The sequence below is a fragment of the Aotus nancymaae genome, unplaced genomic scaffold, assembly GCF_030222135.1.
Source record: "Aotus nancymaae isolate 86718 unplaced genomic scaffold, 86718_ANA_hifiasm-v0.15.2.pri h1tg000011l, whole genome shotgun sequence".
NCBI lineage: Eukaryota > Metazoa > Chordata > Mammalia > Primates > Aotidae > Aotus > Aotus nancymaae.
Genome location: NW_026988422.1, coordinates 19,532,106 through 19,604,194, shown reverse-complemented (window position 1 = coordinate 19,604,194; position 72,089 = coordinate 19,532,106).

The following is a 72,089-nucleotide window of genomic DNA, read 5'->3' as shown; positions in this document are numbered from 1 at the left end:
GTCACTTCTGAGTAAAAGCTTTATGAGCTGGCAAATGTGGCTTACCATATTTTTTTTCCCTCAGATATGACTCCCAACAATGTTGCAGATGGAGCCTACTCTGTTGGCCTGAGACTGGGAGCAGCACTATGGCCAATCTGTGATGGACAGATAGCATAAACAAGAGACAAACCTTTGTCATGAGATTTGTGGTAATTTGTTACCATAGCATAAAATAGCCAATCTTGACTAATACCTTGGTCACTTAGACAAAGTACATTCATCATGTCATAGGGCAATCTGACTTGTCCACAGCTTCAACACCCAGGAAATGCGAATTCCCTTTACCCAGAGTATACAGGGAGAATCTCTACTAAACTGACTATGGCTAAGATAACTGTTTGTCATGGGCTTAGTATATTTTTTGCTTGTTTTTAATTATTGATCCTCTTCTTCTGTGTCCTCTGCTTTTTTTTTTTTTCTGTAGTGGTCTGGCCACTCTTAACTGATCACTCAAGACACTTGATATTAATTGCATCGAACACTAATATAACATTTGCCTTATAGCTCTCAGCTCATATTTTAAGTAGGGTCTTTTCCAAGTCTTTCTATAGCCCTGGCTAACTCTTTTTATATGCATAACATTCCTCTGCACCAGTTTTTTTCTTTTTTGCCTCTTAAGATAATATAAAATGGCTAGCTTCAATCATGTAATTATTCCTCCAGAAATAATCTTCCTCTTTATTTGTATGGAGATGAAACTTTCTTCTTTATCTTTCTATATTTTGTCACATAGAGGTAGTACAATATTCTTCTCTTTTTGACTAGAACCAAGAGGGCTAGGTTAAGTTTGTCCTACAGGAGGATTTTTGCCCTGGTCAGAGGGTGCTGTATTACTCCCTGAATAAGCTTTCTCTCAGGTTTGGTCTTTTGGTCCTCTATTTAAATGTTTTATTCTCAGTCTCTGGTGGATTGCACTTATAGCACAAAATAACATGGGTAATAGAAATATTTCTCAAGTCATTCAAAGGAAACCTAGTCGCTTAACAAAAATTACAGCAGCTGCTATTTCTCAGATCTTTCTATCCTCAACTTCATTTTTTCTTCAAAGTTTAAATTTTTTTAAGAATTTGTAAAATTAGTGTGCCCATTTTTCGAAAACATTAGCTCAGAAAAGTGTGGTTTGTGAAACAAAGACTTTCAAAGTATAAAATCCAGTTCTTTCACTTTATTTAGCAAGTATGTTTGGAACTATGATATACAGGGCGACTGCCAAGAGAATCTCTATTAAACCGACTTTTGATTAAGTGTTGAATGGTGCTGAGTCGAGATTATGATTATTCACCAAAATGCATCCTAGCAAACACCAAAGGCAGGCATAAACTTCAGGTTTTAATACTAATTAGAGGCATCTGTTTCCCAGGTGTGAGGTGTCTATCTGTGAAAAGAGGGAGATAGTAAAGCAGAGAAAAAAACCGCGCTAGAGCACCGATGAGCCAATAAATGATTGAGTGGATTTGAGAAGGAGAACAAGATAAGGGAGATAAAATAAGACGTTGTGGTGACTATGAAGAGCTTGGAGAACAGATCTAGCTTGCTTCTGTGTATGAGGCTGAAAATAATACAGATGTGTCTGCTGCACTGCCTGATATTTTCATTCAATGCTTTTTTCTTTGTTTTTGGTTAGGGCTATAAAATGAACTTCAGTTTGAAAAATGTATTTTTCTCTGAAATTTATGAACCTCAGGAGGGCTGATGAATCTGTACACTTATCTGTACTTTGCTAAGTCTATCTCTTCATTATTCATTCAGCACTTATGAAGAACCTTAAAAATAGGAAGCACAAATCTCATACTTTTCTTTCCCAAAAGTTGAAGCAAATCAAAGTGGCTTTTGACATATCGCAAAATAGCACTTGATTTGGGAGAGAGCTCAAGCATCTGAATATTTTCCCAGGTTTACTGAAGTGTTTTACTCTAGTTGCATAGAGATAATATGGTGGCATAATAAGCAAGTGATTTGGGATCTACAGACCGGGGTTCTAGTCCTCATTCTGCTACTTCTAGCTGTGTGACTTTAGGAAATTCAGTTAGTCTAGCCAGTCCTTGATATCGTTATATGCAAAATAAAGCTTTACTGATATTACCTTTAAGGTTTTCCCCATGTCAGGGTTTTATTACAAAACTCATAATTCAATTCAATTCGCTAAAGCTTTTTTGGCACTATGTGTTAGGCACTAGAGATAAGACAAATATAAGATATCATGTTCTCAAATAGCTCACAGTGGGAAAAGTACAAGAGATAAATGTCCCAGATACTGTGTTACTGTGGCAGAGGGTCTGATTAATCCTATCCAGGAGGGTTAGGGAAGATCTGTCAATAAAGGTGACACTAGAGCACAATTCTGAAGGGTAGATAAGAGTGACTATGCAGACCAGGACAAGGACATTTGATACCATTATGTAGCTCAGCAGTCTTCAGCTGGGATGTTCCTAAGTCCTCCGTACTCTTGCATTACCTTTCCTATAACACTGGGCCCCTACTTCCATTTTCTGTAGAGGTGCATCAGGCTTTTGACACAAATCAATCAATCAATCAACCAATCTCTCTCTCTCTCTCTCTCTCTCTCTCTCTCTGTGTGTGTGTGTGTGTGTGTGTGTGTGTGTGTGTTAGGGGGCATTTATTCTTTTCTGAGTTACTCCACACTGAGGGGTGCTTAGACATTTTTGCAGAAGCAGTAATCTTAGCTCTCAGCTTCTGAAGCTACTACCTTTGCCTACCCAACCTCATCTTTCTCCTCTTCCATTTACCGGAACATCACTAATACAAGTTCATTTCAGAGACAACTGTCACTGAAGGCTTAGGAAAAGTAGAGGGCAATTAGAGATTGAGAGGGAAGGCAACTTTAGAGTCATTGTCCTCATAGAAATATGCATCAGAGGGAATTTTTCACTAGCCTTCACTTCCAATTACAGGAATTTCTCTAATCTCTCTTTGTCTCCACCATTCTCCCTTATAAATCCTCAAATTTCTTACACTTGGTTAGGCAGAGCCATTCGGCCTCTGTTTGCATTCTCACCTTCAGGCTATGCTCAAGTAGCCTGACTTTCCTTACTAAAGCACCCACTTTTAAGACTTGCTAGGTACTTTCTTTAATTAGTAAAACGAAAAGCATTTTTTTTGGCGGGGGGGGGGGGCACATTTACCTCTACAACTCATTAGTGAAAACTAAAATGTAAAATGAGATTCACTTAAGCCAAATAGATATTTTTCCTCTTATGTTAGGTGTTGTAGTGAGATAGTTCATGGCTCTGGGGTGATCCTGTTCCACAAAGCCTTCGGAGACCCAGGCTGTTTCTGTCTTATTGCTTCATTGAACATGATCTATATTCTCAAGGTCAATCCAGGGTCCAATACAGCAGCTGAATTCTAGCTATTACATCTGCATTCCAAGATGAAAGAATGAAAGAAGAAGGGGCAATGAGTAAGACACAGCTTTCTCTGAAGGAAGGTTCATGGAAGTTGCCAAGCCATTCATTGGCTGGAATTTCCTACTTATATCTCCTTTGCCAGAATTTAGTCCCATAGTTACAAAATTACACAGAACCACAAAGGAGGCTGGGTAATGGAGCCTTTATTTGGCTCACTTGCTCAGCTAAAACAAGAGAATTCTACTGATACAGAAGAGGGGAGGAATGCATATTAAGAGACATTCAGACATCTCAGTCACAATTTCTTTTCTAGTAGAGATGGGGTTTTGCCATGTTGGCCAGGCTGGTCTTGAACTCCTGACCTCAAGTGATCCGACTGCCTCAGTCTCCCAAAGTGCTGGCCTTACAGACATGAGCCATTGTACCCAGCCCAGATTCCTTTTAAAAGATGGGTGTCAAAATTAGGCAGAGAGTTGTAAAAAGGGCCTCACCAAACATTTAATATGTATTTTCACTTGCCAAATATGAGCATTTTCTTTTACATCATTGGAATTAGAGTCCAGTTTTGTAAAGAGCATGAATGAATCATCTGTTTTTTGTCATTTTGACAGTCTATTTTTTTCTGTTGTTATTTTTGTGCTGTGTGACTCTAATAATCTATTCTTTCTTAAAATAAAAAACAGTTTTGTACTGTTTCCCTTCAAGCTCTTTTTAATGAGAGCATTAAATCTGAACAAGAGCTTAATTGTAAGGAGTTTAACAGAGTTAAGTATCATAATAGCATTAATAAGGCCATTCTGTGAGAACTCGCTGTATGTATTTGGTATTTGCTCAGAGATAATCATTCATTCATTCTTTTATTCATTCAGTAGATATATATTGAGTACCTTCATTTCATCTTGTACAGGTTACAATACCTGTAAGGGCTTGAAAACTTAAAAGTGTCAAGAGAGATATAGCTTCTGATCTCATGGAGCTTACTTTCCAGCACAAGACAGATAACAACAAACAAAAATAAATTATTTACCTGTTTGAAAAGAACCTCTAAAGAAATGAAAAAAGGATTCTGAAATAGAGAGTAATGGGGGTGGAGGCCTACCCTAGTGACAGTGATCTTGGCATAGGGCTCTCTGAAACGGCGGCATTGAAACAAGATCAAAGGCTGAGACAAAGCCAAGCCCATGAGGAACTTGAGGAAGAGCAATCCAGGCAGAGGGAACAGCAAATACAAAGCCTTTGAGGTAGGGAAGAAGTTGACATGATGGCGATGCTGAACAGAGGATAGTAATGATACTGTGCTGGCTTGGTCTGTAGGCTCTGCTATAAAGCTTGCTTTTAAAATGCAAATTAGTTCTAACAGGGTTGATGGAGAACAGTTTGAGCATAACACAGTTTTGTGTTTGCTTATATGTGATCTTGTCTGAGAGGAGCCCTAGGTGGATGCAGTAAACTGTGCCCAGCTGAACTGAGTGGGAGTATACCAAATGTACATATGCATACCTCAGACACCTACCAGCTATCTCAGTTCACTGTGTGCGTGAGTTACACCCACCCATCCACCTAGTGTCACGACTTTCCCTCTGATTTCAGATAATCCTCTTTTCACAACTTGATAACTCACAAACTGCAGATCTTCTGGTACTCACTTATGCAAGCAAACTTGAAATCTTTCCGGGTAAAATGCCATATTTATTGTAGTATCTTTGTATTTCTTGACCATTTAAAATGTGCAAAACAGCACCACCATTTCTATTAGGTTCCTACTTCTTTCGAAACCTGCCACTGATGAAGTTTTTGAGTGCTATTCCCCTAGCTCCATTCTTCCTACAGCGCTGTGGTTTTAATTACACAATTTTGCACAGTGCAGAGATTTTTAGGAATACACATGTTGCATTATAGCAGAACTGACTGTACTGGGGAGGTTATCTTTATACCTAGCCTTATAATCTATGTAAAAACCTTAGCTTTTTTTTCTTTTTCCCTAGCTGTCAGGGGAAGCCCCAAATACTTTTAAGCAGGGAACCAACCTGATCTGATCTGTGTGGTGGTGTGGTTTATAGTAAGGGCTAGGGGTTGAAGCAGTGAAACTAAATCCCTTGAGAGATTATTGTAATAGCCCAGGTGAAAGGCTGTATTGATTTGGACTAGGATGGAAGCACTGAAGTAGGAGAGGAGTTTAGAATTAAGCTACGGTTTGGTTTGCTGTCTGGATGTTTGCCAACTCTTATTTAAAGACCAACACAAATTTCTAACAGCTGGACAATCTCTGGCTCAAACTACTAAAATCTCTGGCTCAAACGACTCAAATCCCTGTTTAATGTGGCCCCATATAAAAAAAAGACCCTCTCTATTTATGAGGGAATCTAGGCCATTTAGCCTTTCTCTGTTCCAGCATTGCTATACAATGCAAGATCACTTTCAAGAAATGAGAGCACCCTTGAAGGTATCTTTTGTAATCAAAAATGCTAATTTAGTTTCATTAATTTCTATTCCTTTCTTTTAAGATACACTTAGGATTAATAAAATAAATTATAAGATACAGTGATTTGAATCCTAGGATGCTTAAGGAATTAACTGAAACAAAACCCTCTGAAAACTCTGTGAGGCTTGCTGAGGGGCCTATGGTACCCAGATGCCATAAACCAGGAGGCATATGTTTCTATCTAGAAATACAGGAATAATAGGAAGATTAATTTTCAAAGTCTGAGAGGGATTACAGGGTAATGGGGGAAAATCAAAATGACTCTTAAAAGAACTAATCTTGTCAAACTAATCTAACTTTTTTCAACAACAGCATGAAAGTTATAATGTGGCTTGGTGCTATAGTGCTTTTGATTAGATATTTGAATGGCATTTTTCTCAACAATCTGAGCAAAGTGATTTTGAACATTTTCTCCCTTGGGGGTACCTGGATCAGAAGGAGGCCTATACTCACAGAGTTACTGATGAGTGCAATCACCAGATGGGAGGGTTTGGTCCTGAATAAATGGAGAGCAAAATGTAGGTATTGAGGATCTATTTTGTGAATGACAGCAGGGCAGGCCAGTCTGAACTGTGAACATCTATGATTGTTGAATATCATTAAGGCAATGAGCAGTAGAGACAGAGGTCACCAGTGGGTCCTACAGCATACCAGTTACTCCACTTGCTTTACTGAAAGTTGAAGGCTGACCTGGGGTGTGAGGAGAGTGGGGAACAAGAAGTCAAGGCCTGAAGACTCAGTACTCCTTGAGATTGGCATGTTATCCTCTGTCCAAAGGAGCAGAGAACATGTCCTGGAGAATCAGATGAATAGAAGGTAGGCAAGAACTTGTGGTGATCTTGACAGACATATAAACTATCTTAGTCTGTTCAGGCTGTGTTTTAGTCTGTTTGTGTTACTGATATAGGAGTTAAGAAGAAATCACTTAGGCAGATAGTAAGGGTATGGGAGTCCTCGGTAAGGCTTTTCTTTTTAATAAAACGCAGTCCCAAATCATTTTCTAGCAAAGAGCAGCCTGTAAAGTTGAGCTGCAGACATAGACAAACAAGCTGGGAGTTTACACAGGTGAATGCTGGCAGGAACTGGGGACTAGACATGTTCAAGATGGTGGCTCCACATTCACTTCCCTGCCAGCCATGCGTATAGTAAGAAGCAGACAAGATGGCGCTCGCCAAGGGGTGGGTTCATTTGCACAATAAGATTAGGGTGGGGCAACCAGCCTACCCGATGTGCTATGTAAATGTCATACCTGATGGAACCAATCTGTGAGCCCTGCATAAATCAGACACCACCTCCTCAAGCTGGAATATAAAATCCAGCGCATCCACCACTGGCCGGTCTTTTCTGCTCAGGAGATGTTTCTCTCTATAGAGAGAGAGTTGTTTTCCTTTCTCTTTTTTTCTGCCTGTTAATCTTCCACTCCTAAACTCCTTGTGTGTGTCCATGTCCTCAACTTTCCTGGCATGAGATGACAAACCCCGGGTATATACCCCAGACAACGTAGCTGCTTTATTACTATAAAGGAATGTTTGAGACTAGGTAATTTATAAAGAAAAGAGGTTTATTTGGCTTGTAGTTCTGTAGAATGTACAAGAAGCATGGTGCCAGCATCTACATCTGGTGAGGGCCTCAGGCTGCTTCCACTCCTGGGTGAAGGGAAAGGGAAGCAGGCATCACATAGTGATAGAGGAAGGGAGGTGCTAGGCATTTTAACAAGCAGTTCTCCAGAAACTAAGGATGAGGACTCCCTCCCTCCCATGAGAATGGCCCCACACTATTCAGGAGCGACCCACTTCCATGATCCAAACACCTCTCACCTGCAACACTGGGGATCAAATATCAACATGAGACTTGGTGGGGCCTATATAGATATATATAAACCGTAGCAGACTGCTATAACAAAGGACCTTGGACTGAATAATTTTTAAACAATGGAAATGTATTGCTCATAGTTCTGGGGGCTGCAAAGTGCCAGATTAAGGGTGCTGGCAGATTCTGTGTCTAGTGATGATCTGTTCCTAATGAACAGCATCTTCTACATGTCCTCACATTGTGGAAGGGCAAGACAGCTCTCTGAGCCTCTTTTATAAGGGGACTAGTCACATTCATGAAGGTGGAGCCCACATGACCTAACCACATCCCCAGAGCTCCACCTTCTAATACTATCACCTTGATGATTAGGTTTTAACATATGAATTTTAGGGAGACACAAACCATTCACACTATAGCATATGATAAACTCCATCTCCCAACTCCCATAATGTAGTAGAAATCAATCAATCACAAACAAAGTCAGACAGGATAAGAAACTACCCTAATGCATGATTAAGAGTCACATGAAATTAAATTAACAGTATCTAAATTTGTACAAAAATTAAAGAACAAAAGATGTTTAAGAGCTTGCAATATTCCTGATGAACATTGATACAAATATCCTCAATAAAATACTGGCAAACAGAATCCAGCAGCACATTAAAAAAGTTATGCACCATAATCAAGTTGGCTTCATCCCTGTGATGCAAGGCTGGTTCAACATCTGCAAATGAATAAATGTAATCCATCACATAAACAGAACCAAAGACAAAAACCACATCATTAACTCAATAGATGCAGAAAAGGCCTTTGATAAAATTCAACATCCCTTCATGTTAAAAACTCTCAATAAACTAGGTATTGATGGAACATATCTCAAAATAATAAGAGCTATTTATGACATACCCACAGCCAATATCTTATAGAACAGGCAAAAGCTGAAAGCATTCTCTTTGAAAAACGGTACAAGACAAGGATGCCCTCTCTCACTGCTCCTATTTAATGTAGTATTGAGAGTTCTGGCCAGGGCAATCAGGCAAGAAAAATAAATAAAGGGTATTCAGATAGGAAGAGAGGAAGTCAAGGTGTTTCTGTTTGCAGACAACATGATTTTATATTTAGAAAACCTCATCATCTCAGCCCAAAAGCTCCTTAAACTGTTAAGTAACTTTATTGAGAACAAATGGACACAGAGCAGGGAACAACACATACCAGAATCTGTTGTGGGGTAGAGGGTGAAGGGAGGAAACTTAAGAGGCTGGGTCAATAGGTGAAGTAAACCACCATGGCACACGTATACCTATGTAACAAACCTGCATGTTCCGCGCATGTATCCCACTTTTTTTTTTTTTTGAGAAGAAATAAAGTTAAAAAAAAGGAAAATGATTAAAAAAAGAATTTGTATTCTCTAGCAGGGTAAAAGAAGGGAAACATCTTGTCATTTGTTCATCTCATCTTTTTTATAGTTTGAGTTTAAATTTGTAATTATGATTGTAAAACCTGATTTGAATCATCCTTAGCAACAATATTATATAATCTGCAAAATAGATAGGCTTTTCATAAAAAATAAAAGCCTTTAGGTGAATAAATTTAGTAATGGCTACAATTTATTGAACACTTATTAGGTTCTGGGTCCTGTGTCAAGTCTGTTTTATTCACTATCTAATTTAATCTTTTTAAAAAAATTTATTCATTTTACTTTAGGTGCATAATATATCTGGCATTTCTCCCCGTGTTTTCCCTCCCTACCCTCCCCTTCCTCCCCACCCCCCATTGTCTCTCCCCTACCCGCCCCGCAACTGTCCCCTGTGTGTGATGCTCCTCTCCCTGAGTCCACGTGTACTCGTTGTTCAACACCCACCTATGAGTGAGAGCATATGGTGCTTGGCTTTCTGTTCTTGGGTCAGTTTGCTGAGAATGATGGTTTTCAGATTCATCCAAGTCCCTACAAAGGACACGAACTCATCACTTTTTATGGCTGTGTAGTATTCCATGGTGTATATGTACCACATTTTCTTTGTCCAGTCTATCATTGATGGGCATTTGGGTTGGTTCCAGGTCTTTGCTATTGTACACAGGGCTGCAATGAACATACATGTGCATGTGTCTTTATAGTAGAACGATTTATAGTTCTTTGGGTATATACCCAATAGTGGGATTGCTGGGTCAAATGGAATTTCTATTCCTAGATCCTTGAGAAATCGCCACACTGTCTTCCACAATGGTTGAACTAATTTACACTCTCACCAACTGTGTAAGAGTGTTCCTATTTCTCCACATCCTCTCCAGCATCTGTTGTCTACTGATTTTTTGATGATTGCCATTCTAACTGGTGTGAGATGATATCTCAGTGTCATTTTGATTTGCATTTCTCTAATGACCAGTGATGATGAGCATTTTTTCATATGTTTGTTGTCCTCATATATGTCCTCTTTTGAAAAGTATCTGTTCATATCCTTCGCCCACTTTTGAATGGGGTTGTTTGTTTTTTTCTTGTAAATCTGTTTTAGTTCTTTGTAGATTCTGGATATTAGCCCTTTGTCAGATGGGTAGATTGCAAAAATTTTTTCCCATTCTCTTGGTTGCCAATTCACTCTAATGATGGTTTCTTTTGCTGTACAGAAGCTCTGGAGTTTAATTAGATCCCATTTGTCTATCCTGGCTTTTATTGCCATTGCTTTTGGTGTTTTAGTCATGAAGTCCTTGCCTATGCCTACATCCTGGATGGTTTTGCCTACGTTTTCTTCTAGTGTTTTTAATGGCGTTAGGTTTTATGTTAAAATCTTTGATCCATCTGGAGTTAATTTTAGTGTAAAGTGACAGGTAGGGGTACAGTTTCTGCTTTCTGCACATTGCTAGCCAGTTTTCCCAACACCATTTATTAAACCTGGAGTCCTTTCCCCATTGCTTGTTTTTGCTGGCTTTGTCAAAGATCAGATGGTTGTAGATGTGTGGTGTTTCTTCGGGGTCTCTGTTATGTTCCATTGGTCTATGTCTCTGTTTTGGTACCAGTACCATGCTGTTTTGATTACTGTAGCCTTGTAGTATAGTTTGAAGTCTGGCAGTGTGATGCCTCCTGCTTTGTTCTTTTTGCTTAGGATTGTCTTGGCTATGCAGGTCTCTTGTGATTCCATATGAAGTTTAAAGTGGTTTTTTCCAGTTCTGTGAAGAAGGTCATTGGTAGCTTGATGGGGATAGCATTTAATCTATAGATTACTTTGGGCAGTATGGCCATTTTCACAATATTGATTCTTCCTAACCATGAGCATGGAATGTTTCTCCATCTGTTTGTGTCCTCTCTTATTTTGTTGAGCAGTGGTTTGTAGTTCTCCTTGAAGAGGTCCTTTACATCCTTTGTTAGTTGTATTCCTAGGTATTTTATTCTCTTTGTAGCAATTGTGAATGGGAGTTCGCTTTTGATTTGGCTCTCTGTTTGTCTGTTGTTGGTATATAGGAATGTTTGTGATTTTTGCACATTGATTTCATATCCTGAGACTTTGCTGAAGTTGCTTATCAGTTTGAGAAGATTTTGGGCTGAGAAGATGGGGTCTTCTAGATATATAATCATGTCATCTGCAAATAGAGACAGTTTGACTTCCTCCTTTCCCACTTGAATACCCTTTATTTCTTTTTCTTGCCTGATTGCTCTGGCTAGAACTTCCAATACTATGTTGAACAGGAGTGGTGAGAGATGGTATCCTTGTCTAGTACCTGATTTTAAAGGGAATTTTTCCAGCTTTTGCCCATTCAGTATGATATAGTCTGTAGGTTTGTTATATATAGCTTTTTTCTTTTTTTTTTTTTGAGACAGAGTTTCGCTCTTGTTACCCAGGCTGGAGTGCAATGGCGTGATCTCGGCTCACTGCAACCTCTGCCTCCTGGGTTCAAGCAATTCTCCTGCCTTAGCCTCCCAAGCAGCTGGGACTACAGGCATGTGCCACCATGCTCAGCTAATTTTTTGTATGTTTAGTAGAGATGAGGTTTCACCATGTTGACCAGGATGGTCCCGATCTCTTGACCTCATGATCCACCTGCCTCAGCCTCCCAAAGTGCTAGGATTATAGGCATGAGCCACTGTGCCTGGCCCATCATATATAGCTTTTATCATTTTATGATATGTTCCATCAATACCTAGTTTATTGAGAGTTTTTAGCATGAAGGGCTGTTGAATTTTATTGAAGGCCTTCTCTGCATCTATTGAGATAATCATGTGGTTTATGTCTTTGGTTCCATTTATGTGATGGATTACATTTATGGATTTGCGTATGTTGAACCAGCCTTGCATCCCTGGGATAAAGCCTCCTTGGTCGTGATGGATAAGCTTCTTGATGTGCTGTTGCAGTCTGTTTGCTGGTATTTTATTGAAGATTTTTGTGTCTATGTTCATCATGGATATTGGCCTGAAGTTTTCTTTTTTAGTTGAATCTCTGCCGGGTTTTGGTATCAGGATGATGTTGGTCTCATAAAATGAATTAGGGAGGATTCCCTCCTTTTGTATTGTTTGATACAGTTTCAGAAGGAATGGAACCAGCTCCTCTTTGTATGTCTGGTAGAATTCGGCTGTGAACCCGTCTGGACCTGGAATTTTTTTGGTTGGTAGGCTATTGATTGCTGCCTCTACTTCAGCCCTTGTTATTGGTCTATTCAGGGTTTCAGCTTCCTCCTCGTTTAGTTTTGGTAGAGTACACGTGTCTAGGAATTTATCCATTTCTTCCTGGTTTACTGGTTTATGTGAGTAGAGCTGTTTGTAGTAATCTCTGATGGTAGTTTGTATTTCTGTGGAATCTGTGGTAATATCCCCTTTATTGTTTTTATTGCATCTATTTGATTCTTCTCCCTTCTCTTTTTTATTAATCTGGCTAACGGTCTATTTTGTTGATCTTTTCAAAAAACCAGCTCCTGGATTTATTGATTTTTTGAAGGATTTTTTGTGTCTCTATCTTCTTCAGTTCTGCTGGGATCTTAGTTATCTTTTGTCTTCTGCTAGCTTTTGAGTTTTTTCGATCTTGCTCCTCTAGTTCTTTCAATTTTGACGATAGGGTGTCGATTTTAGATCTTTCCTCTCTTCTCTGGCGGGCATTTATTGCTATAAATTTCCCTCTCGATACTGCTTTAAAGGTGTCCCAGAGATTCTGGTAAGTTGTGTCTTCATTCTGGTTGGTTTCAAAGAACATCTTTATTTCTTCCTTCATTTCATTGTTTATCCAGTCGACACTCAGAAGCAAGTTGTTCAGTTTCCAAGTGGTTGTGTGGGTTTGAGTGTGTTTCTTGATCCTGAGTTCTAGTCTGATTGTGCTGTGGTCTGATGGACTGTTTGTTATGATTTCTGTTCTTTTGCATTTGCCGAGGAGTGATTTGCTTCCAATGATGTGGTCAATTTTAGAGTAAGTGCAATGTGGTGCTGAGAAAAATGTATATTCTGTGGATTTGGGGTGGAGCGTCCTATATGTGTCTATCAGATCCACTTGGTCCAGCTCTGCATTCAAGTCCTGGATATCCTTGTTAATTTTCTGTCTCATTGATCTGCCTAATATTGACAGTGGAGTATTGAAGTCTCCCACTATTATTGTGTGGGAGTCTAAATCTCGTTTTAGGTCATTAAGAACTTGCTTTATGTATCTGGGTGTTCGTGTGTTGGGGGCGTATATATTTAGGATCGTTAGCTCTTCCTGTTGGATTGATCCTTTTACCATTATGTAATGTCCTTCTTTGTCTCTTTTGATCTTTGTTGGTTTGAAGTCCATTGTATCAGAGACTAGGATTGCAACCCCTGCTTTTTTTTGTTCTCCATTTGCTTGATAAATCTTCTTCCATCCCTTTATTTTGAGTCTATGTGTGTCTTTGTATGTGAGATGGGTTTCTTGAATACAGTACACTGATGGGTTCTGACTTTTTATCCAGTTTGCCAGTCTGTGTCTTTTGATTGGGGCATTTAGGCCATTTACATTCAATGTTAATATTGTTATGTGTGAATTTGATCCTGCCGTTTTGTTACTGGTTGGTTTTCTTTCTCATTAGTTGACTCATTTTCTTCATTGCATTTTTGGTCTTTGCCCACTGCTTTGCTTTTCAGTGACTGTTACTTGTTCCTTTCCATGCTTAGTGTTTCTTTCAGGACCTCTTGTAGGGCAGGTCTGGTGGTGACAAAATCTCTCAATAATTGCTTGTCCATAAAGAATTTTACTTCTCTTTCACTTGTGAAGCTGGATATGAAATTCTAGTTTGGCTGGATATGAAATTCTGGGTTGAAAGTTCTTTTCTTTAAGGATGTTGAATATTGGCGCCCACTCTCTTCTGGCTTGTAGAGTTTCTGCCGAGAAATCTGCTGTGAGTCTGATTGGCTTCCCTCTGTGGGTGACCTGACCTTTCTCTCTGGCTACCCTTAGCATTTTTTCCTTCATTTCAACCCTGGTGAATCTGATGATTATGTGCCTTTGGGTTGCTCTTCTTGAGGAATATCTTTTTGGAGTTCTCTGTATTTCTTGAATTTGAAATTCGGACTGCCTTGCTAGGCTTGGGAAGTTCTCCTGGATAATATCCTGGAGCGTGTTTTCCAACTTGGATTCATTCTCCCCGTCATATTCAGGTACACCGATCAAGCATAGATTAGGTTTTTTCACATAATCCCATATTTCTTGGAGACTTTGTTCATTTCTTTTTACTCTTTTTTCTCTTATATTGCCTTCTCTTTTTATTTCATTGAGTTGATCTTCAATCTCTGATATCCTTTCTTCTGCTTGATCGATTTGGCTTTAAAACTTGTGTTTGCTTCACGTAGTTTTTGTGCTGTGTTCTTCAACTCCATCAAGTCGTTTATGTTCTTCTCTAAGCTGGTTATTCTAGTTAGCATTTCGTCTAACTTTTTTCAAGGTTTTTGGTTTCTTTGCATTGAGTTAGAACGTGTTCCTTTAGCTCTGAAAAGTTTGTTATTATCCACCTTCTGAATCCTGTTACCGTCATTTCTTCGCACTCCTTCTTGGTCAAGTTGTGATCCTGTGTTGTTGAGGAGTTGTGATCCCTTAAAGGAGAAGAGGCGTTCTGGTCTTTGATGGTTTCACCTTTTTTGCACTGTTTTTTCCCATCTTTGTGGATTTACCTGGCTGTGGTGTCAGAGAGCTGCTTGATTAGGTCGCTTGTCTGCCTGTGGGGGCACTACTGGGTTTCTAGGGACTCCTTCAGTTTACTAGGGAAGCTTCCCATGTCTTTTGTGTTTATGCTGGGAGATTAGGCCCGCCTCTTCCTCTGACCTGTAGGCGCTGCTGGGTTGTCAGGAAAGCCATCCCTTTGCTATGTAGGCTTCCTGTGATTTTTGTTAAAACATGTAGCCCAGTCCCACCCCTCTAGTGGTGGGTTGTGCCCTTCTTCCGCTGGGCTGGATCATTCAGGGTTCATCTCTGACTGTGGCACTGGCTACTCAAGCCACTAGAGTCAGAGCTTCAGCCCTCTGGGGTTTGTGGGGGAGGTTAGGGACCTGTGCAGCAGCACCCGGCAGTCTCCCCCTTTCAGCTTTCTCTCTCTCCGATCATGGGGTAGGGGTCGCCCAGCTGCTCCCGCTTACAGCTCCCTCTCTCCGGGTGAGGGGAGGGGGCAATAGCTCAATCTACAGACTCTTATTCAACTCCGCACCTGTAATTCCCAGCTCTTGACTGACAAAGATCCCCTGTTCTGTGTATTGCTGAGGCTTTGGGGGAAGCGCTGTTTCTGGATGGAGCGCCAGAGATGGAGCCTCCCACTCACCTGTCAGATGCTCTTTCTGGGTGAAGCAGCACCCCTCCCTGCCTCTGTCTGCCCTGAGTGGGCTTCGCTCACCCTTGGACCAGACCCGTTGAAATGCACGTGATATCTCGGTTGGAGCTAGGAGAGCTCTGGGTTTCTGCATCTCTCTCGCTAGGTGTTGTGTGCTGGAGTTGTGTCTAATCCGCCATCTTGGATCCTCCCTCCTTTTTTTTTTTTTTTATTAAGAACATGAAAACTGAGGCTCAGAGAGCGTCTATTTCACACCTAAATTCCCAGAGTTAGAAAATGCCTGTTGTTGAGTGATTCTACACTAGTTTACCCAAGCACTAAAAGAAGATAAGAAAAGGCCTTCCTGGTGGCTCACACCTGTAATCCCAGCACTTTGGGAGGCCGAGGCGGGTGGATCACGAGGTCAAGAGATCGAGACCATCCTGGTTAACATGGTGAAACCCCGTCTCTATTAAAATTACAAAAAATTAGCTGGGCATGGTGGCGCGTGCCTGTAATCCCAGCTACTCAGGAGGCTGAGGCAGGAGAATTGCCTGAACCCAGGAGGCGGAGGTTGCGGTGAGCCGAGATCGCGCCATTGCACTCCAGCCTGGGTAACGAGCGAAACTCCGTCTCAAAAAACAAAACAAAACAAAACAAAAAAAAAGAAAAAGAAAAGAAAAGGCCTTCCTTTTGAATACTGTGAACAGTTTTGAAAGTGGTACTATTCAGATACTAAAGGTATTCTCTACTGTTTTTTGAGGAAAGGATACATTCAATGTCAGCATTTTTTTTTCTTTTTCTTCAGGACAGATGTAGCTTAGGGTAGACATAATATTGTCAGCACTTTTTGAAATATTGTTTGACTATCCTCATTCTAAATTTTTAGGGGCAGTAATAGGCTTGCTGGTTTGGTCTTGGGAGTGGTCAGAACTGTGAAAATGTGTAAGGACACTCTTGTGGGATAGTTCTTCAGGTGACATTGAAACGACCCATTTCTCTCCCTTCTCACTTGTAGTTCTCAAGAATAATGGTTGAATGTTCTGGGAATTCCACATCCTGAGATAAGGAGGGTCTAGCTGAGACAGGCTGATCCCTCATAGACATAAGATGTCTTTCTATACTCTAGCTCAGTGAATTATGATGTCCCAGGATATAAAACCTAGAGCAGACTGCTGTCTGGAGGACCTCAGCTATAATGCAAGTGGGGCACTTGGAGCCAAACCTTTATCTACTTTGGGCAGCTTTTCTGGGGCTTGGGGGAATGGTTTCCCCTGAAACTTAGGATTCTGTTGTCATTCTTATGCCTATCTGTAAGTGATAAACTCACTTCATGTAACTTGTGTGTGTATGTGTTCTGTCTCATTGGATGTAGACACCTTAGTAACCAGTGCACAGTGAGCCTGTTTCACAAATCCCTGCAGCCTGTGTCTGTGATCAGTTTCAGATCAGTCATAGTAGGCACCACACTTGCATCTCCATCACTGCATCCACCAGCTCCTGTCTGTCCCACCAGAGCAGCCCTCATTTGTCTATCATCTCCAGCAAGTCTGCTAAAATGAAGCATTGGCTGCTTACTGGTATCGTTATTTCCTGCCAAGATGCAGTAGAAAAAAAATAGGAACAATTATTATTTGCTTGACTCCTTTATCTTATTAATAGAGACAGGGTTTGTTACTCTTTAGGAAGTCAAATATTCCTTCAAGTAGCTTTTGCTGAATAATGCAGAATTGTTTTTTATTTTTAAGCTATCAACTATCTTTTATTTTAAAAACTGTTTATTTTAAAGCAATTTATTTGTAGTTTAAAATATATCAAAACCAAATATTAGCTCTAAATATGGTCCCTATGATTTTAGTTCCTGCAATATGTGACCAACCACTTTCTGCCCTCAAACATGGAGAAATGATCCTAACAAATTTTTCCAAAACAGGAACCCCTCTGCTTTTATTTTTAACCATTCTACCCTTATTAAGTGACTTTAGTTACAAAGAGCTCCAGTAATTCTCTTTCAAGTAGCAGACCTGGGGTTCAAACTTGGGTGCAGCTAATGTTAAATCCCATGTTCTTAAGCTTTATCCTTTTCTGTGTGTCAGGGTGATGCCTATTTTTTAGGCTCCTTAGATTTTAAATTTTAGAACTAAAAGTTAAAGCTTTTACTCACTAATGAAAGTATAAACAGAATTTTAAAACATTACATGGATGTCTACTTTTATAAAACCTTTATGTAAATTTATGATAATATTTATACACACATACACATACATATGTATCTATATTCAAATTAGAGGTTCTTTCCCACTGCCCCTAGAAAAGAAAAAGTTATATATATATGTGTGAGTGTGTATGTGTGTGTGTAAGTTAATTAATAAACTTTTTACCTGGCAGGACTTTCAAAAACAACAAAATTTTTTTTTGGTAAAAGTGCAATTAGAAAGATTTGTTTAGTGAATCAGAGATTTGTTCAAAGTTGGCGATATCTTTTTAGGATTTTTTTTCCTAAGTATCCTTGATGTGAAAGCAAGGGAATCTCAAGATTTGGGTTCTTGCCTGGCTATGCCAGCAACTAGCTGGTAGACTTTAGGTGAATCATTTTACCTTTATATAGGACAGGAAGTTTTGAGAGGTATATTACAAGGCTTTGAAGGTAACTTTGATCTCTAAGCATCCACAGATTTGTGAAAATAATTATTTCTACTCTAAAACATATAAAGAAGTTCTTCTCTTTGACGAAACCTATTATGATGGAAGCAAACTGAAGTTCATTGACGTACTTTAACAAAAGAGAATACCACACAGAACAACTTTGAAATGGTGAAATGTTAGGAAAGTAATTTTTTTGTGGTTTATGGGTTGAGATCAGAAAGTTCTTAGGGTTGAATATGAGAACTGAATGAGTTTTTTAATTGATTTCTAAAGTCTAGTGTCTATGTCAGTGAGGTAAGGTTCCGGACAAACAAATAAGTGTTGTGTGAATTACAAGATGTTCTGTGGTGGTAACTACAAAACCCATGGGTGCCTTTGTTCCCATTTTCACCTATCATACAGTATTAGTGTGAACTCTCCAGAGAAACAAAACCAGTAAGATATCATATATTTCTATATATAAACAGATAGATTATAGGAAATTGTCTTACATGATTATGGAGGCTGAGAAGTCCCAAGATTTGTATTTGACAAACTGGAGACCCAGAAGAGAGTCCAAAGACAGGAGAAGACTGATGTCTCTGCTTGAAGACACTCAGGCAGAGAAAGAGAATTTTCTCTTACTCTACCTTTTTGTTCCATTTGGACCTTCAACAGACTGGACGAAGCCCACCCACATGTGAAGTGGAGTGGGGCGGGGGGCAATCTGCTTGACTCATTTTATGGATTCAAATGTAAATCTCATCCAGAAACACTCTCATAGAGACACTTAGATGTCTGGGCATTTCGTAACCCAGTGAAGTTGGCACGTGAAATTAACCACTGTATATACCATTTCGTAATTAACTGCACTTTTCTCTGTGACTTCTTGAAGACATAAATTGTTACTTGCTAATAACTAGGATTCTAAAACAGAGCAAAGGACCTGGCCTATATGTACAGTGTGTTTAATGCATGTTTAGAAAAGAGTTAGTGAGAGCATGAATGGAAAAAATGGGAAAAAGTGGTCTAGTATAGGTTGGGGATAGGTGAGTATGGAAGTTGGGTTGAGAATGATTTTCTACCTCAAAGCAATTTGATTTTATTATCTTTTAAGAGAGAGAAAACCTTTCAAAACGGCTTCATTTCCTGTTGCTTATTTGAATAGATGTGACATTCCAAAGCTGATATTTCTTAATAGCTGTGATTAACATATCTAAATACCTCTCCAATGACTTCAGAAGCATTTTTCTTTTGTTTGAAGTTTTATTACAATTTAGACTGGTAGTTTTGAAGAGCCACGCTGGTAGTTTTATTCTTATTCTTCTTTCTGATTGAAATATCACTGTGTAAATGGATATCCCAGGGATGGGGTACCCTCTCCCCAAGAATGAGAATCTGGTCAGTATTCCTATAATTGAGAAAACACATTCTGAAATACAATTATAATTTTAAAAATCTTGTATGTCCTATTAAAAAAATCAAAGTCTACTCAGTGCCTACTACTAAGCATAAATTAAGTTTAATTTGCTTGCCCAACCGTTTACTCATGCATCCAGCTGAGGGAAACTTCAGATCAGCCCAGACCTTGTCACAAGTGCTCAATTAAAAGTCTGAGTTAATAAAGTTGTCTTAATTGGCCTGACAGAACTAGCAATATGACCTTATCACCCAGCTACACCTCTCTAATCCTGGATTTAAATTTCCATAAAGGACAGATAGTAACTAGCAAATTTCTGTTTTCTTAAAAACATACCACATGCACAGTTATAACATTCAATGGCTCAGCGCACAACTTTATCCACCAATCTAGAGTATGTTCTGGAGGTAGTTAAATTAACTTTGCTATCAAAATGCTAAGTTTGATAGCTCATTTATCTTTCTGTCTCACAACTCGACATTACAATACAGTGGTGATTGATCTTGCATCTTCCAGGTACCATATAGTATAAAAACTAAGAGAAGATTAATTAAAAGCTGTCTTACCCAGACAGGTTTTTAAATAAGTTTTAGATTTACACTATATATCAGCTGAAGCAGAAAGAGATTCTAAGACCAGGAGCTCTGTAACACCAATTGGATTTTTCTTTCATGTAGAATACGTATGCAGTGGTCCTGATGACCATTATTATTCTTTTACATGCATTGAATACCAACGTGAAACAGAAAGGCACTGCGACATGTCCTCCCATCGTCTCTACTCGAATGCAGCTTAACTAACACACAGCGCACAAGAGATCAGTTGTTGCACTCATGCACAACCATCACTACTGAAAGGTTCTATGGTTTTTCTTTGAATTAGGAGTTTGAGGGATTTTAAGTGGATAGTGCGTATGGAGGAAAATGATGTCTAAACCCAGGACTGGAAAGAGAAAACTCACAAATATGTGTATTTAACATTATGGAACGTTCTTTTCTGAATTGGGAAGAGGTATCTGACTTTGCAAATAAAAATTGCAGCTACTATTTTGTGAAGTACTGGGTCACATGACTTGTTTTCATCATCTCTTATTTTTACAATTTTAAAGGATTAAGTGTTATTATGCCCATTTTGTAGATGATGAAACCAATGTTCTGAAGTGTTAAGTTCCCAGGCTAAAGCCTACTGACTAGTAATCAGCAGAGTGGGGATTTATGTTGTAGGTTGGCTTACTTGGTTCTAAGGCCATGTCGGCTTCCACTTCCCTGCAGAAGAGCAAGCACACTCATACACACCACAGAGAATTTTTGAAAGCCTAATAAAATATTCAATTTATTATAGGATACCTGAGTTTACATTTATCAAACTTTATTCACAAGAAATTGTTGCTCCTGCGAGATATGCCACATCTCAAATCAGTTTTCCTATCTAATGTCCGGGGGTTCTTTGTGGACTTGAGACCCCCAAATTATTTAATAGTCTTAATGAGTAGAATTTACTGGTTTTCATCTAAATGATTTAAGTTCCTTGACAAGAAAATCACTAAGTTCTGTTTTTTCTCCATTTAAGACAAATAATTGAGCTGTCCTTTCAAAGCTTTAAGCTTATCACCCTAAAGATTGTTATGGATTAACTGTAAAGGAAACCCTAATATATGGACATCTCTTTTCTTTACAGTTATAAAGCACTCATCATATACCATAAATGACTCTCCTTACAGTATCTATAGGTTTTTATTTTTTAGGAAAAAGGAAGACTTCTTTAGTTTTTAATCCAGATGTAAAGGAAAGAAAAATAAAATGTATTGAACTCCTAATGAGTAGTAAGCAATGTTGCTGACAATCTAATTAATGTCAAATAACTAACTCAATTTATCAGACATGTACTGAATATCTTCTGAATATCAGGAATTGTGCTAGGCATTTTTGTGAACACAAAGTTGTTTACGATGCAGTTCTTTTCATGAAAAAAATCTCCCCAGGTAGTATGAGATAAGATTATATCCACACACAAAACAAATAGGTAAAATGGACACTCAGGAAATGGTCTATGAGAAAATAATTTTCTTCAATAGCCCAAACATTTGCTTTATTGTCTGATTCTAAAGTTAAAATATGGATAGAGTCCATGTGAAATAGTGAATCCTGGCCTCTCCTCAGACTAGGATTTCTTTTCAGGAGCAATGCTTGCCAAGGGCTGAGATGCACGGAGGGAGCAGGGACAACCTCAGGATGTTCTCTGAGATAAGGAAACAGTCCTTGAGTTTCCTGTTTAGACAGGAGGGTGTGCCTGTATGTATAGCTGTCCTTCCCTATGAGATTCTTTTCCCTACTTAGTCAATCAAATATAAATGTAACCAAGCACTAACCTATGTACTGCTGTGAAGGGACTTTGCAGATGTGATTAAAGTCCCAAGTCAGTTGACCTTAAGGTACAGAGATTATCTGGGTGGGCCTGACCCAAACTGGGAAGACCTTTAAAAGGAGAGAGTGTTTTCTGGCTGGGAACAAAACAACAAGTCAGAGAGAAACAAGCACAAGGATTTGATGCACTGTTGCTGGGTGCAAGATGGAGGGAGCCATGTGACAAGAAATGAAGATGGCCCCAGAAGCTATGAATGGCCTCCAGCTGACAACCAGCAAGGAAATGGGGACCTCAATGCTGCAATCCCAAGGAGTTTGGATTCTGCCAGCAACATAAATGAGCTTGAAAGCAATTGTTTCTGAGTGTCCAGACAGCCCAGCCCAGCTGATACTTTGATTTTAGTCCTGTGATATCTTGAGCAGAGGACCCAGTAGATTCTACCTGCATTTCTGGTGGATAGAACTGTGAGCTAATAAATGAGTATTGCTTTAAGTCTCTAGGTTTATTGTAGTTTGTTATGCAGCAATAGAAAACTGATGCATCATCAAAACCTGTGGAGAGGTGAACGACAAAGAGACCGGTCTGGTCTGCACTCAGGAACTACTTATTCTCCAATGAATGAGAAAATTGAAGCCTTATTTTATATTCTGGTTAACATGGAGTGAAAAAAAAATCCTAAACTTTGGTGTCTCACAACCTCGATTTAAATCCTGGCTCTGCTATTTATGAACTGTGCTACCTGGGACAACTGTATTCAGTCTTTTTGACTGCATTTGCAAAATAGGCTTAGTCCTATTTATGGAGCAGGGGTATCATGCAAATGAAGTGAGATAATATATAAAATATAGCAAGTACTCAATAAACATGATACTTGTCTGGTTTAATAATAGATTTATAGCATTTCTTTTTAAATTGTATAGCTTTGTGGAAAATCTCCTCATTAGAGTACTGATAGCTAATGTAGTGACCTCAATATCTTAACCTTCTTAAACTTAATGGGAATAGGTTGCCTAATGTAACCACTTTAAAATTTCCAAAAACAACAGGAAAAGCTACTCATTTCCCTGGTATTGAGGGTACTTCTTGCAACTATTCTAATCTTGGTATTTACCAGGTGCTGTTAGTCAGGGTTTGCTATTGTTTCTGAATTCATGTCTGAGTTGATCTCCTGTTGGGTGGTGATGAGGGCTTCTAAAGTGTATATTTGTAGAAAGAACTGTGCCTTGAATCATCATAATCAGCAGGTGTCAGTAGAATATATCTTAACACAGCTTGAAAAATGAGGAGGACTATTGCAGAAAAATTTTTGTTCATGTCTACCCTGGAACTTTTCTAAGCAGTGGTCCTAAAAGTGAAATCCTTCATACTCATATGTAGTATAAAATCTTGGGCCCACCCCAGACCTACTGAATTAGAAATCCTGGGGGTATGGCACAGAGATCTGTGTTTTAAAAAGGCCTTTCTGTGATACAGTTTAGTCTTCAGAACCACTGAGCTAAGGGATTGGGGTGACTCCTAGCGTCTCCTGGAAATTTGAAGTGGAATTTTCATTTTTGCAAAATGACGAACACAAGCACAGAGAATTAATGAGAAAGATTATGAAAGATCCAATTCTATAAGAGACAACACAATCTTAGTTGATATGCTTCCTAAATTTTTCAGGTATATTAAAATTTTGTGAAATGAATCACTGTGCAAATATATCAAGAAACTAGTTTTTTTTTTTTTAAAGAAAAAATAGATGGCAAATTCTTTTGTAGAGTTAAAACTCTGATTTATCTGTTTTGTAAGCGTATTTTTATGCATTGAATTTTCTTCAGAGAAGGCAGATTGTATCTTGTAGTTTTATGCATTGGAAATACTTCTGAAGAAACATTTGATTGGTTGATATGGAGTCAAAATATGCTAGGTTGTAGGAAACAGAAAATTGTCATTTTTACTATAAATGTTTTTAAAATGGAATTTGATACTCTTTCCATAGTGTAATTTTCAAGGCCTTTTCTTTTTTTTTTTCCTAAATGTGGTGTACAGAAGGGTGAAGCAGCATGGCGTATTGGGAAGAATGGATCAGTGCCCTCAGCTCTCTCACTTTTCACCTTTCTGACCTTTGACAAGTTCCTTACTCCTGGAGATTAAGAATCAGGTTGTGGTCTAGCTTCTCTGGGTCAGTGTTTCTCAAACTCAAGCATGCAGCAAAATCGCTTGGAGGGCTGATCCAAATACAGATTGTCTGGGAACAGGGCCTGATAACAGATGCAGCAGCCCTTTGCTAGTGACCCTGATTTAGTTAATAGTCCAATTTTAGGTTGGACTGGAAAAAACGGTCCATGTTTCCTATGTTTGTTTCATGACCCATCTATTATTGCAGAAGGCTAACTCACAGATTGGTTTAAAAAACCTCTTCTGAAGGACATTTATGTTTAAGTAAGAGACAGCCCTCCTTCTGAATGGCGTGATGCTTCTCTCAAGCAGGTGATGCTAGGAAGATATCCTTTGTAATACTTTGTTTTTCAAGGTCCATGGACTAAATGCATTCACAGTAACATTTAAAACAATATTTTAGTGCAAAAGGTTTGTTGCTTTAAAATAGTTATGTAATTGTTTCAAAAATAAATCAATACTGCATAATATGATGATTTCTAAAGATTGACTTACACATTGTAATTTAATATTTAGAAATTATTTTGAATTGAGAGATTCTAGTTTATTCAAATAAAATCACCAACAAAAAAGTAGAGAAGTAGACTATCTGCTCCAAGATAGAAAAAAAAAAAAGATTTTAGCCATTGTAATATAAAAGAGTAGCTTCTGTGGATAGGAGCTTCCTCTTTTCTGTCTTTCACAAAATAGTATCAAGTATCTTAATAAGCAATTATAATAGCTAATATTGATTGCTCACTATGTACTAGGCACTATTCTAAGGACTTTACATTTACTAATTTAATATTTTTGTATAATTCTGTTTTACTTATTTACTTTTAACTGACAAATAAAAATTGTATGTGTGTGTGTGTATATATATGGTATACAACATGATGAATTAAAATATGTATAAATTGTGGAATAGCTAAATCAAGTAAATTAAAATATCCATTACCTTATATATGATTATTTATTTGTGCAATTCACTTAATTTTCACAAAAACCCATCTATATAAGTACTACTATTATTTCTTGGACAAAGAGGCTTGCATTACTTGCCCAAGGTCACAGAGCTGCAAATGTCAGATCCAGGTTTCAAATGCAGAAGTCTTTCCTGAAAGCGCGGGTTGTAAGCCCCTGTGCAACATTGGCTCCTGGAGCAAAATGGCTTCCGCTCTGGTGCTCAGTGCTGAGTCTCTCTGTGACTTGGCCAGGTGGGAGATCCTCTATCTCCAGATGACCAGGGCAACTCACACAGAGCCCAATCTTCCTGGCCTGTGTCCTTCATACCAGACCTTTCCCACTGCACTACCACCCACCTACTAACAATACCTAACATCTGCACTGTGCACACCACATCACCTTATTGAATTGACTTCTTTCTCCTTGGGACATTCGTCCCTGCTAGGAAACTTGACCCCAAATCTACCCCATGGGGTCTAGGTCAAATAAAAAGGAACCTTTACACCTGTCCTTGCTCTGCTACTCCTGAGCTTTCTCACTTTACTCTTGCTGTTACCCACCATTCCAGTGTTCCCCAGCTTCTCTTTCTGGGTCTTACTCTCTGTTTCTAACTTTCAGATGGGCCTTCTGGACATGAAGATGCAAGTCAGTACTCCTCACTTGCCTGTTGATCCTTGGTAAAGAGTTTGGATTTACCTACTGACTCCTCTTATTCTGGGCCATTTCAGGCAAATATATATACAGGGTCCAATTCTTGCCTACTATGGTGCCAAGCAGTGGTGGCAGAAGGGGTCAGGTGGGGAAATGAGATGGAAATTTCGAGTCTCATGCAAACAGAGTTGTTAATAATTTCACATCACCTCTTTCTCCCCAAGTACTGGCGCATTTTAATGGTGGCTTTGCCATGGTCCATGGGTATATTTTACGCAGAACATGGACTTCAGAAAGATCAAGTTAGAGGAATGTTTCCCATTGCCCTTTAGTTCACATTTATTCTAACATGCATACGGTGTGGCTGAAGCTGACTCTTATTATGCATATATTTTAATTAATGGAAAGTAAAAACAATCTATCATCACAATGGATATCGTGTTTTATTGAATTAAGTGTTCCTGTAGGCATTCTCTGGCAGATGGAACAAAGCTGGCCTAGCAGAGACACAGCAGCATTTTCTAAAACCCTTTAAGTCAGGAGCTCACGAAATGTGGAAGAGGAAAGGATCAACAAATTACTTCCAAAGTTCCAATCTCCTTTGTTTGTTCAGGTCATTCAGAATATCATTATCACATTAATGGAATTTTCTTATTTCTATTTGCAGGTCCTTTTGTATGCACATTGTAATGTGATTTGAAGGGAAGGGGGAAGAAAACCTTCTTCATTTTCATGTTTTCTGAAAGCTTAATTCACTTGCCAGCTGTGTTGAGTGAACAGATTTATAGGCTATCATGAAAGAGATGTCCTTCACACTTTCATTTCTCTTGCCCCTCATTTTCTGACTTCTATTTCTTTAATTCTTATTTTATCATTTAGCTGTTACTTATCCATGTTATGATGTGAGCTTAGGTTAGAAAATTCTATAGGTCCCTGTAGTCATAGCAGAGTAGGAAGTGAAAGTCAAACTCCAGTTGCTGAGTATTTGCAGATAACTCAGGCAAAAGATAGCTTTAATTTTAACTGTATTTAAGTGTGTGCCTTCTCACTCTATCCAAGTAGTTAAATTGACTCTAAGGATAGTCCCAGGTTCACTGCAAAAGAACTTAATTCTTAATTTGATTTTACCCAGAGAGAACATTTTTATAGCGTTGTGATTCAGGGATGATAATTTCACTCGCAAATGGTGTGTTTTAAGCAGTAAACAGATATTACTTTTCAGACCCCAAAGATAAGTTTAGGCGAGGCTCACATCATATGGTGCTAAATCTAGAGCCTGATTTCAAACAGGTTGACTGTGTTTCTTTATGGTGCAATATGACTGTGTCAGAAAGTGGAAATTTTATTTTGTGCTAGCAATGATAAGAAGGAGCAGCAGCCTTAACAAGAGTTGATCAAAGGTCCCAATCAAACCCTGTGTCTGCAGTCTTAGAGAATTACAGTTCATATAACAGATCTTATAGAAAATCTTTTCATTTCTATGAATTTCACTAAATCAGAGAATTTCCTACCTACTTTATTTGGTCTCCTTCCTCCCATAAGTAATTACTCTTTATTTAAAGCGACAGACTCACTTTAATTTTGCATTTTTTCATCTTTATATAGACCTCGGCCAATATTAATCTGTCCAGAATATTCTGGGTACTTGGCTCGGCTGTTTCAGGATTGTAAATGGGATACAGCAGGCGGCTTGCCCTTCTCCTGGCTTCTAGGTTAATTTGAATGTAAATTTTATAACAAAAGGGTATCTCCTAGCACCTTTTCAGTCCTTACTGAAGGCAATGTTCAGGATTGCTACCTATACACAAATAAACTCATATCGCCCTGTTGGAACTTGGGAAATCTTTGATGCTGTGATTTTATAAGTGCGATAAAAAAAATTCATCCATTGTTAATTCCTCCTCTTGTCCATTTTCTCCATTTTCCGCATCCCTCCTTTCATAATTTGTAATCTCTTCCCTCTTCTCATTATTTTCTTATTTGATTATCTCTTTGTTCTTTCTTTTTAAAAAACACTTTCTTTTCTGTATACTTTCCCTTTCTCTCTCAGGTTAATGCTTCTTCTCTTTGGGCCCCAACTTTTAATTCCCACCTTCCCTCTAGTTCGTTTCTCCCTTTTCCTGAAAAAGAAACCAAGATGGTTTTACTTTAATGGTTCCGCTTGAACTGATTTTAGACCTTCACTTAAAATCCGCGCCTTGCCCCTGCCCGGTAAGCAGATAAATTTGCCATTTGACTAGCCTGTTGTTTGTATGCACATCACGCGTGATCTAAGGATGTGTGTGTGTGTGTGTGTGTGTGTGTGTGTGTGTGTGTGTTGGGGGAATAGAAAGTAAGGAGAGAAAGTATCGTCAGATTGATCACATCATATTCTCAGGGCACCAAGTAAAAGGGTCAGAGTTCTTGAGGTAGTTAATATCCCTAGTCTAACATTTTTATTTTGCTCTTGGGGTAAAATGACATTAAAAGAAAAACTTCAGGTGACTTAAATTTAACAGAGTTTAACTGAGTAAAGAACAATTGGCAAATCAGGCAGCTCCCAGAACCATAAAAGATTTAGAGTGACTCCAGGGTTGCCACAGGGTGGTATAACATTTATGGACAGAAAAAGAACAGAAACAGTTGGATTGGTTGTGCCAGGTGTTTGCCTTATTTGAACAAGATTTTAACATTTGGCAGCCTGTGATTGGCTAAAACTTGGCTGCTGGGATTGGCTGAGGCTTGGCTACTTGTTACAAGAGTAGGTTACAGTCTGTTTACATATCACATTAGGTCATAGTTCATTATGTACTGAGAAGCTTTTAGGCCATACTTAAATATGTAGAGGTGCTGCTTTAGGCCAAACTTAATTCAGTTTAATAATGGCAAAGAGAAGGCACTTTAGCCTATTCTTTGTATGTTCTCTGCTTTTCATTTTAATCTATCTTCTAACTCCTAATTAAACCATTGAGATACTCCATTAAAAGCAGGAACTGAGGCCAGGAGTGATGGCTTACGCCTGTAATCCCAGCACTTTGGGAGGCTAAGGTGGGAGGATGGTTAGAGGCCAGGAGTTTGAGACCCTGTGAGACCCCATCTCTACAAAAATTAAGTAATTAGCCAGATACAGTTGCCCATGCATCTGTAGTGTCAGCTACTTGGGAGGCAGAGGAGGGAGAATTGCTTGAGCCTAGGTGGTCCAGGTTGCAGGGAGCCATGATTACACCACTGCACTCTAGCCTGGGTGGTGACAGAGTAAGACCCTGTGTCAAAAAGAAAGAAAGAAAGAAAAAAATAGCATGGGCTGAACTTTTGGATAATGTTGTAGTCTGTGTATTTCTGAAGGTACTGGAGGCAACAGACATTCTTGGACATCACACTTGATGACTTCACTTCCTGAGGGTTTGATTTTTAGATGTGGTTTCACCCTGATGCTTTCCTTCCCTTTTCCTCTGTACCCAAATCTCTCTGTCTCTCATATAGTTTCACTCTTAGTCTTTATAGAGTTTGAAGGAAAAATAGGATATCGACTTTCCTTAGAACTTCATTTTAGAGATGAGGATATTGACTTATATAAAAATCAGATAATTTATTTAAGGTTATTCAGGAAATTAATAAGAATTATGGGGACTATATTTTTCAATCTAAAACTGAGACCCATAATCTGACAATAATACTCATAACAGCATTAATGACAACAACAAACACAATAATAATCACTGCTATTATTTGAACACACATATTGCCAGGCATTATGTAAGGTACATATTATTTGATCCTCTCAACAACCCTCTATGTTGTCGGTCATTTTTTATTCTAATTCTATATATAATGGAAGCACAGACAGAAATCCACTTTATGCACAATAATGGAGCAAAGGTAAGCTGTAAACCAGAGTCTCTCCGGTTCTAACCTTGTGCCTTACACAGTGGTGTACTGGAGCCATCTTGTGCTGGATCATGAGCGATGACTCTTAGCATCTCTTCCAAACTCAGTGTTCAGTGACATCAGGTTAGTGTAGCTTGAAATCTGCCACAATAGAGGTATTTATACCATGGAAATTGGCAAAGACTAAATATTAGGGCATGGTTTTCTTTGCCAGAGAGCTGATTGTTAAACATTTACTGACATACCACTGCCTACATGTGTTTTTACAGTATTGTTCTTTTATCAATGAAATGAGGTTTTTAAATATCATGATTCTCCTAGAAAATCTGGATCATGTGATCACTACAGTGGTGTTAGTGGAAAAAACTAAAATTCAGACATCTGAACACTCCTGATTTAATGCTCTTTTTGCCTTTTCTTGCTGGAATTTATTTTCTTTTATAATCTTAAGTCTACAAGTTATGTGTTAGACAAGGGCTATTTGGCTAAGGAACAGAAACTTAATCCAATGTAAACTGAAAAGAGAAAATGTATTGAGAAGGTCCAGCAGCACTGTGGATCTCCACCCCAGAGTCCTGTAGCAGGAAGCGTGTCCGCCTGAGGGAGTGGAACCTATGAACTGGAAAGTCAGTCCTGAGCACCTTGGCCTCATTGCTCTTGAACTTTCTAGTTTCATGTTGTTGCATCTCTCTGCATGTCCATGTTGGCAGACCAGCCATTTCTGCCTCAGCATGATGTAGCCAACACCCTGATTCATTGGTATTCTCATCCCAAGCAAGTACCACTAGGCTTACTATTTTGAGTTCCCATTTTCCATTTTCCAGGAGAAAGACACTTATAAGCTCAACAAGGGCCAGTTGTTCAATCAGCATGGATAGATGGTGAAAACAGAACATCTTATAAGCAAAGCTGTGGAAAGATGTTTCTCTAAGAAGGCAGGAGTGGCTGGGAAATTTTCCTTGTTTTTAGTACATTGACTTGAAAGGGGGCGGTATGAAATATCGAGGAAGAAAAGCTAGATTGTTAGGAATTTGAGGGAAAAATCTGGGTCTTACTTATTTCTAAATGTGTGACACTTCACCCTGTGCTTGGTATTCCAAAGGCACTGAAAATAAAGTCCACAGGTAGCTCTTGTGCACGATTTTCCAAATAGTAAAAAAATTTCAAAAAAATGTCTCCATGGTGAATTTTTATAATTTTTTGTTGCCTCAGCACCCTAATTTTCTCATATCAGAAGTGGGGCTCAATCACCCTGGACGTAGCTCTACACCACAGCCAAATGGCTCAAACCAGTGACTGCAGAGAACTTAGAGGCATCTCTCCTGCCTCATAGTTGGGGCTGTCTGCTTTCCTGCTTCCTTTAAATGAAACATTAGGCATCTGCCCTCAAACGTAAAGTGACCCACAATCTATCCTCTTATACCTACTGCTAGTTGTCACATGCTTCTCTCTCTCTCTTTTTCTTTCTCCTTCTCTCTCTGCCTGACTCTTCATTCCTGCCTTGTGTGATCCAGGGATGGAGGACTGCCCTCCCAACTCATTATCCTCTTTGCCCAGAAGCTGTAAGTAAAAATCTTTGAACTTGTTTCCTATTCTGGTGGTGTACTGAATTTGTGTTTTCCATCTGGAAGAACTAAGGGCTGCCCTAGACCAGGTTTTCTTCAGGATGCTGGGAAGAACACAGGATTGGGCTCCCAGTGCTGGAGCAATGGTCAGGCAGGCATAAATTGGACATGGGTCAGACGAGAGCCACAAGGATGTCTGCCAGTATTAAAAAGTTTCCCGTGTAAGAATCTGTCTGGTCACAGGTTGAACAACTAGTCATTAGACTGTCTGCCAAGCAAAAGAAGGATCCTGTGAAAGGCACACTGTAAATGCCCACGTTCAGCTCTCCCTTATTTCCCATTAGGGCAACGTTGTTCACTACTCTGAACCCCTGTTTAGCTGAGGGCTCTCAAAACTGTTTCTTCAAAAGGGAAAATAGAAGGCTAGTAAATAATTCTATAAACAAAACCGTTCTAGTAGTCAATACAGATTATTGCCAATGAGATCCATATGGGTCATCGAAAGGATTATGATGTCATTTTCAACACCCAGATGTAAACTTCAATTGGAAGTCCAGTCTGACATAAAAGTTCACCATTTTCAAATCCCCTCCCACACTGCTTTACCCCCTTACAAGGTTATGACTAAAAGCAGAACCATTTAAAATAATCATTTTATGAAATTACATGCAAATAGAAGAAATCATGTCCAAATTGAGGAAAATGACCATGTTTTTCATATTCAATCTTTAGAAAATAGCTTTTAAAATAAGTGCTATACCATCCTTACTTTTTTCTGGTTAATGAGGAGCAAAATATGTGCCCTCAGGATCAGGAGCCCTAGAGTTCAAATGATCAATGCAATTGTAAAAAATTCTTACCCTGCATGTTGAACTTAAAATCTCATAAGAAAAGATTTTATTTGTGCTATTAGAATGTTACTGCCTAAAGCCTTCACTTTTCCAGAAAGTATTGCTAAGATTTAAAATAATTGCAATAAAACCCAGTCTATATTTTTCAAAGTTTGAAGAATGGTGGCTTTTTCTGAGAATTTGAATTTATTTTTTACTTTTTTCATTATATGAATTTATTATTAATACTTTACCTTTAAAATGCAATGAATATAATTCAACTGTTAATTTTGCAAGAACTGATTTTCTATACTGAGCACATCTACTCACAGCACATCCTGCTTTTAACTTCCATGTAACATAACCTTTTCTGCTTAAGCAACTCTTCTAGTGACATTATCACCATCTCACTAAGTTTATTCTTATGTGGAATTGCAGCCTGCTAGGAACTGGAGGAGGTATGTTCTGGTTGACTTGTTTTAAGATCAAATAAAACAATCAATTACTCTATTCTTTCTAACTTATCTTCCTCTTTCTCTTTCTCTTGTTTCCACCTTTCCCTTGCCAGGTGTGAGACAGATGGTCATGCAGTGGAGAATAAACAGGGACCCTTTAATCCATCTGGTGCTCTGACTGTCTCACTTTTGGTGTTGTATGTATTTGGCTACCAGTGGGAATCCAGGGGACTGTGTGGTGAGGATGAGTGAGGTCATATACTGAGCTAATTTTTTTTCCCCAGTACACAATGGAATGGCCATGCAAGTTGGTAAACACTAAAATATTTTGCACTAGTGATAAGTAGCAACTGATTAGGGCCCCTGAACACTAGGCTGTTCCCTTCATCTACCACCCTGGATTCCTGTGTCCTAACTCTGGAATACCCTGGACCTGCCTTCCCACAACCAACTGGATTGATACTTGATACAAAAAGAAGCCTTAGGACTTCTTTGACTGCTTTTTAAATCCACTTTATTTATTTCTTTTTATCCTTCATGCAACCCAACTAATTCTTCTATGTGTTAGAAGAGTAGTTGTTTTAGTTCATTTTGCATTTCTATAAAGGAATACCCGAGACTGGGTAATCTATAAAGAAAAGAGGTCTGTTTGGCTCACAGTTCTGCAGGCTGTAAAAGCCTGGCACCAACATCTGCTCAGTTTTTGGTGAGACCTCAGGAAGTTTATACTCTTGGCAGAAGGCGAAGGTGGGGCAGACGTGTCACATGGTGAGAGAGGAAAAAAGAGAAGAGGGGGGTGCCATGCTCTTTTAAACCACCAGCTCTTATCTGAACTTATAGAGTGAAAACTCACTCATTACCACAGGAGAAGCACCAAGCCATTCATGAAGGATATATCCCATGACACTAACACCTCCCACCAGACCCCACCTCCAACATTGGGGATCATATTTCAACAAAAGATTTAGAAGGGACAAATATCCATATTATATTAGTAGTCAAAAGCATAACTTCTGGTATTATGCAAGCTCTCTCTCTCTCTCTCTCTCTCTCTCTCTCTCTCTCTCTCTCTCTCTCTCTGTGTGTGTGTGTATGTGTGTCTGTGTACACACACACACCCAGTATATATATACGAATCTCAGCCTAGCTATGGACTAAGTTCCTTAGTTTTCTTGAGCCTCAATATCTTCAACTATAAAATGTAGAATATAATATTTGTCTTGCAGAGTTGTTGAGATTATTAAGTGAAATAATATATGCAAAGTGTTAGCAATGCTCCTGGCAACAAGTAAATTTAACATTAATTATGACTATTATTGTTTTCAAGCATGCTGCTTCATGCTTGAAGATAGCCCTGTGAAATGTGTTCATGTCTATCCAGCTGCCCAGAAATCAAGGTTGAGATTGTCAACATTAAGCATTCTTCCTTACTCTGAAATCTAATTCAAAACTTTACTAGAGTTTACTTCAATATCTAATATATTTTACTCATTGAAATTGCTTTCTTATTTTATAAAGGTTTCATTGCAACAATTCCTGAAACTTCTGCGCATCGATGCCTGATTACACACACACAACTCCTCTTCACAGATTCTCTTTTCTTCTGTGTGCTTATTGCGAGCGATGCCCACTCCCACCTCCCTCTTATTGTTTATCTATTTTCTCCCTCCTGGAATTCTCTTTCCATTAATTCTAATCTTTACGCTTTAAGGCCACTGTAAATTCCTGCTTCCTCTGGAAAAAAAACCTCCCCAAATATCCAGTCTCAATAATACCTTCTCTTTTGGCCTTTAGCAGAATTTATAGCCTTGGATCCCCACTTTAGAACCAATTTGCTCCATTGTTTCCAATGAGTCTTTTTTTTTTTTTTTTTTTTTTTTTTTTTTTTACAACTAGATTGTACATGTCTTGAAGGCATGGACCGGATTTTAGGCAGTCATAGGGAGGATCATAATGGGGCTTTAATGGCTAAGCATTTTTTTGAGAGATCACAAGGAACATGGGCTTTCCAAAATATGAAAGCACTTTAGATAGAGAAAGGAAAAATATTTCTTGAAAGTTGGTAAGTAAGCAGAGCACGTTAAAACAAAACAAAACAACCTTTTCTTGGAATTAGAGAGGATGGAGTAAGATGGCTGAATAGAAGGCTCCACCGATTGTCCCTAGCCCAGAACCCCCCCTCCCACCCAAGGACACCAAGTAAACAACTAGCCACACAGGAAAAAAACACTTTCATAAAAACAGAAACTTTGGTGAACATTCATAGTACCTGTTTTTAACTTCATATCATTGCACTGAAGAGGTAGAAAGAACAGTCTGGAGTTGTCATGGGTGCCATTCCCCTCAGCCCTCTGCAGTGGGGTCCTTGGTGCAGAGCACTGAGGGAGGAAGAACACAGCGACTGTGAGGCATTAAATTCAGTGCTATCCTGTTACAGCAGAAGCAAAAACTCGAACAAACTCAGCTGATGCCTGCCCACAGAAGGAGCCTTTAAAACAGCCCTAGCCAGAGGGGAACTTTAAATCTCAGTGACTGGAGCTTGAGTGCCTGCAAACCATGCCACAGAGAGCTACAATGCACTGTCTCCAAGTAAACATGAAAGGCTAGCCCATGAGGACTGCAACTCTTAAGCAAGTCCTAGTACTGAACCAGACCCAGAGACGGTGGACAGTGAACAGCAAGGAGGAGGGAATGTGACCTAGTGAGACACCAGCTGGGGCAGCCAAAAGAGTTCTGTCATCTCCCCTCCTTTAGCCCTAGGCTGCAGAGCTTGAGGGTCCAAAAGAGAACGTTTTTTTTTCCATTTCAGGAGAGGAGGGGGAAGAGTGGGGAGGACTTTGTTTTGCATCTTGGATACCAGCTCAGCCACAGCAGGATAGGGCACCAGGTAGAGTCATGAGGCCTCCATTCTAGGACCTAGATTCCAGATGAGATTTTTAGATACATCCTGGGCCAGAGGGGAACCCACTGCCTTGAATGAAAGGACCCAGTCCTAGCAGCATTCATCACCTGCTAACTGAAAGACGCTTGGGCCCTGAATAACCAGCAGTGATACCCAGGTACTATGTCGAGGGCCTTGGGTGAGTCTCTGAGACTTGGTGGTTTCAGGTGAGACTTGGTATATTACCCATATGTATAAAGGAAATATTATTAGAGCTAAAGAGAGAGATAGGACCAAATACAATAATAGTGGAAGACTTCAAGACCCCACCTTCAGCATTAGTTAGATCTCCCAGAATGAAAATCAACAAACATCGGAATGCACTGAAGACCAAATGGATCTAATAGATATTTACAAAACATTTCATCTAAGAGCTGCAGAATTCACACTCTTTTTCTCAGCATGTAATATTCTCAAGGATAGACCATATGTTAGGTCTATAAACCAAGTCTTTAAACATTCAAAAAATTAAAATAATATCAAGCATCTTCTTTGACCACAATGAAATAAAACTAGAAATAACAAGAAGGAATTTTGGAAACTATACAAATACATGGAAATTAAAGAATATGCTCTTGAATGACCAGTGGGTCAATGAAGAAATTAACATGGGAATTGAAAAACTTCTTGAAAAATTGATAATGGAAACACAACATATCAAAACCTATGGGATACAACAAAAGCAGTACAAACAGAGAAATTTATAGCTGCAAGTGTCTACACTTTAAGAAGAAAAACTTCAAATGAACAATCCGACAATGCATCTTAAGGTACTAGAAAAGAAAGAGTAAACCAAACTCAGAATTAGTAGAAGAAAAGAAAGAGAAAAGATCAGGGCAGAAATAAATGAAATGAAATGAAATTTAAAAATCCGAAGGACCAATGAAACAAAAATTTGGTTTGTAGAAAAGTTAAATGAAAGTGACAAACCTTAGCCAGACTAAGAAAAAAAGACAGAAGATGTAAATAAAATCAGAAATGAAAAGGGAGACATTACAACTGATACTTTAGAAATTCAAATTATCATTAGTGGCTGTATGACAGTATGTCATACAGTTTAATTTGGAAAATCTAGAAGAAATGGACAAATTCCTAGCTACATACAACCTTTCAAGATTGAACTGGGAAGAAATCTAAAAGCCGAACAGACCAATCACAAATAACAAGATAGAAGCCATAATAAGAAGTCTCCCAGTAAAGATAAGCCTGGGATATCATGGCTTTGCTGCTGAATTTAAACATTTAAAGAACTAATACCAATTCAATTCAAACTACTCCAAAAAATAGAAAATGAGGGAATACTTCCAAACTCATTTTATAAAGTTAATATTATTCTGATACCAAACCAGAAAAAGACACATCAACAAAAGGAAACGATAGGCCAATATCCGCATGAATATTGATGTGAAAATTCTCAACAAAATACCAAATTCAACGATGTATTAGAAAAATTAGTCATCATGACCAAGGAGGATTTCTCCCAGGGATGCAAGGATGGCTCAACTTAAGCAATTCAATGAATGTGATACACCATATCGACAGAATGAAGGATAAAAATCATATGATCATTTCAATTGATGCTGGAAAAGAATTTGAAAAAATTAAACACCCTTCATGGATGGGAAGAATATATATTGTTAAAATGTTCATACTACTCAAAGTAATATACATATTCAATGTAATTCCTATGGAAATCTAATGACATTCTTCACAGAAATAGAAAAAAAATACTAAAATTTATATGGAATCACAAAAGACCCAGAATAGCCAAAACTATCCTAAGCAAAAAGAACAAAATTAAAGGAATCCCATTACCTGACTTCAAGTTATACTACAGTGCTATAGTAACCCAAGCAGCATGATACTGGCATAAAAACAGGCACACAAACCAATGCAACTAACTAGAGAATGCAGAAACAAATTCACACACCTACAGTGAACTCGTTTTTAACAAAGGTGCCAAGAACATATATTGGGTGAAAGACAATGTCTTCAATAAATGGTGCCAGGAAAACTGAATCCATATGCAGAAGAATGAAACTAGACCCCTATTACTTGCCATATACAAAAACCAAATCAAATAAAAATGGACTAAAGACTTAAATCTGGCCAGGCGCAGTGGCTCACACCTGTCATCCCAGCACTTTGGGAGGCCAAGGCAGGTGGATCACCTGAGGTTAGGAGTTCGAGACCAGCCTGACAAACATGTTGAAACCCTGTCTCTACTAAAAATACAAAGAATTAGCTGGGCATGGTGGCAGACACCTGTAATCCCAGCTACTTGGGGGGCTGAGGCAGGAGAATCACTTAATCACTTGAACCCAGAAGGCAGAGGTTACAATGAGCTGTGATTGTGCCATTACACTCCAGCCTGGGCAACAAGAGTGAAACTCTGTCTCAAACAAACAAACAAACAAATAAACAAAACAAAAACACTTAAAATCTAAGACCTCAGTGTCTCTTTAGGTCATCTCCAAAGGGAAAGAAATCAGAAATATTCCCTGGATATTCCCAAATGCATGTCTTAGAAATTAAGTCTTCCTGGACTTAATGGACTTGATATGGGTCTAGTGTCTATCCCTGAACCAGTCACTGTGGCCAGGGAAATGGAGATGGAGTGTGCTGATTGGCTTAATCTAGTTCATGCTCTACCCTCTGATGTCCTGGGTTGGAGTCAGGTTCACTGAAAATACACAGGCTGGAGTTGGGGAGTGCAGATCCTTAAGCAAAGGAAACTCTTGTTATCATAAGAAGGGAATATATGCTGACAGGAATGTGTCCTACAGCTATCGATTCCTTCTTTATTCCATACTACTTATATCCCACCTCAGAACGGACAGGTCTTTGGTCTTGTCCATTGGTACTTTCATTCTAACAGTAGAGAATTTTCATTATTTTGTGACTACCCAGAATTTAGACTTTAGCTGCAAAACTTCTTAAACTATGTTTCTGTGTTCTTAATTTACTATGTAGATTGCACAACATCAAAGTGAAGAGTGCTAGAGCAAAAGGCAGAGACCTTGTCTATCTGCTTCTCTGTTTTGTCCCCAGTACTTAGTAGGTTTTCAATAAGTATTTATGAACAAAATAGAGGTTTCCTCTCCTTCAGTGCACTTTCTGCAAAAGGCGTACTTCTTATTACCCGGGAATGTGTCTTTTGTTTCTCAGCCGTTCTGGGAAGAGGTGGTAGTAGTAGGAGCTTTGTAAACAGCCTTGATCTTTGTTGGGATGAATACACTTCCAGGGAACATTACTTGAAGAGTGCCTGCTTTATGTGAAAGTTGCTGGCTGTAGGTTACTTCATGTGTCTCACACATAACAGATATTTCTCTTCCTTGTAGCTTCTCTGGGGTTTCATTATTTAGCTTGCTCATGCCCATTGACCGTGAGCTACTATTAGCTGGGCCCTAATATCCATTGGTACAAAGAATAGCTTAGTAGTGGCACTAATAGTTTTTCTAGATTTGAGGGAAGGAAGAAAATGAGACTTTGCCCTTCTGAACCTCTTGCCAGTAAATACCATGAGTTACATACAGATTTTTGTGTGTGTGTCATTTTTACAGTTTTATGTAATTTTCTTCCAGGTAACAATCATAGGGCAATAAAACAGTATTGAAAGAGGGCTGCAGTTTTTATCCAAAGACTGGAAATTCATGGATGTTTCTTCAATTTTTGATTATGTAGACCCTACAATTGGCAATCCCAGAATGAGCCACAAAGTGGTAAACTGAGGTCTCATTTCTGGATGAGTAGCACCCCTTACCTGGATATGGCACGTTATGGTTCACAGGACTCTCCTACACCAGTGCATTTGTTCCTCCAATGTTCCTTCCATCCTTATTGATAGCCTTGTGAAGAGCCAGGGCAGGGATTGTTATGCTCATTTTACCCAATGAGGAAATTGAGATATAGACAGAAGTTACATGATTTACCAAAACGTCACAGTTAATGATATACAGAACTGGATTCAACTCAGGCTTCTAGCCAGGTTTCCCAACCTAGAAGCTTTTCCAGAGTAGGTGTCTCATTTCTAGAGTTCATCGTAAGCCCCTGAAGGAAAGGTCTTGTTGACATTCACTCTGCAGTTCTTATGGAATCACCCCTAGCTGTCTATGCATCCACAGTAAAGTCTCAGCTTCCACAATGAATTTGAAGCAACTGGAATTTTCACTAGCAGGTTCTGCATAGTCCCAGGGAAGACCCACTCACTTCTTCATCATGATCGCCTGCAATGCAACATTTTTGAACTGACTGTCTTCCCTATCTGTTCATAAGCCTTGTGCATTCGTCCTTTCTTTGTGGGATCTTTAGGCCTCCTTTTATCATGAGGCTGATTTGAATGAAAGAGATGAGTAGCAATACATACTTACACCCTGCAGTCTAAGGGGTTTCCCAGCTTACCAACATCCAGGGAAATAGGTTGGTTCATTTAGTTTTATATTTTTTAAGCAATATGAAAGTATTAAAAAATACATTACTGAAAATTTAGAAAATTTACCATATTTTTCCTTGTACATATTGTCAGAGTATTAATAAGCATACGTGCATATTGTATTTGATTTTTTCCATTTAATTTTTTCATAGGTATTTTTACATATTTCTACACGGTCGTCATTGAGTACCTACTATGTGTAAGGTGCGGATCTAGGCTGTTTTTAATGGTTTTTCTAAGTTGATAAACTATAAATTCAACCATTTATCTATAGATGCACATTGTTTCTGATTTTTCCACTATTCTAAATGAAAGGGCAATGCGTATATTTGGAGATACAGCTTTTTCTATACTTTCATTAGGATAGGCTTTAGTAAGTGGAATTACTGGGTCAAAGAGCATGAGTATTTTTATGGCCATTAGTACTTATTGTAAATTGCTTTCCAGAACAATTTTTCAAATTTACAGTGCTATCAGTATTGTATGCAAATATCAACTTCACTGGACCCTCAACAGCATCTGATTTAATCATTTTGAAAAATGATAAGAGGCAAAGAATAGTGTCCTTTTTTTTAACTTGCATTTTGTTGCTTAACTTGGGAAGGCTGAACACTTTTTCATGTTGCGTTTTTTAGTTTGTATGTGAATTGCCTATTTTCTTTTTAGGGTACTAGATTTATAAATGGTGTCATTGCAGGTTAAGTTAAATAGCTGCAGCAGCCAAGTTCTTGAAAATGACCAGCCCTCTCATGTGACGGTTTTGTTTCCTTCCCTGTACTCACCCTATTGCAGGCTAATAGAACAGTGGCATTGTTGCAACTATTTCCACAAAGATGTTAATGGTCCCCTTTCCCTCTGCTTTGACAAAGCAGCTGTGAAGGAGCCAGGATGTCAGCATGCAGGAACTGCCTCAGGAAAAAAACCCACAGTGGTAGGAAATTACCTTAATAGGGTGAAAATTAAGAAACGACCCCTGGCACAGCCTGTTTCCAGGATACGGGAGGTATTTTCACGCCTTACCAATTATTCTCTTAGAATCAATTTGGTGGTTCCTTAAAAAAAAGTTAGATTTGAACTTGAAGAGGGTTAAAGAGAAAAGGATAAAAGCTTGGAAAATATTTAATTTTGTTTAGTAAAGAAATCATTCTTGTCTTCCCTACTGAACAGAAAATGTAGCTCTTTTAAACTTTTCCTCGGTATTTATTTTGTGCAGAAACAAATAGTATTCTTTTCGCTTATACATGTCGGAGCTCAGGTAGAGGGCAGACACCTGCAGAAGGAAAGAATCAAAGCCTTTTTATTGCTCATTTGCAGAAAAAGTACAAGGGCTGTCAGGCCGTGATTGGTGGTGGTGTTTTGGTGCCCAAGTCGTAGCTGTCCTGGGGCTGGAGAGGTAGAGTGGAGGATTCTAAATAGCCACTGCTTCAGCAATGGAGGAGCAGGTGTGTGTGCAGCCACCTGCTTCTGTGTCAGGAGTGCAGAGCCTGAGTCTCTTAATGTTTTTCCTCCTCATGCCCCAGTCACTTTCTTGCACATCTACCCTTAAGACTTCTGGAGACAGGGCCATTCGGTTTTCTCTGCTTTAGCAACCCTCTTTTTTTGCTTTGAGTTATGTCTTGGATTGGTAAGGAATCTGGCAACCACTGAAAAACTATTCTTTTTTATGGAGAACATTCATTATTTATTTATTATCTCATTTTAATTTCATGCACTTTTTTGGGGCACATGATAAATCTGAGTTAAACACGGAAACAATTTTCCTTTAAGGATATGGCCTGTGTTTGATTGGCTAAAGCTGTAGATATTTAATGGCGGAAAACAACAACTAATACTACACGGCAGACTCTTGGAGGCAAGGTCATGCTTTGCTCAGCTCTGGACTCTGCATTTTTGTCACAGAAGAGACACTCTGCACCAGTTTATTAAGCTGAAGTAAGTACCACAAAAAAGCAGGTTCCCTTTTATTCTCTGAAGCTTCCCTCTGAGGACAAGTGGACTGCCGTTAGTGTGTTCAATAGACTCAATTTAATTTTAATAAATTCATAGAAATTCTGCCCATTCATAGCATTCTTAGTTTCAGAGTTTGAAGAGATCTTGGAGCTCAATGTCCCTACACTTTCACTTTGTAATTGTCAGGACTCAGCTACAAAAGAGACTAAAAATCTAGAAACAATGGGTAGGACTAACAAGCTGGGATTTAATAGATTCAGTCAGCACTCTATAAACATTTTTTGAACATATTCTGTGTAAAAAGCTAGTTGAGAATGAGGTTTCAAAAGCCCTTGATCTCAGGTTCTTAAACAGAAATAATAGAGGTAGATTTAAAGTTTGTCTTCAGTTTTACAAAAGAAAACAATCAATAGCATGTCTTCATTCATTTCTTCATATACTCAATTGTATTTATTATTCATTCATTGGCAAGGCCAATATGGGCACTGTAGATGATGGAAAAGACCTAACTGGAAAAGACCCAGGGGCTTTTGTCAACCAACCCAGCTTAAATGCTTCCAGGGTGGGTCATACATTTCAGAATAGCTCCCTAAAAACTTCTTATTAAATATATTTTTTAACTTTGCTGTTTTTAAGTTTTGTAGGCACATAGTAGGTGTACATATTTATGGGGTACATAGGATGTTTTGATATAGACATGCCATGTGAAATAAGCACATCATGGAGAATGGGGTATCCATTCCCTTGAGCATTTATTTTTTTAGTTATAAATGAGTTACGTTCTTTATTTTAAAATATACAATTAAGTTATCATTTACTATAGTCACCCTGTTGTGCTAGCAAATATTCGCTTTTATTCAATTTTTCTAATCATTTTTTGGTGCCTATTAATTATCCCCACCTCCCATATATTGGTCCTAGTTCTACCATGTGAAAACTATAGATAAATTATAATTTCTTTCTACATTGTAACTTTGTGAATACTTTCCTGAAGTCCCTGCTTATATTTAAAAAGTTAGTTTGAGTATTGCCTCCTCTATGAAGACTCTGTAAAGCTCCTCAGAGAGTTGTTTCTTCTGCTATATTAGTTCAAGCTGGAGTCCTAAAATCTGCTGTGTATTAGAACATCCTAGGGAACAATAAAAGTAAAGATCCTGGAGCTGGACTTTAGCATATAAATGAAGCTCCCCAGAAAGTCCCAAGACAGTTGATTTGCAAGCTATTATTTGTTAACTACTGTATAGAGGAGATGAACTTGTGTTTATTGAGCACTTACTAGGTGCTTTAGTATTTTCTTCTTTAGTTATCACAATTACACATTTTTATTTTTCTTTAAGTATCTTCATTACCACTTATGGAATTGTAATTTAATTATATTACCTATCTGTATTCCCTATCATACTGAAAAGTATTAATTTACTTTGATGTTCCTAAGGCGTTACATGGCATACAATCGGATCTCCATCAATGACTGTACAATGAACAAGTGAGTGAAAAATAAAATAATAAAATAAAAGAACTTAAGTGTCAGGGAAAAGCTTAACACACGTACTGCAGTGAGGTAGGAAAATTAAATCAAGCTTTTTAGAAAAGCTCTAGGGTATGTCTTCATTACTCCATCTTGGTTCATGGGCAAGAGGAATTGGCGCATCACCCTAGGAGTTGAAAAACTTGGGTTAGAGTCATAGTATGGCCAGAAAATAATTACTGAAGCCCAAAGTCCTCATAGGTGAAGAGAAAGGATTGGCCTATAGAATCTTATAATCTATTGGTTTCCTTCCAGTGCCTCAGTTTACTTAGTGTCCCTGATAGCCTCTGGACTAGGCTAAAGAGGAGGATACTATCTATCTATATCCATATCATCTATATCTGTATCTAAAAGTTATCTATCTAAATATCTATTTATCTATCTATCTATCTATCTATCATCTATCTATTTATCATCTATGATCAGCTAGATATCTATCTCCCTGTCTAGAGATAGAGGCTCTTGGTGGGGAATTAGTGTATTAGTAAGGTATTGGCCAATGTGTCTATAGGCTCATACCATAGCTGGAGAAGTGAAGGGTATTCAAAAACTCTTCTTTCTTCTTTTATTCAAGTAGAAAAAGGAGGAAAAACAAAGTGGATTAGTCACTTAAATCGGAGCTTTTTGAGATCTTTCAAGATCTTTAGTCGACCAATCCACTTTATTTTTTATTTTTTCGAAACAGGGTCTGGCTCTGTTGCCCAGGCTGGAGTACAGTGGGTGATCATGGCTCATGGTAACCTTGAGCTCTTGGGTTCAAGGGATTCTCCCACCTTAACCTCCCAAGTAGCTACCATGTCTGGCTAATTTAACTTTTTTAAAAAATTATTTTTAGAAATGGGATCTTTCTATCTTGCTCAGGCTGGTCTCAAAGTCCTGGCCTCAAGTGATCCTCCCTACTTAGCCTCCAAAGCACTGGAATTACAGCCTAGATCTTCTTTATTATCTGTCAGCTGTCAGTTCAATAAATATTCACCAAAGTAATTTTATTGAAGGGACATCGAGGCCCTTAATTTCTAAGACTTGTTTTGAACAGTTTGAAACCGTTACCATTTAATGGCTCTGCTATTTTCCCAGAGCCCTGAGTGGCTGTTTAACATTCAAGCCATGTAGAACCAGTGAGAGATCCCAACAGAAAAGGGAATTAACTGTTTGGTGTGTTTTAATAAATGAGCGAGCAAAGATCATGTGAATCGATTATCAATTTGGCTAACTTTCTTGCAGGGCTTTTGTGGAAGAATTAAATGCAAACAGACTGCATGTTTACCCAAGAAGACTGCACCTTGAAGTGGACATTAGGATTCTGAAATGTGATTTTTATAATGCATTGGTACCTTTCTCCCCCCCTTTTTTTAAACTTACTTACACATAGTCAAGACTATGTGTTGGAAATGAAGTTGAAAATCACTGAAAAGAATTGAATCAGATACAGCACACAGAGGACCTATTCCTTTAATAAGTACATTTGAGACCATTACTGTTGTACAGTATATTTCTATTGGTCCAGAGGCTACTACCAGAGCCTCAGTTTCCAAGGATGCTTGAGTGAAAAAGACATGGCACCAAAAAGCTAAATTTGTCTTGTTTTACCTCTAGGATATTCACTGTTTGAGAATAACTAGAAAAGGGGATGCAGAATAAGCTTGGATTCTGGTTCTTCCCTCTTTCTTCCTCTTCTGCCTTCCTCATCCTCATTTTTTTTTTGCTTTCTGATAGGGAAGCACAGCGATCTATAGGTTCATGGCTGATAAGCATTGTTTCTCCAAGAAGGCAGTGTTGGGAGAGAGGCCCTGGATCTGTGATAAAGGAAGGACACAAACCCCTGGCCAGCTACATTTCCAGAACCAACATTTTCCTCTGTCCCCCTTCACTACCTTGGGGACATATCCATGATGGCACCCAACACAGTTATGTGGTCTCATGTCTGTTACTGCTATTCTTTGAGCACAGGATTTGGGCATAATAGCAACTCGGTTATTGGTGTTGAATGACTGAATAAATGGCCTCCTATGAGCTTATGAGCTTGGTTTTGGAAATGGAGCTGGCCAGGGGTTTCTGCCCTTTCTTTGTCACAGGTAGGTCCATGGGTGTCTCTCCCAACCCTGCCTTCTTAGAGAAACAATGCCCTGCAGCCATGAACCTATAGACAATTATGCATCCCTATCAGAAAGCAAAGAAAGAGGTTAAGGAGAGTAGAAGAGGAAGAAAGAGGGAATAACCAGAATTCAAGTTGATAATGAAAGTGATAAACATTTATTTATTTTTTAAAATTTTTAACTGTTGCACCTTTTCTGATATTCATAAATTTCTGGGCTTTGTTGTCAAGCACTGGCTTTCAATTGACTGTCTAGTGGAATTTAAAAAGTCCGAAGAACTAGTGGTTTATTTCATTATGATTGGGCCAAATAAACTGGAAGGCCAGAAGCTTACTAGGCCCAATGAGGACAAGCTGATCCTAATAAAACCTAAGAACTGAAGTGCTGGGGACATGTCACTTTCTTTATATCTTGAAGAAGTACAGATAACCCAGACTCACAAAGTCATAGTAAACAGTGGAGATGCTGGGCAGGGCTGGCTCTGGACAGTGGGAAGAGTTGAGATTTGGCAATCTCTGTCCTTTTGTTAGCCTCCTCTGCTTCAGGTGACCCTTCCTCCAGGTCTCCAGGGTCATCACACCAATGCCTAGATGGCCTGAGGCTTCCGTTTCCCAGATCTTTCCCATTGTGCCTGTCAACACCTGTGTCTGTCTTTCTAGAGCCTGCTGAGTTGACCAATTTTCTTGTGTTTGATGAATGTAAATATAGTAAGACTTGAAGGTTTGGTATTTCACTTCCTAGGTTTATTTGCATCTTAACTGGGCACACATGGACTCTTAGCTTATCTCAAAAAAATATATCACTGAAACTTGAATTTCCAACTAGGCAGGAAAGTGGGGTAGAAATTTTCCTCAGATTTACATTCCAAACGTCAGCCTTCAAATTGGGTGCCTCTCCCTTCCATGGGCATAGGCATTTCTTCCTCTTCTCGCTCTTCTGCTGCTGCTGCTTTTCCTTCCACCTCCTCTTCAGCTTTCTCTTTGCATTCTGCTGTTTCTTCACATTTTTCTCTTTAGAGGTCTAAAGTCAGAAGTTGCATTTACTATAGCACTGTGGTTAAAGGAAAGCTTTCACAGTGTCTGTGGCCTTTGAACTGTGCTGGAAAATGGACAGAGTTGTGAGTGAGCTGGCAGAAGGAAACTGAGTCTGAGTGCTTTGAGACTTAGATTTGACTCTTTTAAATCTCCACCACCTTTGCACCTTGGTAAGCTGAGAATGTCCCTGGAGTTCTCTGCTTCCTAATATGGAAGGTAAGTATGTGGGAGTTATGTGTCAGTGTGTTTCTACTCTGTGGAAGACAGAACCAGAATAGGGCTAAATGCAACAGTAGACATAAGGTTAGCACAAGAGAAGAACCTCTTCATCAGTAAGATCTGAACGATTTGTAATAATGACATAAAAGTGAGTTATAATAATGACATAACCATTTTGGTAGCTATTTACAAATAGTCACTTTCACTTTTTATCATTAGATCCAGTTGTGACAAGAAGGCAGGAGCCTTGGTTGGGCTTGGGAAACTTTAGAGGCTCAAGGCATTCAAAGATGTTATTATTCTACTAAACAATAAATGGCATACTGCAGATGGTACTGTTCAGTATGGTAGCCACTAGCCACAGTGGTTGCTGAACATCTAGCTGAAGTGTGGCCAGCTTAAATTGACATGTACTGCAAGTGTAAAATATAAACTGAGTTTTGAAGGCTTTGTAAGAAAAAAGAAAATTTCAAACACATTGGTATTTTGTATGGATTATATTAGTATATAATAGGTATTATATTTTTGATATATTGGGTTAAATAAAATATACTATTAAACTTATATTTAGTTCTTTGTTTTTGCTTTTTTAAAAATGTAGTTACTAGAAAATTTAGAATGGCATCTGTGGCTTGAATTTGTGGCTGGTATTATATTTCTATCAGACAGTAGTGGTGTGGATCCTATGAACTGTCAGTATACACATTTCTTTAAAACATTGAAAAGACATTAGGTGATATACTATATTCATTCATTTTACTAGACGTGTTTCGCCAGTGACCCCTAGGTTTGCTTTATCAGTAGAAGGGCTGTGTTGACAATGCCTCTTGGGTGTCACTTCTTGGAAACAGCACCTCTTGGGTGTGCATTTTGAGCGTATGCTCAGGAGGATCTGATGGGGCTCTCTCATCTAGGGAGCGGCAAGAAAACCTTGAAAGACAAGTCTTTGCCTGTGGATAAAATGTCTTCTTTTTTTGAAGAGAATATCTTATTCTGTATACTATGAGAAAAAAATCATGTCCTTAAGGAAAATGGCAGGGGTTCTTTAGATTACCAGTTAAGAACGAGAGAGCCTTATCTTGAGGCAATTTAGATCCTCGTTTCTATTCAGGATTTCCTTTCTGCTATAGATCATCTGATTTGCTTTGGATCTGCGTCCCCACACAAATCTCATGTTGAAATACAATCCCCAACGCTAGAGGTGGGGCCTGTTGGGAGGTGATTGGATTAAGGGGGTGATTTCTGATGGTTTAGCACCATCCCCCAGTGCTGCTCTCAAGACAGAGTTCTCATGAGATCTTGTTGTTTAAAACTGTGTAGCACCTCCCACCCTCTCTCTTCCTCCTGCTCCCGGCCATGTGAAGTGCCAGCTCTCCCTTCTCTTTCTGCCATGAGTGTAAGTGTTCTGAGGCTTTTCTAGAAGCCCAAGAGATGTTCCATGCTTCCTCTATAGCCCGCAGAACTGCCAACAAATTAAACCTCTTTTCTGTAGAAATTACCCATCTCAGGTATTTCTTTATAGCAGTGCAAGAACAGACTAATACATCATTCAAATTATTTTACTTGCCTAGATAGCCAATTAGGCTACAAGAGCCATGGCATAATCTTTGTATATTAACTAAGGTTGGATATGGCTGTAAGTAACAATACAATTCAACAAATGGGGTCTTTAAAAAGATAGAACCATCATTCTCAGCAAACTGACACAAGAACAGAAAATCAAACACCACATGTTCTCACTCACAGGTCGGCGTTGAACAACGAGAACACATGGACACGGGGAGGGGAGCGTCACACACTGGGGTCTGTTGAGGGGATCTAGGGGAGGGACAGTGAGGGGTGGAGGGATAACGTGGGGAGAAATGCCAGGTATAGGTGATGGGGGGATGGAGGCAGCAAACCACCTTGCCATGTATGTAGCTATGCAACAATCCTGCATGATGTGCACATGCACCCCAGAACCTAAAGTACAATTAAAAAAAAAAAAAAAAGAAGCTTACTTCTCTTCTATCTATCTACCTGTGAAGCAGGGCTGTACAGAGCCCTGAGGTGGTATAGTGGCTTTGTTCCACTGTCTCTCAGGAACCTGAGCTCCTTTAGGCTCCATGCTCTGTCACTTCAAGTTGTGGCTCTCTCTCTTATAATCTCAGATACCATCTTCTACATTGCAGTAGGTGGGGAAAAGGAAGAAACAGAAGAGGGGTAAAGTTTGTACGATAGCTGATCTTAAAGAGTTACAAAAACTGCCGCATGACAATTTCACGTAACTCTTATTGGCCAGACTATAGAGTGAGTGGCCATGTGTGTAGTTAAAAATCTATGGCTATACAAGAAAGATAGAATAGATATTGTGGGACAGTAGTCTTTACCCATTGTATTTTTACACATTGTGGGCATTACTTCATGAATTATATCTTATATTATTTAGAGCTCTGCAACAGTTACTTTATATATCTTTGTGTAGAAAAGCTGGAATGTCTGCTTTATGTTTCTACTCTGATTTTTGCTCTTCACAGGAAAGTATTTGGCCCTGGTCCTTAAGCAAAGGCAAGTTATTTCTGGAGAATAGCTGTCATATGTAATATGATATAATGATAACAATGCTTTAAATTTGGGGAGGGATGAAGCCATTAACCTGTTAACCTGATTTTGTGCACTCTGGACACCAGAGTCTTGACTCTAATAGTCAGGTAGGGTCTGCTGATCTTTATTAATATTTAGAGGGGGCCCATTACCTTGGGAATTAATGAATATGACAAAAGGATTTTCTAAGTATGCCTGAACTCACTCTTTAGAATGAGGAATAAATGTATCTGGTAAAATTACTAGTTTAAGCCTAGGTCAGGCAAGCTTAGGCATATCTTTTTGAATGATGAGACTGGCATGCTGTATGTCTTCTGTATGCATGGAGGTCTGAGAAAGGGGTATTGAATATGTATGTATCCATCCCTGCTGTGAGCACTTTGCTATGTGTTCACTGACCGGGGATGTGTCAGGCTGCCAGGAAGGAGCTCCATATGAGAAGCCATCAAGGTTTCAGAGGAACCTTATATTTTTCTTATATTTGATTTCCTGGAGCAATTGCTTTTCTGCATAAATCTGTTGCTATATACAATTTCCCGTAATTTCATAAACATCTCCAAAATTTGAACTTTCTTTTCAATGTGAGTAATCCTGGAGTTTCTTTCTACAGCTTCTTCAAAAGGACTCTAAGCCTTTCTACTGAACACTTAAGGACCAGCTTTTCCTTTCCCACTTGGCAAGATGATTTTCTTTTATATGTTATTGCATTAAAGTTTTGAAGAAAAAAAAAACACATTTGTTTAATGTTATATAAGGCATATTTATAGCTTCTTTAAAAGGTCCCCAATTTAACAAATTTGTGTGACTTCACAAGCTTTACACATATTTTCTCAGATATTTATCATAATACATGTTAAGAGAGTGAGTGGATTTTGAGTCAAACTAATTTTGGTTTGAGTGCTACTGATTTTTGTTAGCTTTGCCACAGTTACTAGCTGTGTGGCCTTGGTCAAGTCACTTAACTCTTCTGAGTCCAAGCTGTATATCCAAGCTGTATACTTTGCTAAGCTCTATCACGTAGGGTGGTTGTGGAGGTGGAAATAATCTACGTGAAGCCGTTAATGTAATGTCCTGTATTTAAAAGAACATCAATGAGCTCTATTGTTATCATTTTAGGCATCAGGTCCTAGTCTACATAACATTGCAGATTTTTCCACTTTGCACACTGTCAAATTCCAAAGGGATATTATTTATTGTGAGTTAAAAGGCTTTCCTTTTTTTCCTGCTCTTTTCTATTCTTTATTTCTTTCTCCTTAATTTCTTTTCTCCCCTTCCCTTTCTTCCTTTTATCTGCAAATATTCCATTTTCCGTTATCTCATTCCCAGGGTAAAATATTTCTATTAATCTTGCCTCAGTGGTTCAGTATTTTCCTTATCATCATATCCCTTTGGTGATTACAGGATAGGACTCCATAACTGGATTTCTAATATTAAGAATGTCGAATCATCATGTCATTTCTAGTCAGCTGTAACGGTCAGTTTACATTTTGTAACTTCACAGTGTAGGGGTTAAGCTGAGTGAAGCCAGGCTAGGGTTTTCCCCTGCTGTTGACAAGATCAGATGCCAAGCCTCTTGCACTCTCGTGCTTCTTGCTTCTTTGCCTTAGGGGTGGGGAAGGCCACTGGCAAGTCAAGGCAATGGATGGAGCAAGGTAGGTGTCAAGAGCGAGAGCCCAGGCTCTGCTGAGTCCTGTTGCTAGGCAACCACATGCAGGAAGCAGACTCATGCATATGCCTGCTAGCATCCTGTTGTCTTAGCAACAGTCCTATTTGGGTGAAGGGCTCAGGGAGGAGGGGGACTGGGTTCAAAATATTCAAAGTTCCCTTCATCCGAGGATACCCCTTTGCCTGAACCTCCATGTCTTCATTGTCTTAATTTTCCCTCATTCACTGAAGCAGAAGTTTCCATCTTTTTAAAAAATTTAGTTCATCACCCAAAATTTACATGAGGTCTTTCCTCAGAGCTCTACATTACCCAAGAGTAATTCACATTGCAGTTCATTAGAGCCCATCCACCTCCAAGTCCTCTGGTGCTCTGCGTGGCAGAGCCTATTCTATGGAATTTTAAAATGATCCCCTGCTCTAAGCGCAGCCCTGTGGGACAGAAATTAAACCTTCACTTGTATGGAAATTTAACTTCTTAGTTTTTAGTATGTGAAATGATTCTAAGTTATTATCATCAGCTCTAAGGCTGTCACTTCTGAGCTTTGCAGTCAGTTACAAAGACGAAGGAAAATGAAAGAGGGCAGGATGGCCTCCCTTCTCTTACTGGTCTATGTATGATGTTCAGGAATTATGGCATTCTGTTCTGTCTGCTTACCTATCAGTCCTTCCCACTTGGCCATTTGCCTCTAAGTGTTGGAGCTATGTCTTTTTCATCTCTGGGTTATTCTTTCCTGCCACAGTTCCTGGCACGTAGTAGATGAATTTATTTAATAGATTACACAGGAACCCATACAATGTAAAAATACTTCCAAACTATGCAGTATGGTGCATAAATATTAGTTACTATTTCTGCATGCCTGGCTCTAACCTTGTGCCCTTTGATTACCAGATTAGACTGTCTTATTCCTGAGACCACCTCCTGCCTTTGGATCCCAAGGTTGATTACTAGGTTCCTGTCTTGTTTTCCAAAATCTTATGCCCCATTTTGAATACCTGTTGTTCCCAATTTCTTATAATTGAAAGCTTAGTTTTTTGTTTTTTTTTTTTCCTTTTTTTTCTGTATTTCCCAGAGACCTTGTAAACTAGCCCTACAGCTAATGTTCTGTCTCTGGCCTTCAGATTTTCCCAATTTTTCATATTAGCTCTTCTGCATTTAGCTTTATTCTAAAATCTCTGCCATTTTGTTCCACCGTCCCACTGGTATATTTGTAATCACAGGATCTCTCTCAGGTGATTAGCTTGTCTTGGCTCCCACCTGTTGTCGGTTACGGCATCTTCCGTGAATGCTTACTACCCACCTGGGGAAGCACTTAATTTTAGATCTTTCTCCACTGCAGCTAATTCTTCTATTTTGGGATGTGTCTGATATGATCAGAGTACTTTCTAAACTTCTTCAATATGATCATAGTAAACTTGTCCCTGAAGCCTGTCTGTTACCCCACACTCACTTTCAAAAAAAAAAAAAAAAGAACTCCACCAAACTGTTCTACAAAATGATCTAATAAAGAACTTAATTATTTACTGACTTTCACTACCATTTAATTGTTAATAAGAAAATATATGCACCGATGTAGAAAAACACACGAAATTTAAAAAACCCTATTCAATGTCCAGTGCAGGGGTAAGCACACAGTATTGAATAAGAAAATGTGTAAAATTAAATTGAACTAGATTTTAGTATTTGCCAGTGAGTTACAACTTTCTTTTGCTAAGCCTTTGAATCTCTTCCAGTGAGGAAGTTACCGTAATATGACCCAGCGTCTCAATGAAATTATTAGGATCTGAATAGCAGAGGAGAGACAAGTTCTCTTTAAGTGGTGTGTTGACTTTATATCAACTTTACATTTGATTCTATATGCCTGAATTAGTCGGCATCTTCCCATCGTTGTAATGGAGCCTTACTGACATTCTAGTCCACTGCTGCAGGTTTCTGCATGTAAGGATAAGACAGTGTGTTTGGAATTTGTAAATCTGGCAGGCCAGAAATCCAATGGCCTGTTTAAGGAAAATTTTAATCTAGGAAACTGAAGTTGTATAAACCATAATCAAATCAAGTCAAATAACAAAGATCTTCTGATTCGACTTTTAAAATGTATCCCTATCTTATCTATCTATCCTCTATCTAGTGGTAGGAAATGTATTTCTTCACTGGAATCAACCAAAAGAAAGACATGCTATGTGCCAGAGTGCCATTGACCCACTGATAACTGAAAGCCTCTAAGAGAGGGAGACAAAGCCTGCCACAGCCTGGGCCAGAAAATCCTATCACTCACTTCTGCACTTCCTTCTCTCTCCTCCTTATTCCACTGGAATAGATTCTCACTGCAGGTTCTTGTAATCCTTTTTCTAGTAATTCAGCAGATACGTCCCTTCCTACCAACCTTGTTTGTAAACGCACATTAGCTCAGAGGTTAAGTGCAAAGTTTGGATCTTGTACCTGATCACATCAGGTGGCAAGAGGTGGGACAATCCAGAGTCAGAGCAGGAGAGACATCAATGCTTCCTTGGTAAGAATTGTAGTATCATCGGTCTGGGGACAATCAGAGGGAGGGAGTTTTTTCTCCCTTAACATTGTGCTAACCTTAATTCTCTGTCTGGAGGACTGTATTTAGCAGAAATTCACTTGAAAGAAGGAGGTAGAACAACTCTGATATTGCTGGTCATGAACCTCACTCTGTTGAAATATAACAAAAACTCTTCTCATCTGGATGCTCAGGTACATACAAAGGTGGTGGTTCCAAAGAATTAGGGCAAACAAGCTGGAGCTGGAATCTGTCTTGTTACAAAAAATCTGTTCTGCCCAATCATGAGAATGTATGGGTCCAGGTTACAGCCAATGCCTGCGAATCACCACCTGTGTTTCATTGAAGAAAGTGCCCTGCTCAACCTCAAGTTCTTATCTTTCAAATGATAAAGAAAATATAAACTTATGGACATCATCAAAATTTTCCTTCTGTAATTGAAATGGGATTAAAAGTGATTTCCTTGGTTTACAGCAATAGCTATAAAATAAGCCAAGCTGTCTCTTTGTTTGTTCTTCAGAAAAGTGAAACTCCTGAGTTGCAAGGAAGAATCAGAGACTAATGCCAAGGCATCCCTGAGAGTCCTCCAGAATGATGGAGAACCACATTCCATCTCCCTAAATTGGGAGCATATTGTAGCTTTGCAGCATAGCAATAGGAGGTATCTTCCTAGGGTATGGCTTGATGTTGCAGAAGTGGCTGGGGAGCCTCCAAAATTCCGTGTTTTCCTCATCCCTTCCAGCTCCACAGGGCTCTGGAGAGGCAGACAAGATTCTGCAGTGCTCACCTCCATAACAGTCCTCTAGGAAGCACTTGGCAGGACAGCGCAGTCATAAACATTCTGGGATTTGAAGATCCTGACAGGTGCCTGTGTCACCAAAACTCAAAATTTATATTTGGCTTCATGCGATACTCTTTTTACGATGCATATATGATATGGGACAACTGCTGGTGTGGAATCACCCGGAATAAAAGTGACCCTCTTGGAAATGACTCCATGTATGTGTGAGTGAGTGACAAGCTGTGACTTGTGCTCTCTACTCTGTGCGGCACCTGGGAAATGTGTCCACCTTGTTGCTTGTCACAGTCCGACTGTGGCTACACTACGCGTCGGTGATCACTGTCCATCGGGCAGAAACTCTCTCCTGATTCTTGTATGAAAAAAATCACTAGTTCATTCATCACTCATCAATCATTTTCCTCAGTGACTCATCATCTGAAAGTTTCATTCCTCAGTCCCCCTTTGTAAGGCTGGTAAATAGCATGTCATTCCAGCAAAAGGCAGAGGGGGCGGCAGCCCATCTGGGCCCTCGAGTTTGATTTCATATTTATGAAACAGCTTAAATGTCAGTTTGAGTGAAAAGCGACACCTTCTCCAGCTTCTCACATTAGTGCCTGTGGCTGCTGCTGAATGTTTCTTTCTTTTTTTTTTTTTAAAGGCAGCTCGTGGCTTCCCTACTTGGCTCCTCTAAGGCAGGAATGGAAAGAGGAAGCATGGATGGATGGGTGGATGGATGGACGGTTGGATGGATGGATGCATAGACAGATGGATGAGACCACAATTAAATATTCTCACCAGAGAGGAGAGAGACAGAAATTGGAGAAAATGAAATAAAAATCAAATAGAAGAAATATTTTGGTTTTTTTTTTTTTTTTTTTTTTGAGACGGAGTTTTGCTCTTGTTACCCAGGCTGGAGTGCAATGGCGCGATCTCGGCTCACCTCAACCTCCGCCTCTTGGGTTCAGGCAATTCTCCTGCCTCAGCCTCCCGAGTAGCTGGGATTACAGGCACGCGCCACCATGCCCAGCTAACTTTTTTTGTATTTTTAGTAGAGACGGGGTTTCACCATGTTGACCAGGATGGTCTCGATCTCTTGACCTCATGATCCACCCACCTCGGCCTCCCAAAGTGCTGGGATTACAGGCGTGAGCCACCACGCCCGGCCATATTTTGGTTTTTATAGGGAGTTTAGATCAATTGAGAGGATCTTGAGACATTCTTAAGTTATTTGCCCTCTATGTTTTTAGGTTGAAAAAGTAAACATAAAAATTTGGAAAATAAAGATTTCAAGAAATAAGTCATCTATGATTTCATCACTTTAACAATTGGTATGACCATTTAAATACGTTTCCTCCAAGTCATTTTTGAATGTACTTGTAGTTTCTGAACTTCAAAATAAAATGTGTATATCTAGAACCTGGGACTCTATAACAGCTCAGGATTTTAGGAAAATCTCATCTTGGACCCAAAGAAGGCTGCCTTCCCTGGGGAAAATGCAAGTAAGGTCACCAGTGAATGCCTTCAAGGCAGTTTCTATATGCCCCCTGGGAGTTTAAGACAGCCTCATTAATGAGGAGTTTTCCTGTTGCTGGGAGGCTGGGGAATTTGTGCAGCATGGAAAATGACCTTGTGATGATGCATGTGGATTTGCTTGTTCAGGTGCACACCTCTTACATGGGGCTTTAGTGTCCCCAGAACACACTGACAGGGAGTAAGAGGGCTCACCTCACTGCTGTAGCCTCAGTAGTTCTATCGGGATGAATGAACTGCCTTTCTTCAGCCATCCACTTGGGGGAAGCCTCAACAGGGAAGAGAATTACTCCTGTCTTTTCCTAGACACACGCACCTTGAGAAACAGAAAAAGGGTTAGCTCCCTTCATGGGAGATTTTAAGAACTTTTTAATGGAAGGGAGAATAGAGCAGCAAAGTAAAGGAGCAAGTGGAGCACAGAGGAGGCAGTGGCCCTGGCAGCAGCGATATGAGTGACGAGAATACAGGGACCCCCTCTGGTGGTGGAGAGAATATAGCCTTGTTCAAAGTGAGTGCAGCCTTACTCAGCCCTCTCCCCTTTCTAGTGGTGGCTTCTGGAAGAGCCAGACAAGAGGTACTAGCTCTGAGAGATAGCGGGAGCCGCCTCCCTGCAGGGCTGCCCCACTAGGACTCAGAGGTCCGTCCTGACTTGCCAGCTCCATTGCACCAGACACAGACACTGTAGGTAGGAATAGTGCCCGGGGTGCAGGCAGATCCAGTGGTAGGCACTGGGTCACAAATCACCGATGGAATAGTACTAAATTTTGGTCTTCAGAGGTGTTTTTGTTTAGAGGTATTTGGATGAGAGAGAAGGAGATACTTCGGCATGTTTAGACATGGAGTTGATTTTGTCTTTCTTTCTTTCTTTTTTTTTTTTTTTTAGACAGAGTCTTGCTCTGTCACCCAGGCTGGAGTGCACTGGCACTGTCTCAACTCACGGCAAGATGCTGCCTGAGTTCAAGAAATTCCCCTGCCTCTGCCTCCTGAGTAGCTGGGACTACAGGTGTGCACCACCACGCCTGGCTAATTTTTTTTATATTTTAGTAGAGATGGGATTTCACCATGTTTGCCAGGATGGTCTCAATCTCCTGACCTTGTGATCTGGCTGCCTCGGCCTCCCAAAGTGTGCTGGGATTACAGGCATGAGCCACCGCACTGGGCCAATTTTGTCTTTCCAGAAGGAAGTCACCATTGTCCTGCAGAGACAAGGTGAGTGGGAAGGAAGGAAACTTCATCTCAGTTCATGGGCTGGCGATGAGATCCTTCAATACCAGAACTTTCAGAACTGTTCATATGAACCTTTAGACTGGGGCTGAACATATTCCAAACTAAATTAAGTAACTAACTGGAGATAAAAATGCATTTCTTTATAATCCCTGTTTATTCTTCCAGGTTTTGTTTTACCCTTTCACTTAGATTTGAAGATGTTTCAGTACTGGGTTTTTTTTTTTTCATTAAAATTATATTTAAATATTTACCCAATTGACACCTAGCGTTAGTCATTAATTTTAATGGCTATCATTTTGAAAAAATATTACTTTATGGATAGGCCTAGTTTTATTTAATTACTTCCCAATCGTGGGTTGCTTGGTTTGCTTCTAATTTTTGCTGTTATAAATTGTGCTATGGTAAATATCTCATAGTTTATCCTCCTCTCCCACCATCACATTTTGAATTTTTTCCTTGGGCCATATTCCCAGAAATGAAATATTTGGGTCAAAGAGTATGAATGAATGTTCTTGACCTCTTGGTATATATAAGATGAAGGGCCATGCACACACAAAAATGAACCCAGGAAGAAAATTGGCTCCCAGAAGTTTCCTGGTGACAGGAAAAAAAGAGCATTATTAAAGGCAGCATATTTGCTTGGGAAAAGTCTGCACAAAGGAAGAGAGAGAGAAAGAGAAAGTGCACCTGGCTTACAAAGGAAAAGCAGAAAGCAGAGTGCAGCAGTTCTGATGAATGAGAGCAAGCCACGCGCTTCTACTGTTCTGCATTGGGACACACATGGATCCAGTCCCCAGGAGCAGGCAGCACTGAGGCAGAAGTGGCAGAGGAAAAATAAAAATAAAGGAAATCAGTAAACCCAGGGGCAACCTTCAGGAGGAATTCAGAGACTCCTGTAGTTTGATTGATTTGTAAGGGCATGAATGGGCAACTTATTTATATATCCTTTTTTGTGATTATAAAAATAAAATCTGTTCTGCAGAAAATTTAGAAAATATAGAAAAATGTAAGCAAGAAAATAGAAGTGTCGCAATTCTGGTACTAGAAATAACTGCTGTTAAGAATTTTACTTATTTCCATTCTGATCTATGTGTGCGCACACACACACAACACAAACACAAATGGAATCATACTGTAGATAGAGTGTTGTGGATTATTATGACATATATAGTAGAATCTATTTAAGCTTCTCATGTTATTGGCAATTATGTTATTTTAAAAAATAATGTTATACCTAGCAATAAGAATATGCTTTTACATTTTTTAAATGTTTTTTAAAAAATTTGTTCAGACCACATTCCTTAATTTAAATGATTGGGTCTAAGGACAAGGGCAACTTTCAAACTCTGTTTGGGCCAATAGTAGCATGAGCACAGGGGCAGGTATTATCTCACCCTTGCCAACAAGGGGTTTTGTTTTAAATCTTTTCAGGGGCTTCCTTTGAAGGCAGGGGATACCAATATCCTCCTCACCCTCTATTTCTTTTCCCTGGCCTTGATGCTAAAATTAATTTTTTTTCATGTAACAACAACAATAAAAAAGAACCTTCAAGGATATCCAGAGATAGAAAAAAGATAGCTATAGCACGAATATGTGCCAGAATAGGACTGAAGAGAAGTGGATCATGAAACTCAGAGGAGGTTGGTTTTGTCAGTACCTTGAATTATTCAAGAGCATCAAGTGACAAAGAAAAGAAGCTATCAAGACTTGATCTTGTTATATTACGTGTGTGTGTGTGTGTGTGAGAGAGAGAGAGAGAGAGAGAGAGAGAGTCAGCTTTGGTCTACAAAAGGAGTGTGCCTCAAATTCATTTTGGAAATGGGTGGAATATAAAACACAAAAAATATCTATAAGTAATTATCCTTGTATTTTTTACAAACTCAAAATCCTCTGGCTAACTAGCATTCTTGTTAGGAGGTCCAGATATTGGAAAATTCAACCATCATAATCTACCAGGGAAATTATATTTAGGCTTGTATATTAGGTTTATAACACCATTCAGAGCTATGCCTTCCATTTTCATTTTATAATTTTTATTTATAAGTCTAATATCAAGGGAGAGCTTTTTTTCTGAAATTGGCTGACTTTTCATATATAGATGATAGATTAGTTTATTTATATAGTCTTGTTTGAGAAATAGTTCTCTAGGACTTCGATGTAGAATACACACACACACACACACACACACACACACACTCTCTCTCTCTCTCTCTCTCTCTCTCTCTGTCTCTTACATTTACACTTTCTTAAAGCAGCCAAGCATGACAGAGCTGGGGTTACTAATATGGATCCCTTCTCACTTTTCTTAATTGTTCACAGTCACCCTGGTTTCATCCTTAGACTTTGAATATAATTTTTATTTTATATTTATGCAATTTAATCTTTTAATTACACATCTCTTTGGACCACAACATAGTTTTCTGTCTTCAGGCTAAATCCGGCTTTTTTGAGCTGCCTTAAGACCAGGATAGTAAGCCATTCAGACGTGAGATGCTAAGTTGCTGATTACTATTCTTTCTGTCCTGTGGTGAAGGCATGACAGACATTCAGAGCAGAGACATTGCAAAGTAAGGCTTCCTACCTTGTTAAAAAATATCCCCTCTTCTATTCCACTAATGACAGATTCATTTAAGTTAGTGGTTCTTAATCTTGTTCAGTTGGCTAAACACCTGGAGGAAGTAGTGTTCTCAGAAGAACTCCATGAAATATTGATACACTTAATTCCATTTGCAAACTAAGAACACTTAACCAGCAGAAAATATGACTGTATCATAAACTGCAATATGAAATCACTTTCATAATCACATAGGCCAAGGAACTAACGATGATTCTAAATTTTTCTGTTAGTATTAACATAGTACTTAATAATCTGTCTTGTCACCAACAGCAAAACTGTAGCAGTAATAAGAAATTTAAGAAAACTCTTTTTCCATGGAACAAACAAATCGAGGAAATTCTCTTCATTGAAATCTTCTATCATTGTGAATTCAGATATAAGCAACTACCATTATTTGCTTCCAGCAACAAAATACCTCGGATTAGCATTGCTTGAGAACTACTAATTTGTTCTATTAACCTCTTCCTTTAAAATGGGAACATCCCCTTCCAGGTTATGCTGGGTTCCAGTAACATCTTAGTCTGAATTACTTTAATCAGATAATCACCTCATGTCTGTTATCTATTTACTTTTCTTTAATCTGTAATTGTGGTTTTCAAACTTATAAATTTTAGCTGCAGGTCCCTTAGCTTCAAATATATAACTGTTTTTCCCATCTTTCAGAAAACCCCAAGTTCATCTCAGAGACGTTCTCTACTTCATCTCCTACACCTTTATTTATTTATTTATCTAAATTAATGTTTCATGCCTTATAACAAATTATTTCAACACTTGGTAGTTTATAATGACAACAATCATTTATTTTTCTCATAAACCTAAAATTTGAGCAGGGCTTGGAAGGGAAGACGTATCTCTGGTCTATGTGGAGTCAGTTGTGGCAGCTCAACTGAAAGGCTGGAGTAGCCACTTTGGACCTGATTCATTCACATAGTTGGTAAGCCAGTGAAGGCTGTTGGCTGTGAGCAGTGGTATGCTGTATTGATTCACAAAGCCGATTGTGTGCATATATTTCTCAAATTCATTTCCAATGGTATCACGTCTGCAGTCTGAAATTAGTCATAATGGAGGTATTTATTCACACCATGGAAATTGATAAATGCTACCAATCAGAACACTCCCCCCCTCCACTCTAACATACAATCTCACCAACGAGAGTTGTTGGTTAAACACTTAATAACATATCACTAGTGGGATCTTGGCTAGGGTTGAGAGCCAGGGCCTCAAAATTGCTCCTTTTTGGTGGTCTTTTGTCTTGTCTTTTCTCAGAATTGTTCTTTGTTGTTCCTTTTTGTTGTTCCTTCCTTCCTTCCTTCCTTTCTTTCTTTCCTTCCTTCCTTCTTCCTTCCTTTTCTTTCTTTTTCCCTTTCTCCCATTCCCTCTCCTTCCTTCCATCCTTCCTTCCTTCTTTCCTTTTTTCCCTCCTCCCTTCCCTCCCTCCCCTCCCTCCCTTCCTTCTTCCCTTCTGTAGAGATGGGGTTTTAGCATGTTAAACTCCTGACCTCAAGTGATCCACACACCTTGACCTCCCAAAGTGCTGTGATTACAGGCGTGAACCTCTGCACCCAGCTTTTGTGGGCCTTTCTATGTGGCCTGGGCCTTTCCACAGCAAGGTGACCTGGTTCCAAGGATGAGCATTTGACAGAGGGCTCATCAGGCAGAAGCTGTATCATCTTATACAGCGTATCTGAACTAATAGAGTACAACAGACAGGACACTCTATAACTCAGAAGTCATACAGTGTCCTGTTGAGTCATAGAGTGTCCTATCTGTTCTACTCTATTAGTTCAGATAGTCACAAAGACCTTCCCACGTTCAAGGAAGAGGACATAAGCTCTACATCTTGGTGGGAGAATGGCAAATTATGGATAAGCATGTGAAACCAAAAATTTTGTGTGGCCATTTTTGGAAAATACATACAATCTGCTACATCATTTTGTCCAATCAGTCAGGCATGAATTTTTTTGTTCAACATGCTTTAGAAATCTGTAAGGATAATTTATGTAGGTGAAGAAAGGGCATGGGATAACAGAAATTGTCATGAGCTGTAGGAGTAAAGTGGAGGAGGTGGCAAGGGACAAATACACTCACACATGGAGGAAAGACTGCTCAGTTTGGAGTAATAAATTTGTCTTGGTAAGTACAGAGTACTAAAGCTAGCTAGGTACGTTATGGCAAAATTATAGGTGACCTCTGTATTTGTTTCCTATTACTGTGTAATAAGTTACTACAAACTCAGTGGTTTAAAACAACACAAATTTATTATCTCATAGTTTCTGTAGGCTAAAGGTCCAGCATGTTTTAACTGGGTCCTCTGTTCAGGCTTTCTTAAGGGTGAAATCAAAGTCCTTATCTGGAGACAGTGACCTGTTTCTAAGATCTCTCCACTTTTGGCAGAATTGCTTTCTTTCTGGTCGTGGGATAAGGTCCCCATTGCCTTGCTAGCTGCTGGTTGGAGCCATTCTCAGCTCCCGAGGCTGCTCTGAGGTCCTTGCCATTCGTCTCTCTCCATCTCAGCAACAGAAAACCGCCCTCAAGTTGACACTCTCTGACCTCCTGTGCTGAGACCAGCTGAAGAGGCCTCCCTGTCTTTAAAATCTCATGTGATTAGGTCAGGTCCACCAGGATAATCTCTTTTCTAAAGTCAACGGTGCCATCTAACATAACCTAATCAAGGAGTAAAAATCCATCAAGTGCACAGTCCTGGGGATTATACCGGGGCTGTGGATCAGAATCCTTGGGGACCATTTTGGAATTCTGTCTACCACAACCTGGAACAATACACTGAAGATCCTGCCTTCCTGAGTGGTTAGTGAAACTGGCAGTGTGCTGCCCTGGTGACTTTTAGTGTCATTTAAATTATCCAAGCCTTAGTTTCTTCATTTGCAACACATACACACACACACACACACACACACACACACACACACACATACACACACACACACACAATATTACCAGTGTTTCTATCCTACAGGGCTGTTAGGGAGCTCCAGTGAGTTAGGGAATGTAACAGCGTTTTGGAAAATGTAGTGTTTTGTTGATCTTTGTGTTGAAGAAGCTCTACTTGTTAGAATCCTATTCTTCCTTTTAGTCTCAGTTCGAATGCTATGTACTCCAGCCTTCTTCATCTTTTCAGAAATCCCACCATTCCTTGGTCTCACCTAACATTTTATCTGGGTGTCTTTTCTTAGGATATTTTTGTATATTTTTCAGTTAGTGTCGTCTTATTTTCTTTTTTTGCCCATGAGTTCATTGAGGACCTTTGCATTACTCACAGAATATGTGAAAAGCCTGGCATAATGCCTTCATAATGATAGGGGCTCTTTAAATATTAGAGTGAAGAATGAATGAAGATGAAATTGCTGGGATACCAAATAGCTACAACAAGATCTTTGGCTTAAAACATTGTTTCAGATTACCACCAGAGTGGGAGCTCTGTGAGGGTATCACATATATAGTGCCAAGGCTTTCTCTAGCCTTGGCACTATATTTGTCTACTGTAGCCTAATAAATATGCAATAAACGAGTGAACAACTACTGGCTCTGTTGTGGCTGTAATGGAAAAAGGCTCTTTGTGATCCAATTCCGTGGCCTCATACTGCCATATCCTGTTCCCTGTCACCAATGTAAATAGGAACTGGAACTCTTATATGAAAGATATAGCAGGAGTCATAATCATAGCTCTAGTGGCCGATCACACCTCCATGTTTTGACCTCAAAAGATCAAGAAGCCTGGGTTCTAGTGACAATGCCATCAAACCCACATCTATTCCCATTCCTGAATACTGACATGGCCTTTCTTCACAGGAGCTCAGTCTTTCAGCAGGCAGCAACCTCAGACAGCTTTCCAGGAAGCTTCACTTGCCACAGACTCAGGGCTAGCTTTTTGTCCCGGACAATCTGGATAAAAATGCCACAAGGAGACAGTGTCAAAAAGGAAACTTAGAAATCACTGTTCTGCATTGTCTATAATAAGTGTAAATTCAGTAAAGGTGGCGGTGAAGTGATAAAAATAGCAGGGTTATTATGTTCATCTTTAATGCATTTAATATAACAATAGATTATTTCATTGTCATTAAATGAAGGGAAAGTAGGAGGATCTAATTCTATCTCTAGATTCCTTAATAAGTACTTCATTGTCAGTGAAATCATTTGCATTGTTCAATCCCCAAATAAAAGAAAAGAATATACAGCGGCACGTACATTCACAGAGAATGGAGGACAGTGAGTGGACTTCAGGCCCTGGTGCACAGTTAAACTGCACATAGGAAGAAGGTTGGAGATGAACTGCTATTTGTTATGAAATGAAGTGCTTCACTGCGGTGGAATCAGGGAGGTAGTGTTTTGGCGAGATGGAATTGACAAATGCTTCACTTTATCCACCTCCTCACACCCCCATGAACGTGTGATTTTGTGGCAGGATTTGGAGATGAGATTTTCTACCGTATAGGCTTCTTGTCAGGATGAATGAAGACCCTGTGTTAGCGAGACTGCAGTAACTTCTATGGCCTGTAGGAGGAGCGTTTGCTCTAGATGAATCACCTGCTGCAGGCTCAAGGCAGGACCACTTTCTACTCTGGGCACTGCAGAGTGCAGTTCTGTGAAATCTGCACTCAGGGATGCCTAATCGAAAAGCCCCGATACAGATCTTCTCATGCTAAGTTCACAAATACTCAGTATTTGCTAATCAGCCATTAGCAATCAGTTCGATTGATAGGCAGAGACAAAACAGACTCACAGGAATAAGGTTACATTGCTGTTCAAGTTTATAGCTTGAAAATTTTTTTTTCTTTGCTTCATTTTCCCTTTTTCTTCCTTGAAGTCCTTAGAGATTACAAACATAAGGGGTTTAAAAAATCATCCGGGATCATGGGTTTGTCAAAGGGTTAAAAGGGAGAAATTATTTGAGATTCACATAAATTTAATTTCTTATTTCTGAGAAATAAATATTGTACGTATGATTAAAAACATTATATTAATTCTATGCACTGTCCAGTGTGGTAACTGCCAGCCGTATGTGACTATTTAAAGTTAACTTTAAGTGAATCAAAATTAAATAAAATTAAAAATCCACTTTCTTGGTTACACTAGGCATATTTCAAGGGTTCAAAAGCTGCATGTAACTAGTGGCTACCGTGTTGGAAAATGCAGATGGAGAACATTTCCGTCATTACAGGAATTTTTACTGGACAGCACTGGGATAGATAAAAAGAAAGATAAATAGGGGTTGAAGAGAAAAGGAGGGAAATTTACTGTGGAGAGGTAAGGGTCCAGACAATGGTTTAGGTCAGCTGAGAGAGAAAATCGAGAGAACCAATGAGAATCTCTCAGTCAGATGGACACACACTGAGGGCTAATAAAAGTCAGATAGACTGGTACGACTGCAGATTGCAGTACACAGACAGAGACTAAGAAGAAGAGTTTCAGAAAGACGTTATAATGTATAGAACCCTACGATTCCTTAGAAAATGGGTTTTAAAACATGCTCCATTTTTTTTGTTTGTTTCAGAAAGAGGGCCTCAGCCCAGGCTGGAGTACATTGATGTGATCATAACTCACTGCAGCCTTGAACTCCTGGGCGCAAGCAATCCTCCCATCTCAGCCTCTCAAGCAGCTAGGACTACAGACACAAACCACCATGTTTAGCTTAACTTTTAAATTTTTGGCAGAGATGCAGTCTCACTGTGTTGCTCGGGCTGGTCTCCAACTTCTGGCCTCTAGTAATCCTCTCACCTCAGCCTCCAAAAGCACTGGGATGAGCCACCATGCCCAGCCTCATGCTGTATTTTTACAATTATAGCAAAGTATATATGGGTAACATTACCTCTTGGTACTTTTCATGTTATCAAGGTGAAAATAAATTAGAGTTTCTCTTGGCTCATAGACTACAGATTATCTGTACCTAATCTATGCAATGCCAACTGAAATCATTGGAAATTTTAGTCTTTAGATAGTGATTTTGTCCATACAGGATGAAACCATTAGTTTAACCTATACCTGCTGAGTTAACAAATTATCTTTGTGCCATGTAAGTGCGTTAGAAGAGTCATGAGACTAGAAGTGATTACGAGAACAGGCTTGAATATGAACTGTATTAGGCTTATATTTACCTTATATTGAACATTCTTAGGAATTTGGATTTTATAGATATTCTGTCAAACTATTTTTTTTCCTAGCTAACTAATAGTTGTTGTTTTTGCAGTATTATATACCCATTCCTTTTTATCTATCATTTGGTGTCTATTGAGAAAAAGAAAATTGTTTTTGCTGTGTAGTCTATATCATGTTTCTTTGAACTCTAAAGACCATGGGGAATAATAACATTGAGGGTTGGGGCTTCCATCTAGCCCTTCGCTTTTCCTTGTAATCTTTGTTATACTTACTGAAGTCATTTGACAGGTAAGGCCGGCAGACCTTTTAACTTTTACCTCCTTTTTAATGTCCAGTCCACAATTTTATAGCACTAGCAATTTGATTTTATCATTATTTTTCCTGGCGTGATTAGGCACTACATAATTAGTTCATGATAACATACCCAACTCCCAATTCTGATAATGCTAGTTAGAATGCAGGTTTATTTAATTTACAGCTGGAGAAAAACCTGGCCTGAGACTGTGAGCTTACTCAGAAAAACGCATGACAGTTCAGAAGTTTTCTTGGTGAATATAGAATCAGAGCTGATGTCCTCAAGGGACAGTGCTGTCAAGCCTCGGTAGCTTGATGAATTGTCTCTCTCCTCCCGAGAGATGTTGCTGTCTGAAGAGCCAGAACATTTCCAGTCCAAGCACCCTCATGCTGGAGCAGAGCAGGAGAGAGACAAACCCTGGCTCCTCAGCTCTCCTTTTTTTTTTTTTAATTTATTTTTTGAGATGGAGTTTCACTCTTGTCACTCAGGCTGGAGTGCAGTGGCATGATCTAGGCTCACTGCAACCTCTGCCTCCTGGGTTTAAATGATTCTCCTGCTTCACCCTCCTGAATAGCTGGGATTACAGGCACCCACCACCGTGCCCGGCTAATTTTTATATTTTTAGTAGGGATGGGGTTTCGCCATGTTGTGCAGGCTGGTCTCGAACACCTGAGCTCAGGTGATCCACCTGCCTCAGCATTCCAAAGTGCTGGGATTACAGGTGTGAGCCACTGCTCCCGGCCAGCTCTCCTCTCTGATGGCCCTTGTCATTTGTCTTTGTTGTCGCATCAGTCCTTCCCTTTTTCATTTAGCCTCCTTTTGTAACAGTTTATGGTTGACAAGTTTACAGATTACTTTTAATTAATTACAGTTTAGGTTGGCTACCTTCTAGTGACATTTAAGGAAGTATTATAAACTCATTTGGCAGTACATCTCCAAATCAACCTGTAGGATAAATTTCTTCTGGGGAAGTTTTTGTTTTTGGGTTTTTTTTTTTTTTGACAGCTTTTCATTCATTCATTAATTTTCTTATTTAGTATTTACTAATTCCTACTCTTGGTAGACATCAAGAGAAGCTCAGATTATAAAGATGAAGACTCTTCCTGATTTTGCAGCACTCATACTCCAGTTTAAAAGTTGACTCATAAACAAATAATTCCACTGTTACAAGTTTTATAGTAGAGACAGGTACCAATGGTTTGGGGAACATGAAGGAGGAATTGGCTGAGTTCCTTGGGGAGGACATGCTTGTAAACTTCATTTACTATGAAATATCTTCTTTGATCTTGCTTTTATTCCTCTATTTTGGGATTAACAACCATAAAAGTGATCTTGTATCTTGGGCACTTACCATGTGATTGATGCTATCTCTAGCAATAAATAAATGTTATCTAATTTAATCTTCATAACAGTCCCCTGGAAAAAGATATGATATCTACTTTATGGAGGAGAAAACCAGTACTCTGAGTGGATAGGTCAGTGCCCAAGGTCACCCAGCTAGAAATGGGTAGAGTAGGGCTTGTATCTAGATTCTCATGGCCACGTCCATGTTCACCTCACTGTATCACATGCCACCCACCAGCCAATGGCCTTCTGATTATGAACTCTACCAACTGGAATTGTAGGATAAGGTGTACAGGACTGGCTGGAAAATCTCCATCCATTCGGCTTGATTGAGTAGATTACCTAAAGCTGAAACCCTCCATTTTTAGACACCTTGTAGAGAGGCAGACACATTTGAATTGTGTTGTAGAAATCAGATGATGAAAATTGAAATAAATATGTTGAAGTGATGGGGAATGGCAGTTTTAAGAGACATAAGAAACATGATAGATTTAATAAAAGTTGAAAGCATTTGTGAGATCCTCAGAAGGACAGTGTGTTTGTTGGGTGAGTAGAGGCAGGACTGGAGACAAAGGTGCCTGCCACAAATGCATCTGACCCGGCTGACACCATCATGGCCCCAGTTCTCTCATCTCAATTAGGCTCACTCTATCTGCCTTCTTCATTATCTCATAACCAACTAGTTTGACTTGAAGCCAACACAGTAGGTTTGGGCTTCCTGCAAATCAGCTGAGATGCCTAATGGGAGGAACTTTCAGTTGCATTTAAAGGGCATATTCTGGAAGAGGATTGTGGGCCTTTGTAGGACTCACCAGAGAATCTCTTATTTCCTCTGAGCCTGGATTTCCTCATCGGTAAATACTTGTTGCTTTGTATACCTTCCATGGTAATTCTTGCTTGCTGCTTCCAGAAGCTAATGCCTTATGCCCTTCTCTTTATCTTTTTGGGTCTGGCTCTGTTGCCCAGGCTGGAGTGCTGTGGTACAATCACACCTCGTGGCACCTGCGACTTCCCAGGTTCAAGCAATCCTCCCACCTCAGCATCCTGAGTAGCTGGGACCACAGGCACATACTACCTCACCCAGCTAATTTTTTATTTATTGTTTTAATTTGTTATTTGTCTCTACAACAAATAAAAAAGACCAGCATGTTGCCCAGGCTGGTCTTGAACTCCTGGGCTTAAGTGATCTGCCCACCTTGGCCTCTCAAAGTGCTGAGATTACAAGTATGAGCCACTGCATCGAACATTTAAAAATATATTATTATTCTTATTTTTGAGACAGAGTCTGTTGCTCAGGCTGGAGGGCAATGACACAATCATAGCTCACTGCAGCCTTGAACTCCTGAGCTCAAGCTATCCTCTCACCTCAGCAGCCCAAGCAGCTAGGACTACAGGTAGCACCATACCTGGATCATCCTTATTTTTATTTTTAGTTTTTTGTACAGACAGGATCTCACTCTGTTGCCCAGGCTGGTCTCAAACACCTGGCTTCAAGTGATCCACTTCATCCTCCCAAAATATTGGGATTCCAGGCGTAAGCCACCATGTCTGGCCTCCTTTGTCTTTCTTTAATGGCCTCTGCTATACTCTCTAGTCCTGACTGCCTCTTGGCTGTCTTTTGCCACAAATGGGAAGTGGAGCACATGGGTAAAGGCTTCCCTGGTGCTGCCTCCAAGGAAAAATTCCACCATCTACAGGTAAAGATTGGAAAAGCAACAGAAGGCACCCAGCATTTCTTTCCCTTCTACCTGCCACTGCAGGTTTTGAGGGACCAGGGGAAAGGGAAGGGACCTCATTCACAGGAGTACTTGCCCAGATGGCATGGAGTATGCCCATTCACAGGAGTACTTGCCCAGATGGCATGGAGTATGCCAACTCACAGGAGTACTTGCCCAGACGGCATGGAGTATGCCCATTCACAGGAGTACTTGCCCAGACGGCATGGAGTATGCCCATTCACAGGAGTACTTGCCCAGACGGCATGGAGTATGCCCATGCACAGGAGTACTTGCCCAGACGGCATGGAGTATGCCCATTCACAGGAGTACTTGCCCAGACGGCATGGAGTATGCCCATTCACAGGAGTACTTGCCCAGACGGCATGGATTATGCCCATGCACAGGAGTACTTGCCCAGATGGCATGGAGTATGCCCATTCACAGGAGTACTTGCCCAGACGGCATGGAGTATGCCTATTCAAGGAGTACTTGCCCAGACGGCATGGAGTATGCCCATTCACAGGAGTAGTTGCCCAGACGGCATGGAGTATGCCCATTCACAGGAGTACTTGACCAGACAGCATGGAGCAGGGGTTCCTATTCTTTGACAGGCACACGTACACTCCCCTGCCACCCTCAACATACACACACAGGGACTGGAGGCACCATATCTGTATTTCAGAGTTCTCTGGGAATAGTTTAGCCCAGAGGGGAGAGACACAACATAGCAATCTGACTGTCCCACCATGCCTCTGTTCCTCACAAAAGAAAAACATGAACATGGGGACTAAGGAATTCCATTATATTACTCCTTTGCTATGCTGCATCTTCAGTGAGAGTCTGGTGAAAGCTTGGATGTGTTTGTGGGTGGAGCCTAGGGTTTAGACTCAGGAAAATGTGAGTTCTCTTCCCCACTTGCTCTTTTACTAGCTATGAGATCCCGGCCATTTATATCATTTCTTCCCACCTTAACTTCCTCTTCTGTCAAATGAAAATAGTAATTTTTTTTTTGCCTTGACCTGGTGAAGCTAGTTTTAGATAACAGGTTGAAAAGCACATTGAAAATTCTAACGCACTAGACAAACACAGCACAACAAATTAAAGAATTATCAGTCCTCTCTCCACTCCTGTTTAGTAGGAACCAGTCCTGTAGGAAGGATGCAAAGGAAGTTTGCCTCTCCTTTCTGGGCATAATGTGATGTCTGAAAAAAAGGTAGAAAATACATGTTGAAAAACATTTGCTGGCTGGGCGCGGTGGCTCACGCCTGTAATACCAGCACTTTGAGAGGCCGAGGCGGGTGGATCACGAGGTCAACAGATCGAGACCATCCTGGTCAACATGGTGAAATCCCGTCTCTACTAAAAATACAAAAAAGTTAGCTGGGCATGGTGGCGCGTGCCTGTAATCCCAGCTACTCAGGAGGCTGAGGCAGGAGAATTGCCTGAACCCAGGAGGCGGAGGTTGCGGTGAGCCGAGATCGCGCCATTACACTCCAGCCTGGGTAACAAGAGCGAAACTCTGTCTAAAAAAAAAAAAAAAAAAAAAAAAAATTGCTAACTTTGGGGCTTAGTGGGAATTTATTAATTCTAATATTTCTTTACATTTGGGAGGCAGCACAGTGGTTAAGAGCATGGGCCTCCAAGCCAGACATCCTAGGTTCAAATCTTGGCTCTCATGTCACCTTAGCACATCTCATGACCACTCCATGCTTCAGTTTTTCTATCTGTAAAGTATGAGGATTACAGTAATAATAGCCCCTCGTAGAATTGTTGTAAGGGTTAGGTGAATTAATATATGTAAATAAGTTAGAAGGCTGCCTGGTATATATTAGCTTTCATTATTATTACTACTGTGTCCCTTGCACCTTTCCCAAGATGTTTATGTATTATGTTTTTTATTGTCATCATCTCAGCAACCTTGAGCTGCAGCAGCCACATTTTATGGGCAAGAAAACTGTTGCGGTCACATCTTCAAACTCACGCAACCAATACATGACAGCCCTGAAGCTAGTGTCCAGGGTGCTTTCCAATACACTTCGCCTACTGTCCTCTTGAAACGAGGAAAAAGGCTGAAGACTTAAATGATAGTCAATCTATTAAGCAAGTATTCATGACAAACTTATTGCCTAGCTAAGAATCAAGACTTTGGATTTGTAATCAACATTTTTAAGTGGCCTTAAGAGTTTCATTAAGTCATTAAGTGTGTGAAATTAACTTCTATACTAGGTTGCAGTTTTAGATTTAATGGTAATAATCTTAATTTTTTTTTTTTTACAAAAACCAATATTCTTCTTACTATTTAAAATTTGTACTTCACCTATTTCCAAGATGCAGAGTGAAAATAGGTTTATTAGTTCCCTCAGGGAAAAATGTGTGTGTGTATATATATATATAAATATATATATATATATATATATATATATATATACACACACACACAGAAATAGGGTATTCAGAAATAGGGCATTCAGGGAGGTACCTGTAATTAAAGTTAAAGACTACATCTCTCTCTCTCTCTCTCTCTCTCTCTCTCTCTCTCTCTCTCTATATATATATATATATATATATATATATATGTCTTTAATTACAGGTACCCACCTCTCTCTCTCTCTCTCTCTTTCTCTCTCTCTCTCTCTCTATATATATATATACACATATACACACACACACACACACACATATATATATGCCAAGTTATAAAAACACATATTTGGCCGGGTGCAGTGGCTCATGCCTGTAATCCCAGCACTTTGGGAGGCCGAGGCAGGTGAATCAGGAGGTCAGGAGTTTGAGACCAGCCTAGCCAACTTGGTGAAACCCCATCTCTACTAAAAATGCAAAAAAATTAGCTGGGCATTGTGGCAGAAGCCTGAAATCCCAGCTACTTGGGAGGCTGAGGCAGGAGAATCACTTGAACCCAGGAGGCAGATGTTGCAGAGAGCCTAGATTGTGCCTCTGCACTCCAGCCTGGGCAACAGTGTGAGACTACATCTCTCACTCTCTCTCTCTCTCTATGTATATATATATATACACACACACATATATACATATATATACATATACATGGAGTATATATACTCCATGCTATCTGGGCAAGTAGTCCTGTGAATGAGGTCCCTTCCCTTTCCCCTGGTCCCTCATATACATATATATATGTACCTAGAGGTACCTAGGCCTCCTGCCTA